The sequence below is a fragment of the Dioscorea cayenensis genome, chromosome 6, assembly GCF_009730915.1.
Source record: "Dioscorea cayenensis subsp. rotundata cultivar TDr96_F1 chromosome 6, TDr96_F1_v2_PseudoChromosome.rev07_lg8_w22 25.fasta, whole genome shotgun sequence".
Lineage (NCBI taxonomy): Eukaryota > Viridiplantae > Streptophyta > Magnoliopsida > Dioscoreales > Dioscoreaceae > Dioscorea > Dioscorea cayenensis.
Window position 1 is genome coordinate 14,623,978 of NC_052476.1, and position 64,005 is coordinate 14,687,982.

A 64,005-nucleotide genomic window follows, 5' to 3' on the forward strand; every position below is an offset into this window, starting at 1 on the left:
TATGCAATGCTATATATTAATGGACAAAAATATTACGTATTGTATATAAGTCTGTGAGTCATATAGTAGAGTTATTCAATATTTTCTTACCTTAAAATATGGCATAAACCTTGGATCATGTGTAATGGCTGAACTAGTACTTGTGCAGGCCGGTTGGATAAATTCACCCCAAAGCTCTCCTATGGCATATAATGCATGTTTAAAATATCGGCTAATAGTTTCACCGGAACGTAAAAAATTTACTCCAATCACCCTATTCCTCACATTATGTCAAAGAATGTGAAGAAACATTGCTACTTGCTCTTCCACACTTATATGTAGGGTGTTGCACAACAATCCTCTTGACTTCAATAAATCACATAACCCAAAAAATACAACCCTTTTCATCCTTAGCATTGCTATACTAGCCTCCTCAGATCCATGTATTATTCTTGAAATATAATTTGTACATTGTAGGTCTCTATTGTAATACGGCTCTCGTGGCAAATTCAATCCTCTTCTCCTATTGTACCACCTTAGCGCTACAATTTCAACAATTATAGCGGTGGCAAGTACAACGCTTTCATCACCAAATTGATTGTTCATTTATAATCTGAGTTTAGATTAAAAAGAAATCAAAATAATAATAGGCCAGAAAAATGGACAAAGAGGTACATCTCTAAAAAACTTGTCTCTAATCATAGAATAATAAAAAAGTAAAATAGAAGCATATAATTTACTGACAAAAAAAAAACTAAATATTCATTTTAAAAAGTGTGATGGCGTCTAGATGGAAAAAAATAAAAAAACAGACTCCACCATCCTATTGATGAAAATTTCTATTCATGTTAATTAGAATGTTTGACTTGATGGCAAAAAAATAATAATAATATATATTTCAAATAAAAAAAAAACCCCAAGTACATGAACCACTCAGATCATAACACACTTGATGCCAAAAAGAGAGACAGAAAAAATAAAATAGGAGATCATATAAAGATAGAGCAATCAAAACACAATCAGATATAGCATGAAGAACAAGGAATTGCAATTAACATAAAAAGAAAAAAAAAACTTTGTTGATACTAACCAGAGTAAGAAAGTAATTAAACCAACCCTTGAAGATCTGTGTTGCCTCAAAATTAGAGTAAGGATGATGTCAACCTGCATAAGAAAATGAACAAAAATTCTACATTTAATTAAAACATTCCATTGCCAGACAAAAAAATAATAATAATAAACTATGACAGGTTTACATCAGATAACATTAATTGGGTGGATCCTTTTTCACTAAGGACCAATGTCATAATTGATATTTGTTTAATTTTGTCATCATTTGACACTGGATAATATGAGAACTGAGAACCATAAATGTTCAACTTTTTCTTGTAGTCTTATGCAGTTCAAATGAGTTCTAACGAAATTATTTCATATTCACTTGGACTTTATTTTTTCCAGATATCATATACCACAGATTTGATCTTGTATATGCAATCATTTGGTTGACTGAAAACATCCTTTTCTATATATTCAGGCATAAAAAAGTTGAAATTTAATTTGCTTGTATTTTAGTACGTAGTTCATTAGAACTATCAATTATTTGACTATCTAATCCGAGGGTAAATTTACCTATAAGACCATGAAAATTTGTCTATGGGCATTCTAGTTGAAGCAAACAAAGTTGTCTAAAATATCATCTCTGGGTATTAATTAAATGAAATGATAACATATTTGGGTCTACCATACGTCAATGGTACATGAATTTAGATCTATAAGAACATGACAAATATAAAATCTCAACCCAGTGAACAATATTGTTAACTGTCTGATGATAGGAGGGGTAAACTTCATTAGAAGAACACGACAAAAATAAAATCTCAACCTAACATAACACTATTATTAACCGTCTGATGATAAGAGGGGTAAACTTCGTTAGACATGCTTTCTCTATCAGCCACTAGAAATTCTATATTGCCATTTTCCACAATAAAGGAACTACGACGCACTTCCAGATCTCCCATTTCAAAAATTCAAATGAAAATCCCAGGTTTCAAGAACATTCCACTCATTTCTAAAGCTTGAACTAGTAGCATATATATACATAAAATTATCTTTAGGCACTTAACATGAATTAAAAAAAAATCCATAGTTGCAAGATCATAAATGGAAAATATAATGCAGACATGATGAAATAAATAAAAAATAAAAAAAAAGGTCAAATTAGCTTGCAATTACAAAATTTAAACAAAAAATAGATTTAAAAAAACCATCCAAAGCAAACAAAGATGTAGTTAATTCTAACTCTCAGAGCGCAGAAATTATAAACGGGACATTGATCACAAGCAAGCGAACACAGAATCCAAACACAGAGATGGGATTATAAACAGGACATCCAACCCCATCGATCGATGCAACATCAATAGAAAGAAACATATCTAAAACCTAAAACCTAACAGAAGTCAAGTACTAGTGATAGCAGGCGATAGCTCACCTCCGCTTCAAAGATAAAGGTTCAGGCGAAGCCCTAAGAGGCGGCGACGAAGCCTTGGGAGGCGGTGATGAAGCCCTTGGAGGCTGAGCAGGCGAGGAAGAGGAGGAGAGGATATCTTGTGAGCGCATAGTTGTGAGGATGAAGAAAATGAGAATCTGGACGAGGGAGAGAGATCGGGCGAGGGGTAACTTTTATAAAAAAAGAAATGCAGCATTTAGACTTACGACCAATTTGGTCGTAAGTCCAAATGCAGCAAAACACTCAAAAAAATTTGTAACTTAATTCACAGCATAGATGCTTTCACATTAAACCAAACAACTAATTTTGGGATTTTACCTGTAAATCAAATTACATCACACCTACTTACGGGTAATCTTAGTATTTTGAAAATACCTAAATTTGGTTAGGCAATATGTGAATAAATAAAATTTGGAGCAATTTTTAGGACATTTCCAGTATAATAAATTTTACTAGTGTCAATAACTTATATTAGTTAAAAATTTTAAAAATACAATTAATTAACATGTGGCGGATAACATCCCATATTCATATAACTATATAAAAAATATCACATACACAAAAAATAAAATAAAATTATATACATTAAAAATGTATGTATTTCAAGGAGTAAATGAAATAATAAGCATTTTATCTTTTAATTCAAACCAAAAAAAAAAAAAATTAACTCTACCTTTTCATTTCACCCCCCAATTTTCCTAAAAATTTTCCAAATTTTTTCCTAAAATGCTAAGAGGGTTTTCGTGAGAGAGAGAGAGAGAGAGAGAGAGAGAGGTTGGAGATGGCTGCGAACGAGGAGGCGGTGGACTTCGAGCCAGATGAAGATGATCTCATGGAAGAGGATGTTGGAATGGAAACTGAAGCCGTTCCAGTCCCAAAGCTCCGTTCCACTATCACCGGCGGCAGCGGAGAACCCTCGAATGCGCAGAGGAAGACGAAGGGTCGTGGATTCCGCGAGGAAACTGGCCCTCGCTTTGCCGGAAGGGACTTTGATTCCCTCGATTCTGACGGCGGGCCGGGACCACTTAAATGTCTGTTTGTTTATCCAATCTCTATTTCTTTGTGATTTTTTTTTTCTGATCTTGTTTAAAGTTTTGTTTCGATCATTGTGATGTTGTGATTTTGATAGATGTCTAGGGTTTTGTATTGCTTTGTGCTTGGAGATTTGCGGATACTTGGTTTGCCTGATGTTTTGCTTGCTTGTGAAGTATAGAATATGTTGATTTAGTGTTTAAACGAGTAAGTTGAGCTCCTTTAACCTTAGGGTAGTTCTTCTGTGTTAGTCTATGATCTGGTGTTTGGTGAGACAATGATTATGAATGTAAAAACTCTTTTTTTGATGATTTCAAGTAAAGGGTACTGATTAACCTTGAGCTTGAATATCATTTGGGATTGCTATTTGCCGGATGGTTTAAATCCAGATCCTTTCTTCTGATGACAATGATTTCTTTACTTGTACCAAATGCTTAGATGGTGGTACACAGGGCTGACCTGTTCAATAAAAACCTTGATGTGGATTCATTATGATATTCTATTTGCACTGCATATTATGTTGTCACTTCTGTTTGTAAGTGGCATCATGTAGAAAATTTTGAATGAATATTTGTTTGGTTGATTTGATAGCTGGAAGTTATTCTTTATTTCTCATGAGGTTACTTGTGTTCTTTCTGTGATGTATGGAGGCATGGCTGTGGTCATTCTTAGGTTGAAAGACTGAACTAATTGTGTTATATTTTGTTTTGGGTGAAGTGTAACCATATTTCATGTGTATCTATGTACATCTATAAAAGGAAGTCTATGCCAAGCTACTTAGTATTGAATATATAGTGGACACTGAAATTGTAACCCTATTTCATGTTTTCTAGGAATACATGAAAGGGGACACTAGCAATGAAATAAATAATGGATACATATAATGTAGTATATTTGAAGGCTGGATGTGTTATGGATATAATTTCTGAGTATAAGATTCAATAAGAGAGAGAATTTGAGTCTCCTTTTTTGTTTCTTTTGTATTTTTTTTCTTTCCTTTCCCTAGTTTTCTTTATGCCCTTCTGCTTTTTCTTTGTAGGCCAATAATTCTTTGTTTCTAAGATATCTTACCAGACCTTTTCAATTATCTACTGTGACAAGTCTACACAAGAAGAAACTGATGGACATACAGTGAGATTCCTCTCCCTGTGGTCCTGTCTTGAAGATGTTTTCTTTGTTTGTCCCTTGTTCTATTTTGGTCCCAGTTTCTCATTTCTGTTGTACTAGAAATAGGGACTGCTACTAAGGATGGTCGTTAGTATCTGCAAAACTTTTCCAAAAATAAAATTAAATCAGTTTGAGATCCTTTCCTGTTGGATCTGCATTGTTGTTTGGAAGATGGAAGTTGAGCTAGAAGAATGAGAAAATTATTGATGTTTTATATTTTTTTCTAGAGTGAAAATATAACTTGTCACAGCTCTTTATGGAGTAGCTTCTCAGTCAGATCTATTATATTTTTTATATTTTGCAGCAATCATACTGCTATTCTGCATGTGGGTGTCTTTGTTGATGTTGTTTTCTTAGTACTCTTGAATCAAACATACTTTTTTTTCAGCCACCATGTTGACTCAGGATATGCTTCTCCTACATTTGGCTTTATATTTGCATGCCTTTATTTCCCTCAGCTTTTGTATGTTTCCATGCATACTTATGCCTTTCCTTCTTAATTTGGTACAGCCATTGAAGGATGGATAGTGTTGGTGACTGGAGTGCATGAAGAAGCCCAAGAAGATGACCTTCACAATGCTTTTCGTGAATTTGGCCAGATCAAGAATCTTCATCTTAATTTAGATCGCCGCACTGGCTTTGTCAAGGTATTTTAGCTTCTTTTTCTAATTATTTTATCTGGAGTAATTCATTGCAATATTCTTATTAAAATTAATAAGCATTTTGTTGCTGAGATTCACAAAGATTTATTAAAGGTATGTGATATGGACAATAATTAATACTTATTACCATTGTTTGGTGTTTCATCTATGAACAGCCTAGTGTTAAATCGCAAACAGAAACCTAAAACTGAGTTTATATTTGATCTAACCATTCATACACATGAATCACATTTGTTTGTAGAAGTACGAAAAACATGGTAGTAAATGTTGTTTCTGGCGAAATAAAACTTCCCACCAAAGATTTAGATCATATTAAATTTAAATTAAAGTAAAACAATATTCACAAAAAGCATGAAAACTCATGAAAATCACTATTAAAAAGGTTAGAAAGACAATCAATTCATAATGATAGGAAAAAAGATAAAGAACTTATTGAGTTTAAAAGATAAGATAATTCAATAAATTAGAAATTTCTGATTGAAAATCAAAAGAAAATTAAGATGATTGTGGAATGAAAAGAAGACAAATGAAACCAACTTCAGATAAAATATGATCACATGGGGAACATCCGAGCATGCAATCTAAATGTATCAGAAGCATGCCAATCCATAAATTTTCCTCATGTCTGGGTAACGCTAGACCCTTGTTTTATAAATAAATTATGCTCACAATTATGTTATGGCAAAATTACCCTTTTTTTGCTTGTGTTGCCTCAGCCATCACCACCTTAAATTGTGCATTCCCTCTTCCTCATAAATTTTTATTCTTTCATTGATTTTTTATTCCTTTTTTTCCTCTTCTATTTAGATTATCACACATGCTGCCATTTCAAATATCGCCATCTCCTTTTCCTCCACTGCAACCATCACTTGATTAGTCTTGATGACTCTTCTATTTTCTCGGCTTTCAATTTTCATCTCATCTTTATTTCAATTTTCTCCTTGACTATTATCACTATATTACTATCCACTGCAGGATGACTGTCAGATTGCTATCTCCTCCAAATTTACCCATCCCATCACCCTTCCTCCACTGCCTTCGCTCTTCTTGGCTGCAGTCTCATCATCCCTTCTCCATCCTCTGCTTGTTTTCTTATAGAGTACAAAGTCAGAACAATATAGAAACTATCCTTCTTGTGCTGCTAGTTTCATAAACAATTTGTTGTGCATATTTATGCCGCTTTTGCAAATATCATACAGTTTTGCAAGTTGTGGATATTCTCCTTCCAAATCCAATACATACATATATATGACAAAGGTTAAAAACATGAACCCATTGGAAGTGCCTTTTTAACTATAACGAAAGACCATTTTATTAATTCACCAAATTCACTTTGCATTTATCATTTTCAGTGATGTTAGAGTTATTTCAAAGACGATGTTTTGGAGTGTCAACCAACCTCAAGTTAACCATGTTTAGCTTTAATCCACTAATTACTTCGAATAAGTTTTGGACAATTGAAAGATTTGGGTTTTGGAGGGTATGCTCGAAGTTAGATGGTCTTACAAGGGTATGTATGCAAAATACCTTACATTTATTGCATTTAAATAAATGAATAATGGTGAATATGGACATCATTATCTATAAGGTTTACCAAGTATTCAGAGTCTATAGCTGAACTTCTTCTAATGGTTACAGGTTTTTGCAAGTGTGCTACATTGTTCAGTAGATTATAAATGAAAAGCCTAAGGTCAATCCTTTGATTTCATAATTCTTTTCATGATGAGACAAGTTGAAAATTGTTGTGTGTTGGCTTTAGAGTTCATTTTGCAAAGGCAGGTAGAGGTCGATTTTCTTTTTGAATATTAAATTAAAGTAACCTTGTGGGCTCTATCTAAATAAACCTCTAGAATGTTATAGGAATTTCCCAGTGTGGTGTCAGTCTCCTTTGATTTCTTATAGTTTGTCTATAAAATGGCTAATTTAATTTCTTGAAAATTTTGTGATTCCAAATTACATTAGCTATAGTTCTTCAAAAGCAATAAGCTTTCAGAAATTAATTAACAGTATTTCATGATGTGATGGCATTCACAGAAGGTTGTTGTGGGTATATACTCTGTTGATATTTGAATAAATCTGACTAAAATCATCTAGTTCACTAGCTTGTCTCATTCACGTGATGCACCATAATCACTATATCTAGCACTACTGATGAAAATCTTGAGATATTTCTTGGTGAGGAATTTAAATCTATTTAGATGGTTATATAGTTGTGGGTGCCATAGAAGTTAAGATTGTTTTTTCATGAATGGTGATATATAATTCTTTAAAAAGTTATGGAAGATGTGGCCAAATTATTTTAACTTTGTAGCATAATATATGTAAAATCATTATTTACAGAATACTCAAATCATTTTTCTTAGTATAAAGTTATTGTAGCTTATGTTCATCATTGATGTCTGAATAAATCTGAATAGTCTCCCATGATTTAATGTTGATCATTGGACATAATAATGTAATGTAATTTACTATCCTAAGCAATTGTTGTGAAACTTGAGATACGTTATGGTGGGTAAGTTCAAGATGGTTATAATAATTAAGGGAACAAACTAGAAGTTCTAACTGATTTTTTGTCACTGAGTGAATTTCACAAATGGTTTCTGTTTGAGTTGTGGGAGACTTTGCTCCATCTCTTGCTTGAAATAATAAATTATCTTCACTCTCTATCAAAGCAAGCTAAAACTTCTGAGAACTTCCACTTTTTACTGAACGTTGTGTTTAGTAATTAGCCAAGCTGAACTTTTTTTTATTTAAATCAATGGCCAATTAATTCGCCATGTATTTTCAGTCAAATTAGTATTTTAATTACATTAAAAGAATAAGTGATTTGTGATTAATGTTCTCTGCAATGTGCTACTTGGCATCCTCAAGTTCTTCGATTTATGTTTAAATCAGGTTATTGTCCCAAGGGGCATTTCACTTTGAGTCAGCCACTTCTTCCTCTGGAAAAGAGGTTCCAGCCTTATTTCTTTTGGCTTTCATTCAAGATGGTTATATTCTATTTGGGATCATGGGCATTCATGACCATTTCTTCTTTTGTTTTCATTTGTTTCCAATTTGGAACTTCATGAAAATGTCGGCTCACTAATCTTCTGCAGTAGCGAAAAATATGAAACGAACATACTGGAAACTTGATATTTAAGTCTACTGCCACCATTATAATATTATGCTAGATGCATGTTTTATATGCTGTAGATTCATGTTATAATATTATCTAGATGCATGTTTTATATGCTGTAGATTCATGTTATAATATTATCTAGATGCATGTTTTATATGCTGTAGGTTTATGAGTTTAGGATACTGAAAATTACTCAGCAAATCGATGCTTACAGAAAGTTTTCATTATTCTTTCATGAAACAAAGAATTCTTGCCTTTATCTTGCAGGGCTATGCATTGATTGAATATGAAAACTTTTCTGAAGCACAAGCAGCAATTCGTACCCTGAATGGAACTGAGCTTCTCACACAAACCATCTCTGTTGATTGGGCATTTAGCAACGGTCCTTCCAAGCGCAGGAACCAGAGGAGGAGGTGCATTTCTCAGTCTAAACCCTTTTGTCCTTAAATTTAAAGTGGAAAAGAGAAATTTCTGTGTCATTTAGTCTATAGTCTTCCTGTGCATGTACTTCAGTGTTATTCTCTTCGACCTTTAGCCTTTATTACATACCTCCTTTACAGTGATCTGGTTTTCAATATCAACTTTAGTTTTTCCGTAAGTTGAGCCAGTATTGATTCATAATCTTCGATCTTTATACAAATGAAGTTGCGAACACTTAGACCTTTTAACTATGTGTATCTCACCTATAAAGGATTATGATTGGGTGAATCTTCACAAAATTTTGTTAATCTAACAAAATTTTTCTACCTGAATCTTCAATGCTGCTTTAGTTATTAATTTTTTCTTCTTATACGAATGCTGCTTTATTAATTAACATCACATACTATTTCACCAATCAATCACAGATCACCACGCCGCCGTTCAAGGACCCCACCCAGGAGGTACTAAGATGCATATGTTACCCCGAGCAAAATCCTAAGCAATCAGAATTTTCAGATGTGAGCTTTGTTGTTAGTTTTCATATTATTTGAAGATTTGAAGACCTGCATTTTGCCGGATGTGGATCCGGTCGGATTTCAGATTGCATGTTTATCTAGCTACCTGACCTCTGCAATTTCAAGATAGTTTGTAAACCATGCTTTAACTAGACATTGTGTTGGTCTTTGCACATGAACTTGTTTTATTAGATCTTTGATTTGATATGCCCTCTTCTGGTTTTATTTCTGATAGATAGATGTTGTTTGTTGCATGGTACTAATTTATATGTTTCACAAGACTTGGTTAGCCTGATAGCTAGTAACTGGGACCGATTTCTCTGTCATTTTAAATTCCAATTTAACTATTTTCGGGAATATTTTACCAAGAACTCTGCCTGATTTTGCTTTTGCTATATTTGTGAGATTAATTGGGTATTCAGCAAGCATTTGAAGTAGTTTACTCATGGCCAAAGTATTGATCTGTGGTAATTAAGCTGTGTTTATTGTAGTTTAATCATGGCCATTGATGCTCAAAATGCATGGTTGGATTTCATTACTAATATTAAGAGAAGTAATTTCTAGGCTAATGAACAATTCTATAATGTGAAGTTTTATGTTGATTTGGATCATTTTAGGATCATTGGACTTATTTTCTCAATGGCCATTTATCCGAGAAAATGAAGCGAAGTGACTCTGATTTCTCTCAAAACAAGTTGTATTTTTAACTCTTGCTTGCCTCACTCGCTTATTTAAAATATAGGGAAGTACCACTCTCATAAAATGTGTGGAAGGTGATGCATGATATTTATTGAAAGACCCAAAAAAAAAAAGTAGGAACAAAAGTTTAACTTAGTTTATGAAAAGAAATAAAAGATCATGACAATTGAAAACAAGCCGTGAAAATTCCAGGAACTTTCTCATGGTCTCCTTGATGATCTTTTGAGAAGTACTCATGCTGTCATCCGAGCCTAAATCAATCACTTCTTATATTCAATTTTTTTTAAATAAAAAATTATCTAGAAGACTAGTTAGACTGCGAAGAAAAACAAAAGTTAAATTGTGAAAAAAAATAAAAAAAAATTATCAAGATGACTGGTTAGACTGCGAATAAAAATAAAGGTTTGGTTGTGAAGAAAAATAAAAAAAAAATTATTTAGATAACTGGTTAGACTACGAAGAAAAATAAAGGTTAGGTTGTGAAGAAAAATAAAGATGCGTAAAAGTTTTAATGGGGGCTCAGATACCAATAAACCAAATTAACCAAATCACTTTGTCTTTTGATTTATATTCGATCTTTTCAAAATGTTAATATTAAACTTGAACTTATCTCTACTTGAAAAGGACATGCACTAAATTCCCCTCAATACATACGTATATAACTTGAATTACAATCGCATCGTTATTATTCAACTCAAGCCATTGTCCACTGCTTCTTTCATTGTAAATAGTCAGTAGTTTGTTTCAAAGATCAAGGCTCTGCTCTTTAATGTAAATATTCACACACACACACACAGACACACACACAATATTGGTCTATATATAATGTATATAACACAACACAATTTATCTGAAATTTAATCTATTCTAATGTGTTATTTTGCAAAACCAGAGAATTGAAGTCATGAAACTGCATGTTGATTTAAGTACTTCCTTCTCTTGGCCTCTGGAATGTAATTATCCAACTTCTTCTCAAGATCCGCAGTTGATTTTGCTTCAGACAAGCATGCAAATGACTTTGATTTCCCAGAGTAATAACTGGACAATCCTTTTCTCCTAATTAACCACAAGAAAACCCATTAAACAAAGGAATAAGTACATATATAAATAAATAAAAGAGATTAAAGTAAGTTAATAAATATCTTTTTTTATGCATAGGTTTCATATATATATATATATTGGACTACAATCAGACCTCATCAATTTAATTTGATTAACTACCTCCAATTATATTCATTGTTTTCCTGTCAACTTAAACTTATAAATTAATAAAAAAGGTAGAAAAACCATTCATATCAAACACACACACACACACACACACACACACACACACACATATATATAGATGAAGAGAAAGGAATAAGTTACTAGCAGTGGGTGCATACTTTTGTGGGAGATGAATCTTGAGAGAGGCCATGTTGAAGATGCCATGGAATTCATCCTTGCAAGAAGTGGAGGTAGAGGTGGAGGTGGAGGTGGTGGTGGTCATACTAGTTAATGCTAGAGAAGAGAAGAATTGATGTAAAAATATTTATCTCTGGGAGAAAATAAAGGCGGTGAACCATTAATTATATAATGCACATGGATGCCTAACTAGTGATGACCATATGTAGTTTGGAGAGAGAGAGAGAGAGATTTAGTAGGATAAGCGAGGAGGACGTGGATGGATTTGGTGGAAGGCGAGGTGGTGGTAGAGGATGGTCTCATCCACAACGGGCACGCACATTTTTTTCGCTTTCATTATATTTTGGGTGGGTTTTTTCTTATTTTTGTTTTTATTTTTATATATTTTGATATAAATGACAAGCACGGCGGTAAAAATACGTGTAAGTACCCAAATGCATTAATTACAATATACCCTTACATATTTTGTAATGGGGTACTACTAAGCCATCAATGATTTGCCATCAATGATTTCTAAACATTTGACCTTGTTTATTATTTTTTTACTGTATTTAGTTTTAGTTTATGACATGACAGGGATGGTAGTGGACTGTCTTACTTTACTCTGTATATGAATTGTATTTTTTAAAAAATATGTTAAGGTATGGTTTATTACCATAAAGTATTAATATTATTATTAATTAAAAATAACATCTTATACCTTCATTATAAATAATACTTTTCACATGTGTCTTGCTGTATTTATTATTATTATTATTATTATTATTATTATTATTATTATTATAAAAAGAACAAGTTCAGATTAATTAAGAGACTGAAGTGGAGTTAATGCCTCACACACATTCAACTTGAGTTATTATGGTCCATATATGAGTCCAAACTCCCTACAGAATTAATTCATCTAAGTGGGATTCGAACTCTCATTATTTTCTCCTCTCCCAAAGAATTAGCGCCACCAAGCATCTTAATTAGGTGGCTTTGCCAATTGTTACATAAGTTGTTAGCTTTAAAGCAATTTAGGTTATATCACATTTTTTTTTCCTTCTTTCAACCTTCATCATGGATTAAAAAAGCGCTCCTGTGAGCTCTGCTACCTTAGGAGATTACTGAACCGCTCACCGGTAGTCTTGCTAAGCTGAGGAGGAGCTCTGGGTTTCTCTTCATCCTTGCTTGCGACGGAAAGTGGGGAGGAGCTATGGTGTGAGACCGGCCTCCTACGTCGGTGGCTAACATGATGACTTGGGCGTATGTGGTGAAACCGAGAGAACTTGCCTCGACAGAGCAACCAATGAGCATTAACCATCTAGAGACCCTCGAGAAGTTTTAAAAATTAGTAAATTATGTAGTGTTTGTGGATAAAGAGATGAGGGAGAGGGCCACGAACCGGATGATAAACTCTTTGTTTGGGAAGTTTCTTAAGAGAGCCCTTCTGCTAGAATTAGTCAAGGCCTCCTTGATGGAGATGTGGAGGGGGTATGGAGTCGTTCTCTGCATCAGATATGTCAAATGGTGTTTACCTCATCCGTTCTGAGAAATAGGAGATGGTTAATGAGGTCCTGTGGGTAAGCCCATGGACAGTCAATGGCTTGGTGCTGCAGTTGACCCTATGGAAAGACCATTTCCAACCGGTGTTCGAGAAGCTCCATTTAGCAGCAATTTGGGTGCAACTGCACCATCTTCTGATCGAATACTGGAGTGGTGAGGTGTTGGAGCTCATCGGAGTGTAGTTCGGGCTCCTTCTAAAAGTCGATGATCATACGGAGAAATTATCCCAAACTAAATTAGCTAGAATCTGTGTGGAAATAGACTTGTCAAACCCCTTAAGAAGGGGTTCTGGATTGGAGATGATGATAATCGTAGCATGGTTGCTATCTTTTACGAGCGTTTACTTATGTTTTGTTACATGTGTGCCCTATTTGGACATGGCGAAGAAGGCTGCTTCCTTCCATCGAGTGAGATGTTATCTGGAAAGGTAGGGACTAGGGAGTTGGTTGGCGACCATCCCTATGACCAGCACGCAATGCAGCTGAACACCACAAGTGGCGAGGTTAGAGCGGAGCCGGGCGCCATGACCGGAGAGAGTGGGAAATTTGCTCTAACCCTGGACCAGGAAGCTGGTAGCTAGTATGGCCCATGGTTGGTGGTGCATCACCGTCAAGACCGGGGGCAGAGCAGGGAACTTAGGTTGGGACCAAGAAACAGCGTGGGGACGAGATCGAATGACACGTGGCAGACAGCCAACCTAGCGGGTCAACAAGTGGCCCACCTGGTTGACGGTAAAAAACCTTATGGAGAGCAATGATCTTTGCGTGGGGGACACGCCTTGGGATGGGGCATTTTACTGCCTTGGTAATCTCCATAAGACCATTGATGATTCTAGTGTTCGAGTGAGCCATTCGAATTGCCTAGGGCTTCCAATCAGTGATGTGAGGGTGACATCCTTGGGACATGATGGTGGTGAGGCAGACACGCCTAACCAACAAACTGGTGGCCTCACCAAGGATGAGATGATTGAAGAGGCATGCTCTGGAGAAGAGTTTAATGAGATAGGGACCCGAAAGGCGTTAGAAAAAAGGAAAAGCATTATGATCTCATCTCCATCCCCGAAGCCTATCCTGATCTCCTCCTCTACCCTAAAGATCAACAACTGAGACAGATCTCCATCCCCGTCATGGGCCACATGATCAGAAGGCGAATGGAACTCACAATATCCTAGTGGAGAGGATTCTGGATGCGTTGCATAAGAACAACCTAGAAGGAAAAGAAACTGGAGATTCTGAAAGCTCTTGTGATAGGGTGGATTTTGACGAGGAGATAACGTTGGTGCAATATCAGAAGAAAGCCAAATCGGAAGCCTTGGCAAGAAGGGGAGTGGAAAAAGTTGCCTTGCGGACTAAGAAAGTGAGAAATAACCCATACTAATTTGCATGTCTAGTGTTTTTTGTAGATGGGTCCTTTAATTGGTGGTTTTTCATGTGTTGGTTGCTGTTAATGAATTCCATGGAATTGTCTAATGTTTTATGTTGGAATTGTAGGGATTTATCGTCCTCTAACACGAGGAATAGAATCTGAGATTTTTTGAACAAGTATAAGCCTCAGATCATGTGCTTAGTTGAAATGAGGGTAAACGAGGAGAGGGTTTCTCGTTTCTGTAAAAAAAAATGGCCAAAAACTAGGGGTGGGCTGCCACCCAAGCTCAGGGAATGCCAGGAGGTAATATGACGTTCTGGCACAAGGGTTTTAGCTTGATCACCTCGGTCGCCCTGTCCCATAGCATTGTCCATCTGGTAATATCCTCAAACTCTATAAAGGGGTGGATTTTATCTGTTGTTTATAATTGATAAGTAATAAATTATAATATATTTTTATTAGATTTAGATTTCATTCTTAGTTGATCATGCATCTTTCCCCATGTTTCTAGTTCAATTTTACTCTTTTAGTTCAAGTTACTGCTCTTCATCAGTTTACATGTAGATAAGTGGAGTTTGGCTTTTATTTGAAACGCAGGTGACCTATGGTGGCTACCACACCCATGGATTGTGGTGCAGAAATTTAAAAAACTGAAACCTTGGAAGAAGCACAACCCACCCGTGCTAGCTAACATAGCCGTGGATCCTTACCACCATCGCAACCCTAATTTAACCCTCATCTATATAAAGCCAAGAAAAAGAATTTTAAAGCATCTTTTAGCTACGAGAACAAGGAGACGATTTCTCTAAAGGTTGGAGACCATCTAAAGCAAAAAGAAGATGAAGATAAAAGGAGAAATTCATCGATCTACAAGATCATCACGCGTAGAGGATCAAGAGTTTCTTCTTTCTTATTCTTTGATTTATTCCATGTTTAGATCTATGATTGTGACGAACTTTTTAGCTTGTAAATTGAACATGAGCTAGTAGATCTTTTGTTCTAGGATTGGGATTAGCCCAATGTTTACATAATTGATTATGTATCGACTTATATTTTCATATTAATGTTTATTTGCTTTTAATTCAATTCTATGGTGCTTAATTCTTGTAAATGACTCGGCCACTCATATTTGCATGATTTTATATACCAAGCGAAGAACTGAAAGGTGAACTAAGATGTTGGAAACCCAAGAATTGAACCTAAAGTCATAGATTATGATTTCTTGAGGATTACTGGATACCATATAACTTAAAAGATCTAATTATATTCAATTACCACAAAAGTAGGAGTTGTTCTAAGTTAGATACCTCGGTATATTCTGAAAGGAAATAGTGAGTATCTTAGGGTATTCCATCTTCAAAGAAATTAAACTTAACCAAGAAAGAGTCAACACAAAGTTTTTTATCTATCATTGTGGTGAACCTTAATCCTAGAAGCCCTTGAAATCTGAATTAATCATCTAAGCCATTGGTAGCCTTAATTTTGATAATTTTAGTTTTCATTAGTTATTATTTCTATAATTCACATACCTAATGATTCATCTAAATAACCCTAATTGCAAGAAATTGGTAGTTAGCAACAAAGTCTTCATGGAAACGATATTTAATTTACTACTTGAATGATCCGTGCACTTGCGATACGCATCAATAATCCTCATGTGCTTTTTTCACAAGTTCATGTATGGAACAAGCTCTCAAAGCTCTGGAGGCTTGGTTTACCCTGGCTGGTGGTTGGTGATTTCAATGCCATTGGTTTGGCGGAGGAACACCATGGTGGGAGTTTTAACTACTATATAGCTAAGTCCAATTTTTTCAATGATTTTATTTGCTTTAATAATCTGTTCAATCTCGGTTTTTTAGGTCCCTTTTTTACTTGGTGCAATGGGCAGTTGCAGTGTGCCCGCAGTTAGGCCCGGCTAGACAAATGCTTTGCTAATTTGGATTGGTTGGGTTTTTTTGCTTCCTATTCGGTTTTGCATCTTCAATGCATTTCAGTCGGATCATGCTCCTTTACTTCTTAAAACTCGTCTGTATGCTCATTTTAAAAATAAAATTTTTCATTTTGAAAACTTTTGGCTAGATTATAAGGGTTGTCATGATTCGGTGGTTAATACTTGGAGGTTTGAGCCCAAAACTTCTCCGTTCCATACTTTTTCTAACCTTATTTCTTGTAACAAGCATAACCTTATTTCTTAGAGAGCTTTTGGCCTATCCCTTTTTTTGGTTCATATCCAGAACACTGAGCGCAACATCTCATTTCTTAAAAATTTAGAGAGCTTTTCCATCCCGAATTCCCTTGACAATAGGAGCCTTATATTCCTCAATAACCAACATTTCGCTTTCCTTAAGCAGAATAGCATTCGTTGGGCTCAAAGAGTTTGCATGCTATGGCTTCAGTAGGATGATCTCAATTCCAAGTTTGTCCATAACATGGCCAAAACCTGCAGTTATAGGAATAGGATCTTCATTATCTTTGATAACTCTAGACTTTCTTTTTCAAGGTAAACAGATATTGAGAATTGTTTTCTCCGTTTTTTTCCAAGATCTATGGAGCCCTAGATGTAGATGGTCATTCCAAGATCTTGTTAAGGCCCTCCCTTCTGATCATAATTCTATTTCTGCCAAAGATTGTTCTTGTCTAACTAAACCTATTTCCTATATAGAGATTCTATCCACTATTAAATCGATGGCAAAGGGTAAAAGCCCAAGGCCAAATGGTTTAAATGTAGAATTTTATCTCTTTTATTGGGGCATCATTAAGAAACCCCTCTTTAGAGCTATCTTTCATTTCTTTCTCACTGCCACTCTCCCTAGTTCTTGGGGCAAAACTTTCATTTTTCTTATCCCCAAATCTAATAAACCAAAGACTGTTACGGATTTTAGGACCATCTCTTTGTGTAATGTTTCTTATAAAATTATTTTGAAGATTTTAACAAATCATTTAAAGCATGTTATGCATAAGTTGATTGGACAGGAGTAAAGTGCTTGTTTAGCTAGGAAATCTAGCTTTGATAATATTATTGCCATGCAAGAAATTGTGCATTCTTTAGAGTCTGATTCTAGTAGCCCCCCTAGGATGTTCTTGAAAATTGATATAACCAAGGCCTATGATATAGTTGAGTGGGAAGCTGTTCTTGCAACTCTTCACCCGATGAACTTTTGGGCAGTGTGGGGTAATTGGATCTGGGCATGCATGTCTAGTGCTAGTTTTGCCCTTTTGATTAATGGGCAGGCAAGAAATTGGTTTTCTAGTGTTAGGGGCCTTAGGCAACGGCACCCACTTTCCCCTTACCTTTTTTTTCTTGTTTCCCAAAATTTGGCTACCATGCTAAATCATGCTTTACAACATCATTGGATCCCTTGGTTTGATAATAGGCTTAACTTGAATTTTAACCACCTCATGTTTGTTGATGATTTAATCATAGTCATGGAGGTTTTCCGGGCTGTGGCGAGGGTCTGTAAGCTGTGTTTACCTATGTATAAGGACCTTATTGGCCAAATGGCCAATGTGAAAAAAATTCACCATTCACTTTTCTAGTTCAACCAACAACAAAGTTTGATAATCTCTAGTGAATATCCTAGGGATGAAAGTGGGAACCTACCCCTTTAAATATCTAGGTTGTTTGTTGGGCCTAAGAGGTTACATAAATATTACTTCTAGCCCCTGGTTAATAGAGCTCAGGCTTGTATCAAGGCTTGGAATCATAATCGTGATCTCTAGCTGATTGTGCAATGTTGATAAATAGTGTCTTGATGCCCATCACTACTTATCAACTTTCTTGTGTGGTAGTTCCTGATCCCATTCTTGATCAAATTGATAAAATTGCTACGAAGTTCCTTTAGGGGTTGGAGAGGGGGGGAGGGGGAGTTGCTATTGTAGCGGCTTCCATACGATAGGTTGGAGCACTATTACTCTTGCAAAAATTGAGAGGGGACTAGGCATCAGAACTTAAGGAATGCCTAGAAACTTAAAGAATGCTAAAACCACTCTTATGTCTAAAAACTTTTTCTTGGCTTTAAACTATGAGGATAGACTTTGGCTTCATAGTTAAAATTTGAGGTATGGGAAGTTTAATTGCTAGAATCCTAGAGTTATTAAAAATCCTTCCGAGTCTTCCCGAGCTCTTAGGTCTACTGCTTCCAAAATTAAACTGAATTGCTAGATTAAAGAATGCAACCCCAATACAACTGATTTTTTTAATATGGATATCAATTTGGATAATGTCTCTATGGATGATAGTGTTGATCATCAAGTGGTTAATCAAGATATGTGTTGATTTCTTTTTGGGAATACTGTGGATTGGTCTTGCATGAGTGGCTTGAGTATTAATAGAGAGAGAGCCAAAACCATTGGGTCTAGAGCCCAAATGGGGCCAAATTCTCTCTAGCCAGCTCAATTTATAATTGGCTCAATTTGAGCCCGGTGGATAAGGAGGGCACTTGGGAGGGATGAACTTGTCTCTAAAATCTTAACATTATCCATGGGTTAAAATTTTTACCTAGAGGATGGTGCATGGTAGGAAGTCTACTATTTCTTATTTATACAGGTTGGCTCGGACAGAGAATATTGTTTTTGTGGTATAGAGAGGGAGAAATATGAGCATTAGCTTTCGAGATGCTAGAAAAGCAAATTGAGTTGGTATTGTATCAGTTGCTACACGAGAGTGGATTTAGCTGAGAGCTCTCAATTAACTTAAGGAGATTGCATCACTAGAAGTTGGAAAACTAGGTGTGGAAGCCAGAATTTTAAGGTGGCTCTGGCCTCTTGTGCATGATTACTTTGAAAGGCTAGATGCAGTGAAATTTTCAACATAGATGAACCAAATTTTCTCACCATCGGATAGCAGGCTATTCACATGGTGGCAAATATGTCAATGGAGTTAAAGCATAATTCAAGGAAGCTTGCATTTTCCCCTTTTCACTCCCAACTTTTTCTATCTACTGATCCAGCTTGGATAGAACAAATTCAGTGTTGTGGCCTGGGTTTTGTTCTAGTTAAGGGTTATTTGGATTGGCTTTTTTAAAGCCCATAAGTGATTTTTTATAAGTTAAGCACTTTTGGGTTTTTAAAATTATGTTTGTATTGGGTTTTGGGTAGAAGCTATGAAAAAAGCTGAAATATAGTTTTATTCAAAAGCTACTCAACAGGTGCTTCTGAGAAAAGCACTTTTGAGAAGCTGGTTTAGGGGTTATGAGATTACTAAATTAACCATGTGCTTGTATACTTTCCCCATTCTTTCAGAGCCCTAATTTCTCCCCAATTGCTCTCCCGATCCCTCCTCATCTCTCCTATCCCAACCTCGACTGCCATCGGTGATATCCGACCTCCACTACGACCGTAGTCATTGCCGCTTCTTCTTCCCTCTGAATTAAACCTTTTTTTCTTAGATTAAACTCTCTGAATTCTCACCATCAAAGCCTCCAATTTGCTAGTATTGATCTCCGTTCTCTCATATTTCCATTTGATTCTCAATTGAGAAACAAATATAATGATATATTCCAACATTAAACCCTTTGAATTCTCATATTTATCTCCCATTCCATCTCTCATATTTCCATTTGGATTTGTTTCCATTTGACAGTTCTTTACTTGCTTAATGCTGGAATCTATGCTGGTTTTCAGTTTTTTAACAAATGTTTTTGTTGGATTTATTTATTGTTTAATTTATCTATCTCATGACATTGGCAGTTATTTTTTCCATCAATTTATCTCTGAATTCTCACCTTCAAGGCCTCCAATTTATCTCTAAATTGACAGAGGTGAGAATTTGAAACACAATTTCTTCCATCCTTTTAACTTCTGTAAATTTCTTCCATCCTTTTAACTTCTGTAAATTTCTTCCATCCTTTTAACTTTTCTACAAGTATTATTTACGCTCAAGGATTAGCACATCTTGTGTGAGATGGTTACTATGTGGTTATTAATAAGTTGTATTCAACAGGTAACTTGGTGTATTCATCGTAAAACATATTAATTTAGTTACTATGTTATAGTTAATTTTTGTTGTAAGTCACCGTATCTCAAAATTTTAATTATATATTTTAAAATATTTAATTATTATAAATATCATTATTAATTTTAATTAATATAATTAAATATTAAAAATAATATCTAAATTTGATAATTTATTGATTTAATTTGATATATATTAAGGAAATAACTTTTTAAGTTTTATTTAGGTTTTTTTGGATTTTCTAACGCCAATGCCAAGGTTAGAATTTTAGGTTTTTTTAAATAAGAGAATTCTAACCCTGATGCTGGGGTTAGAATTTAGGGTTTTTTTTTTAATAAGGGAATTCTAACTCCGATGCCAAGGTTAAAATTTTAGGTTTTTTAATAAAAATAATAATAATAACAATTGTAATTATAATAATAATATATTAAGTTATTATTATTATTATTATTAGTGGAAATTGCCAAAAAAACCCTTTAAGTCTGTAAAATTACCAAAAACACCCAGTTAGTTTTGCAATCCTTAAAAACCCCCTCCTTTTAAACTCTATGTTTTTCAAACCCCCAAACCCTGTAACGGATGTGAACGGAGTGAGTTTCAAATTTTATGGACGAAAATGCCCTTGCATGGGGAGTCGTGGCTGCAGCCAACTCGGCGATTTGATAGGAAGTGGGGTGGTTTTCCGTAGGGTAACCCCGAGAGACGAATTTATTGGAGCCGTTTACTTGCTTTTTCTCAACTCGCGTCTTCAGCTCTTCCATTTCCGAAGCTGTCTCCGAAGTTGTCTCTACCGGCTGAAAGCCTCCGTATTTCTGACTTTTTCCTTTCCACTGTATCTCAAAGGAGAAGTCCCCGCGCAACTAGTTGGCATTTCATCGGTTTGCAATCTAAGGTATTGAGTATGGTTTTATGTTAAGCTGTTACATACTAAAAGAAAGATTTTTTTCGGTTTTGTTTTGTGTTCCTGTTTTTTGTTGGAAGATATTGAAGTCTGCAGGGAGATTTCTCGGGCTAGGGGTTTTTGTTAGTCTGCAGGGAGATTTCTCGGCTAGGGTTTTTGTTTTTGTTTTGCATTTTCGATCAGTATACACTATCGAAAAAAAGTTTTTTTCGATTGTTATGATTTGTGTAATATTTATAATGTACATTTCCCCTTTCATTTGATATGGTTGCAGTTTTACAAATGAGGTTGACGTTTAAGAAATTAGATGTTACAGTTCAAGTTTTGTTGTCGCTATTTAAGTATTCTCGTCTCTGTTTAATAAGATGGGTCTCTGTTTAACATTTGATATCTCTGTTTAATAACTAAGAGTTTACCGTTTAAAACCTTAAATTTGCGCTTAAACTTTTGTGAATACTGCATGTTGAATGTGTTGTTATTGTCGCAGGCTGGTGATTATGGTGGTCAACCTAGTTAATGGGCGATGCTATTTGACACCGGTAGTGGAGACTTTAGCTGAATTGAAAAATAACATGACCCCTCGACACTGGGAGATTATTCGACGGGACACCGTTTGCGCTGTCATCGAGTCGGAAGCTATATACCAGAGAGGGCCTTTCTTGATTCTTTTTTTGCAAAGATGCGATGGTCGCACCAATAAATTCGAGGATCGGGAAAGCTCGTCGAGTTTCGAGACCTCAAGATGTGGCCCTCGTTCTTGGTCTGCATTGTGATGGCGACGCAGTGGTCTTTCAAAAGAAGAAAAACCCGGTCAACGTTCGAAGGGAGGTATCTATCAAAAACCTACGAGAGACACAGAGACTCCATCAAGAGCGATACGGTGCAACTTGTTCGACAGAGAGGGAAAGAAGATAATTTTGTCAAACTCCTGATGGTGTACCTCATGGGTACAGTCCTCTTCCCAAATACGTCATGCTCGGTTCCGAACTGGATCGTTGATTATGTCGATGATCTACCAGCCATGGGGCGATACGCATGGGCGCAGGCGACGCACAAGTGGCTTATGGAGGATATTCCATGGCAGCTGCTCGAGTGCAAGATAGATGCTGCCGGGAAGAAGACCAACACGAGGTACATTAAGGGTTGCTCGATCGCGCTTAACGTCCGGTTTTACTGAGTGACCGGAATAGGGGAAGAAAGTCCGTTTCGGCAAGATCCCAAGGATGCTGTGCTACGGTGAAAGTACTTACCGGAAGCAAGCGACGGTAGAAACCAGCTTGTCATCGCTCGATGGAAAAGAGGTAATAAATCATGGACAATGTTTAACATAAGTCTTTAATGTTTAAACATTTTATTTAGCGTTTAACTTTAGTATTTACCGTTTAACTATTATTCATACTGGTTTAAATATTTTGTTCTCCGTTTAATTATATTCTATAACGTTTAAATATATAAACACTCTGTTTAAATATAGTTTTTATAGTTTAAAATGAATGATTTCGCTGAAATTGTTTGGTTTACATATGTTAGTTTCCTGAGCTGGTTCCGGCGAATGCTGAAGAAGAAATATTTGTTGGGGCCAACCGACGGATGGATGCTATTGCTCCGGAACCACTTGCTCGAAGGCAGGATGAGAGGGCAGCCTCTATCGTGCGCGCTGGACGCCGTTCTCCTACTTCCAGCCCACCACGCGCACGCATTCCTCGACGCCGGAGAAGCCCTCCCCTACCCCGGCAGATTGCAACAACCCCCCTACCACGACAACGACAGTCCCCCCGATTGTGGCAGCTCCCCCGACCATGGCAGCCCCTCCGACCGTGGCAGCCCCACCGGCGATATTAGGCGAAGATGTCACCGCAACTCTTATGCAGGCATGCCAGATATTGATGACCGAGTTTCCTCGGCTTGTCGCTCGTGTTGAGGCGCTGGAAGGGACGTTTACAATCGGGCTGCGCCATCCATCCAAAAGACTGAAGCACCCGGGACGAGCGAGGCGTCGGGAATTTGGCGACGACGACATCATCGGGAAGGTCGTTCCAAAGGCGGCCACATTCGAAGAGACTTGCAAAAAGAGGAGAACAATCTCGCCTCTGTCTCCACCGGCGGGTCGACGATGAAACAATAGCAACACCATCGGGTACGATCTTTATTCATCGAGTCCGTCAGTCGTTGATGACATAGCCATGACGGTGGAGGACATCATAGATGATGTGGCCGTTGCCGCGGTTGAGAAGGTCGTTAACTCTCTTCTTGATGAAATCCTCGACCCGGTGGAACCGGCTGCCGAGATTGCGGCATCAAAGATGGACACAATCCCTGAAGATCAAGAACAAGTTAAGGGTGTGTCTCCCAATGATGATGTTGTCATGGCCACGGTTGAGAAGATCGTTGAATCTGTTGCCGTGGCCGTGGCGGTGGCCGACAGTACCGCATCCAAGCAGGACACAATCCCACCACAACAAGAACCATGTAAGGATGTGTCTGCGGTTGATGTTGTCGCCGTCGTCCCCGCATCGAAGCCAGACACAATCCCACAACAAGAACAACCATGTAAGGATGTGTCTGCAGTTGATGCTGTCGCCATCGTCCCCGCATCGAAGGAAGATGATGCTGAAGACCCCGACCGAGCAACGAGAGAGATGATCAAGGCCAATCAAAAATGGGACCAGACGGCTCGGAAAGCTTTTATTCCGAAGAAGAAGAAATGGGTTGGCCTGTCGCGTCTTAACAAATACGAGCAGGAGTTGATGAGGATCTTCCTCAACTGCTCTATGGACGGGTAAGTTTAAAGTTTTTATGATATTGTTTAAAGGTTTTGTTATAGTGTTTAACGATTTTCTAATAGTGTTTAATGCCTTTATGTTATCATTTACTTTGTCTACTTAACGTTTAATTATATATAATATCATGTAACAATTGATGATATCATTTAAATATTTACAATATGGTCTTATTATATCTGTTATCGTTTAACCTCAGCACTGTCGTGTGGAAGAATGACGCTGTCAGCACTACACGCGACAAATTATACACGCTGCTTGAGGGGAATGAGATGGTCACTGATGATGTGGTGGACGCTTTCGTATGCATAATACAAAAGTCGTTGAGCAAAGAGCCATATCCTTACAAGAAGCGCCTCTATCACCGTAGACCGCTTGCGCTATTTATGTCAAAGCGGGGACGACGCACATGAAACAATTATGGCTATGGTCGGGGGATCTTGTCGTGCTGACCTGCATGAAGTTCAAATTGTCATCCTCCCGATAATCATGAATGGCCACTTCCATGTCAGTCGTCACGGACAATGATAAACAAGAATCAGGGCATTATTCATGTCCGGGAGTACGATAAGGACGCGTTGGACATGGTAAGTTCTTTAATTATGTCCGATTAATATCCGTTTTGGTATTTAATCGGTATTCTAATCTCGACTTGCATATCTCGACAGTGGAATCTATTCGACAATTGTGTCGATATGGAGTTCGGCGAGTCGGCGACGGTAAAGTACCCGCTCGTGCACGACTTGGAAACCCCGGGCCAAAAACAAGGAAGCGTCGATTGTGCCGTCTACATCATGCGGTTTATCGAGCAATTACTTTGGGGTGAGAAGTTACGGCTACCGCAGACAGACGTTCCTTACCTCAGATTAAGGTATGTTACCCGTATACTTAAGGAGGGGAGGGCAGCCGGTGTCCATGACAAAGGGGGGTCGTCACAAGCGGGTTAAATTTTGTTTTTGAAGAACATGTCCTGTATATCTCAATGTCAATTTTGTTTTCGAGTGTAAACCTGGACAAATTCAATTCATTGTTTTTGTTTTCGAAGAACATGAGTTGTATATCTAAATGTAAATTTTTGTTTGTTTTGAATTGTAAAAGCGGGGTTAAATTCCATTCGGTTTCATTTCATTGTTTAATTTACGTTCTAATTGTGTACATTTCACTTTTCATTGTTTAAATATACTATATATCGTTTAAACATCGGTTTGAAATATTTCAAATTACGATGTATCCGTTTAAAAATAACACTTCTCTCTGTTTAAATAAATGCATTCATCGAAAAGAGTAAGAGTTTAAATATGGAAAGTTGCCGATCAATACACAATGTTTCTCTTTAGAAATATTTCAGATTAAGGTATGTTACCCGCATACTTAAGGAGGGAGGCGGTAGGGCGTCCATGAGAAACAGTTTAAATATAGCGACGCGTTCATTCGATTTTATTTCATTGTTTAATTTACGTTGTAATTGTGTACATTTCCGTTTCATTGTTTAAATATACCATATATCGTTTAAACATCAGTTGAAAATATTTCAACTTGCAGTGTATCCGTTTAAAATAACAATGTCTCTGTTTAAATACATTCAATTCGGGTTAAAAGAGTAAGAGTTTAAATATGGAAAGTTGCCCATCAATACACAATGTTTCCACGTCATCGATCGAGCTTATTTACAATGCATAGTCGGCGGCAGTTTCATGCTAAGATCATCGATTGTGACGGATCCATGGCGGCGGTCGCAATGTAACTCGCGGACATCAAAGCGCTTGCGACTCGATCCTCTTTTAGTCTAGGCGCCCGGGCTTCCTTCTCGTCACGGCGGTCGCATGACAAGCTCACGATTTCCTTACGAAGGCCCTGTCATCTTCGGGTATGGGGAATATAGCTTTCCTTATGCGCCCAGTTTGTAATTGTCGACGGTGAAGTACCCGCTAATAAATCGATGTACGTTGGTGTGCATGCGCATTATTCTTTGCATAGCGTGTTTGCAAGGGATACCATAAACTTGCCACCTTCGACATGAACAAGTTCGATGGCGGGATCTACGGAGTTCTTTGCAGCTGGTCGATCACTCGTAGCGATCATCGACACAGCGACCAACAAGAAGATTTCGGTTTGTCCTCAACAATGATCTCTACCTTGAATGTATGTCACGGGCGTAAGTAGGGTCTCCCATTTGTTCGCTTGCTCACGCCCGGTTACATAACATGGGCATCAACTTGAACACGGCAAATAAGGTTAAACAAAGGCGGTGATGGTTAAATAATTCGTAAACATGTTTGAACATTATTGTAAATATTTAAAGCGAAAGGATTAATATTTAAAAAGTCGGATAAGTGTAATTAAACAAAGATTGAGAATGTTTAAAGGGTGACACTAAATGTTAAGTGTAAACCAACATTCGCGAGACCTTATGGAGTCGACCATTTTTACGTCACCGGTAAATGACGAGCTTCCTTGATCCAAGCATTGAGCGACTCAGTGACGTTTGAATACATCTCACCCCAGCGATCACCTCCGAGCAGATAATTCGACCAATGTGCCATATCCGATTTATTAATCAACCCGGTGATGAGCTTCGGGTGATGTGGCCTGCGAGTTCATTCACGGTATCATCGAAATCTTTAGCCGTGGATGCCCACGCAATGCGGAAGCATATAGACCAGCACTTCTCCCTCAATGCCTTCCCAAGTCTGACATTGGCTTTCATAAAATTGTCGTCCAAATGTCGAAGACAGTATGCATGTGGCGACGAAGGGAAAGACTCTGCAATTGCGCTCACAAGGCCCTTGGACCTGTCCGACACGAAGGTAATTATCTTATGATAATCTCCATCCTCGTATAAGGCATCGCCTAACTTAGATATGAACCAAGTCCAATTGGCATCGGTCTCGTTATCGACTATACCGAAGGCGGCGTGGAAAAAAACCATTGTTTCCATCTTTCCTCGTGCCACCCGATGAGTGTACCCCTATATTTTTCCCGGGAGGTGTGTACCATCGAGAAAGCAGTCGGGCACTGCAAGCCCTCTTGAATCCCACAATACCGTCTTTGAAAGAAAAGAATGCACGTTTAAAAAGGATCGCCGTCTCTTTCCACGATTACAGTACTGCCGGAGTTTGTCTCGACCACCTTATCCACATACCAAAAGCAAGCGATCGTGGCTGGAGATGTCACTGCAGTCGAGGACCACCCGGGCATGCTCTTTTCCCAACCAAGCCTGCTTGTATGGTATGTGGACACCATGTTCTCGCAACATGTTTTTCTGAATATCGATGGCATTGTACAAGGAACGGTCCTTGAGCTTCTGAATCACTCGTGCGCTAACCCATTTTTGGGCGCTTTTCGGATCGACGCCGAACCTATGCCACCACCGCAAGTGTGTGACGGGTTGATTGTCTTGATTACGAAAAGTATTTTTTTGTTATACTCTTTTGATGCATGAAGGCGCCCAATGACAACCATCGGTACGCATTCCACGATCGCTCGATGTTTTTCGTTCTTTATGAATTTGAAGTCAAAATTTCTTTTTGATTGCATGATTTTTGAAGTACATCCACGAAATGTTCGACAACTTTGTCAAAACGTTGTCAATATCGATAGCGACACTTGAAAATGATCGGCGAGTAAGGGAAGACATCCACGCCGTCGAGGGGTCGCCATGGGGATGAGCTGAAGCACTCGTGAGAATCAGATTCCTACCGACACTTGATCGAATGAAAAGATCAATATGTTAAGCGGAGAATATAACGTTTAAGTGATAATGACAATATTTAAAGCGTTAAATTAAATACTTAGCGAGTTAACTAATAGCGTAAGCGACTAGTACAAGATGTTAATTAGTGAGCGGACATATTTAAACACTAATGACCCCAGACAAGCTGGAACAATTAAAAGAGAAGGAACTTCTGACGAGGTAAAACTTCGTTTTTCATTAGAGATTCGGCAATGGCACATTTTTACGTCTCGACGACAAGATCAACTCTGACACATTTGAAGATGGAGTGCACGTGACACATCCATTTGGAAGTCGACATTGTTTTCTATTGGGCAAACCGTTTTATATCCATACGGTGTGATGAACTTAACCACGACAATAGAAACTTGAGACCCCATCGCTCACATATCTCATTAACACCAACTCCCAAGAAGTGCGAGCCGTGAACATTGGCACTCTTCCCTCCCGTTGAATCTAGCAATACCACAAAAAACTCTCCATAATATATCGGGCCGAAAACCAAATCAGTACAAACCAAATGAAATGAAGAACAAAAATAAGCCGAAGAAGAAGAAGAAGAAGAAGAAGAAGAAGAAGAAGATGTAAACAACAAAGCAGCGGTCGAGATAGACAAACAAAAAAAGTGCATATATATATATATCATGCATCGCGATGAAGACCAAAAAGTGCATAGAGGTTAGACTAGGCGTGATGTGATTGGGCGGTATTTTTCCCTCCATCGGAAGGGAAAAAGGAAAAAAATATATGCCATTGTCGCGATGAAGGCGTATTGTCGTCGCTTTCGACATGAGTATCTGTTCTCCGTCAGAGTTTTTTTTATGTTTAAGCAGGATACATATAGTGTTTAACATAACTATTACCGATTTAAATAAATTCTATATCATGTAAATAATACATAAAACGTTTAAATATAGTGACTTAACTGTTTAAAATATGTGTTATTGTTTTAAATTGAATGTTTTTCATCGACATCAGCGTTAAAGATGGGTACCTCTCGGGTCACTATTTAAACATCTTTACGTATTTTTCTTAAACACCGTTGTCGTTGTTTAAAAGAGTAACTTGAGTATTGTTTAACTTTTTCTATTGTTTACAATGGCGTTCTTTTTGTTCCCCACATTGTTTTTACTAGGTCTCTGTTTAAATTTCAGAAGTTCACATTCAAATAAAACATTCGTTTACAACATTTACAAAACATTTACAAAACATTTACAACATTTACAACATTTACAAAACATTTACAAAACATTTACAACATTTACAAGGACTTTGGACACTCACGACTCGACCCTCGTATAACGAAACAAGTGTCTGTACATTCGAATGCTCACGGCGATTTGCATAACATGCGCATCAACTTGATCTGCACAATGTACTGACATTAAAAAAAGGTTAAACAAACACATTTCATGAAAAGCGACTATTAATCAATGATGTCAGTGGTGGGACTTAAGCGAAGATACTATCGGTTAAACACGAGCGACATGGTTGTACTGCTGGCGTAATGTTCTTAAGCGGTAACAAAAAGTCCCAGTGATAAATATCAACCCCGTCTTAAAGGATGTTTCACGACCTCCCTCCTCTAGAGAATCCTCCGCATGATCACGCAATGCGTGAAAACTTTCTTTTCTTACCCAAGTCGAAAAGCTCGCTTAATTGCTTGCCGTCGTCCACGCTAGAGAATCCTCTGCATTCGAGGCGATTATGCGAGCATTTTCGACAGGGCGAAAAAGATAGTTTAAAGTGTTGCGTGATTACGGTCGATGATTCTCAAGATAAGGAAGGAGGTTCACGAAACATCCTTTTCGAGATAAGTGGTTGTCCAGTGGGAAGAGGAGGAAGAGGAGGAGGAGGAGGAGGAGGATGATGAGGGCGACGGCGAGTGGTTGTCCATGGGAAGGGTTCTTCACAGTTATTTATGGTGTGAAGTCCACAGCAGGGCTGACTCTTCGTATCCGAGAAAAAAATTAAGCATCGAGTGGACCGACATTGGTGATTACAACGAGCGGGTATTCGGATATTTATGTTACCGTGCGTAAGAATTAATGCAGTCATTAATTCTTATGCGGAGATCTATCTCTTGCCACCTGCCACGTGCCACTGCCAGACAATTCGGATCAAAGCGAAAAAAGATCACCGTTTCTGCGAGACTTTGATAATTTAAGCGTTAATATGAAAAGTTATACATGTAAAGATAATGTTAAGCGGAGATGACAAGTATTAAAGCGGATATGACAATTATTAAACATATTAGTAATATATTTAAAGCGAATAATAGCAAATAGTTAAACATTATTTAAAAATATACAAAAATGATAACCATAAATGAGAAGAACTTTACAACGAAATGAACTCGTTTTTCAAAGCGGAGGCGACAATGGCACATGCTACTGCCTCGACGATAAAAATCGAATACTGACTCATTTGAAGATGAAGTACACTTGACCAATCCGATGGAAATCAACTTCATTTTACGTTGGAGAAAGCCGATTTATATATTTGGGTATGATAAACTTCACCCAGGACTACCACAAATGAGTTTGCCATAATAAACTCTGCTGAATGGTCGAGTGATAGCACGAAGAGATTCTCACCGTATTCATGACCGGCGAGGCCGAAGTCGAACAACTCAAATGAGGAGAAATGAGGAGAACAACAAGATGTAATGCAACTCTTATGCATTGCTTATCAGAAACCAAGCAGAAAACCTTTGAAAAGGTTGAACATGATGTGATTTGGCGCTTTCCTTTTCCCACTATTTTTCGAGGCCAAAAAATGGGATTTCGTAACATGGACCCATTTGAAGTGAGCAGTGGGGGGTAATAGGGAAGTTAAACACTAGGGAAGACATCAGGGGTGTGTAAAAGTAGGAGGGGGTTTTTGGGAAGTTTGGAAAATTACGAGGGGTGAACAGTAATTTTCCCTTATTATTATTATTATTATTAGTGTTTTCATTATCATTATTAATAGCAATGTATAATAGTAACTCAATGAAACAAAATAAATGCCCATCTTCGTAATTTACCATCTCTAAAAGCTCTTTTAAAAATCAACATCCAAACAACTTTACACATATAAAAGTACTTCTCCATTAGTTTATCTAAATAAAAAATACTGAAAAGTACTTAACTTATTTTGAAAAGCATTCTTGAAAAGAGTGCTTTTACAAATTATAAAAAAATATCAAACAAGCCTTTAAAGGTGATAAAGTGATTATTTTGGCAGGTGCCAAAAGTAGCGTTGCAGATGCAAGTATTCAAGTGCAAATGGAAGCAATGGAAGAGGCACTCGGATGCTCTTTAGAGAAGGAGGTTTACCCACAACACATCTATACTGACTGTACTAATGTTGCAGAGATAATTCACAAAGAGGATCCTACGGTGTCGTGGAGATTTAAGGAGTAGATTTTGGCGATCAGGCATTAAATCAGACAGTGTCTCGTAGCACAGATAGAGTACATTCCCAGGCATTTGAATCTTGTAGCGAATGAGCTCACAGAGTTTGCGCAGAAGAACCCGGTTGCCTCCCTTTTCATAGGGTACTTGTACTCCCGAACTGGCTGGTGAAGGCAGCAAGAGCTAGCGGTTTCACTTGCTGAAGTTGCTATGGTTTTACTTTCCGTTTTTGACTTTTTCGTTTTAATTTTATTTTAGCTGTTTAGCTCCCTTCAGAAATAGAACAAAAAAAAACCACCATGGATTATCATCATGGCTTTGTCCTTGTATTGCCGCACCTCATCTATTCGTCTTTGAGCATTCTTGCCAAAGTTATCAAATTCAAAGTGATATCCAAAAAGTTTTATTAAAAAAACTATTAAATTAAGAGCACACAAAGTGAAAAAGTAAATTGTATTTATTCTTTAAATGATGATGTCTATTACCCAAACATCTTGATATTATATATATATATATATGTACCTTGTTGTCCCTTCAATGACACGGTAGCATGATTTAACAACCAAGCATAATTGTAAAAGTAAACGGGAATTAAGACCTAAACAACAAAGCGTGAAACATGAGCGACTTGGTGCACTTATCACAATTTATTGTTTTGGTTGAATATTTGGAGGTTTGGAGTGTTGCATTTGATATTTTCTACGTGAACTTCACAGAAGCCACCTTCTAAAATTGGGAAGAGCTTTGAGGATTTCTAATACTTGGTAAGCAATGAAAGACAGATTAAAAAGTAGTCATTCATGCACGGTTATTAATTTAATCAAATTTGAATGAAGTCACTTGCTTATAGGCTCTTGTTGCGATCAGGAACTTGCTCACCTTATCAATCAAATTATCAGATAAGCTCAAACTTTTATGATGCATCAGGAAGAAATGATGGATAACTTCAAGCCTATATACCTCAGGTTGTCATGTCATGATGCTCTCTTACATTTGATCACAAGCTGATGTTCAAATAACAGAATATTTAAAAGAGTATAACAAGCTTCACCAATGATCAAACAAGAAATAAAAGAACATGAATAACATGCGGATACAGCATAAGTCAGTAACTAGCGAATAGCAGCAGTTACAATGGACAAAACATCAAAATAAAACTCAAGTAATGTTATATGCCATTACGCATACAGCCCATTCAAGTCCTCTGTAAACTGAATCACAACTGTTAATTGCAAAGCAATCAGCTAACGCTTCAGTGAAACAAAAATACAATAACAGAAACCTGACTGTAGAAACTACTTTTTAATGGTCAAAGAATGTTTTCATCAATTCAAATGACATTACAGAACCATCATGTAAATTTTCTTGAAACATTGGAAAAAAAAGAACTGAGTACCGTTTCTCATTAGTTGAGGCGAGTGTCCATCCTCTTTGTCGCTATGGAAAGATCATTGCTGTCTTAGTCTTCTGCTATACCACCATACCATGTCCGTGTTTTAGCTGCTTATCCTCTCAAAGAAGTAAAGGTAGCCCATGTCCTTCGGTGGGTTGAGGGATACTGCAACTTTCCTGTCATTGAAGATTGCCCATCTTCCATCTTTCAACACATGGGCAACATAATGGCCACAATGAGTGGAAGTGCCCATGTGACTAACAATTGCCATGAGCTTGTATCCTGCATAACAGATGGTGCTCAATTAAGATCAATTATCTTACCATAGAGAATGTAAATAAAGTACCGAAGGAGTTGGAGAAATGAATTACAGTCAGGAAGAATAAACTATTTGACAACCCAATCATTACTTTTTGCAATTTAAAAAAAAAAACTAACTGAAAAAAGAGCAATCTTCAATGAAAGTCGCCTCAAAAGGATGTAACCTTTGACTGGCTTTCTGTTTGACAGACAAAAACTAGAAGAGATTCAGCAAACAGGGATCCTAGTCTAAACAGAAAATGGACTTGGATAGTCAAAAGAGGATTAATATATCTTCTTGTGGGGGGAGCGCATAGAGCCTATTATTCTAAGGTAGGGTGTAGATGTTCTCAATAAAAGAAAGCCATCAGAGAAAAATAATTCCAATGTGCAAATAAAACCAAAATTTGCCATTATGTAATAAAGAAAATGAACGGCATCATTTATTTGTAACTATGAGTGATGCATAAAATAAGTTTTAGAGTAGATGAACTAACTGCCACTTCCGTCAGGTACTCCTGGATCGACAGCCATTGGTGTGCTTGATGTAGCTTCTGTTGGAGCCGGGTCCATCTCTTCTGGGTGGGTAAATATCCAGTCTGTGGCTTTCTCAATATTTCCACCCTGCAAAACATAGAGACAGATAATAGTTAAAATAGCAGTTCAGCACAGAAATCTGAGTTCTGAAACAGTCGAAGTAAGCTCAATGAGATGCAAAGGATGGAAAACAAAGGAAATAGCCAAGCACACAAAAGAACATTTTTCACACAGAAGACATATACAATATTTTAACAAGTCTTTGGAAGCTGCTTTTCCAAATAGAAATCTTACTGAGATCTTCAATGCTTTTCGAGCAACATGCTCTTGAAACCCAAATGAAATCAATGTATCCACACTAGATTCATCAACAGATGGAAAATCAGCATCCAGGGATTCATGTGAGATGGGATCATTAATATCTGCACAAAAAAAAAGTGACAGAATTTCACAGCAGCGTTTAGTGTTACATGATCTTGTCATAAAACATAGATTGCCCAAAGACCACAAATACAAAAAGATACACATCACCAAGTTCATACTGTCAGATTTTCCTAGTGACTGACCTGGATCATCAATGTGAGATAGCAACCAAGTCATGGCTTCCTCAACTCCAGCATTCGAGGTATTGATCGCAGCTTTTTTGCAATGCAGAGAATTGAATCCCATGTCTACAAGCTTGGAAACAATATCCTCATTTGCAGTGAAGATTGTAGTCTCGCTAGTCTCAGCAGCTGCTGCGCAAACAATATATAAAAGACTGTCTTAAACTGAATTCCAAAGCATGCGAAGGCTACAATTACAAGCTGCAAAGAAGAAGTAAAATTTAAAAGTCCAAACCAGTGTCAGGTAGTAGTTCTTCTCCTGATTGCAAGCCTTTGCTGCGCATATTTGTGATATCAATTACATCAGGGACATCGATATACACATCTGGAGACATTGCTGAGTTTTCAATTCACAGAAATTCGAGGCAGGACCAAATTGTTGAAAATCAAGGGCGAAAAAGGGCATGGGCATTTGTAAACAAGAAATTACCAAGCTTTTTTGGCACCCATCCTTCCTCCATCACAAACTTACGCATATGTAGAACCAAGTAATCAGGAAAAGTAGTTAACCCAGCAGTCCTGCAAATCCATTTAAGCTCAAAATTAATTACAGTTTTTTACTTTAAGTAGCTTTTATTAGGCTGCTGATATTCTTCCAACAAAAAACCCAAACTGGAACAACAATAATGGCATGAAGAATACACAATCCTCTCATTGTAATATGAATTGAACTAGGAAAGTAAAGAACAGAATACCAAAAAACGGGACAACTAAACAAATTGGAAATACATTAGTTGAAAATTTCAACTATATATTTGTACCAAATGACTGGTCAAAGCTTAGTCCCCCCAGTTGCTCATTTTAAAATGAAATATAGTATAACCTTGCCCAAACCTACTATAATATACTAGTCCAGATGGGACCTTAAGTTATCTTCCAACAAAACGCTAAATACTAGAAATCTCTTTCAGCAACCAGCCAAACTGGTAAAGATCATTTATGTTAATTCTACAGAGAAGTTAAAGGAAATGCAAAATTACAAAAGAAAAACAGCAAAATCAGTCCCTTAAAGATAAACAGTGGAATTAGCAGGATGAAAATTTTTGGGTAACAAAACTATCCAGTTGTGACATAAGGCTACAAAACAAACGGTCATAAGCATAGAGGAGCTAAATTAGCTATATTTGTGAATATTCAGTAACATGAGCCCTACTAAAGACTCAATAGATGTCCTGAACAGGAAATAAACATAAATAAAAGATCGTCAAAAATCATGAAGGCATACCAGTGTTCTCAGTGGTGCACATTAAAAACCATGCAGGGTATAGACAGTGAAAAGTGACAAAAGTTGATTTGCAAATTTACCAGTTCTCTTAATGACACAATGGCAAAGAAAACATGAAATTTAGACTAAAATTAGAAACCATGCAAGACAAAACACTTCCCAACAACTTTGCCTGAAAAACATTCCTTCATAGAACCACAAATACCATGGCTTGACTTAAAAAAAGCATTTTATCAGAGGAAAGACAAAAAAAAATGCTTTGCTTGTAAGGTTCAAATTTGCTAAAGCAAACTACCTGGGAATTTGCTTATCCACTTCAAGCTATCAAAGATAATTATAGATATTGACAGTTTGACGCAGAATTCTTCATATGTACAAAGACATCAGCGAATTTGTTTATAAGAATTATATCTTATCTTTTGTTTCTTCACAGTAAAAAAATAAAGCATGCAAAATCAGAACAAACAAATACCACAAAGTAAAAGAAACTAACAAACAAACAAATAAACAAATAAGACAAACCACAAACACCAAATCAATTTCTCCGTTGAATACGCAAAAACATTTACTGTTTCTGTTCCTTATGAGGGGTGTGCTTCTAGGAGCCTAATGTTCCTCCATTGACTTTGGATATCCACTATCATTCAAATTCCAAATACCACAGCAGCTCTTCATACATAATTACAAATTTTGATGACTAAATACCTAATTTAAATACCACAAATCATATGAAAAGATGTGAACCAACAACATTACACCCTCATTGTCTATGACGTACTTGTGCAAGTGCAAATGGCATGTTTGTACCATCCGCACAAAATGGAATCTTACAAATATGATTAGACAAGTAGAATTGGATTTTATCAAATCAAGCAAATACCAATAGGTTCCTTGTGACTTACTTGATCGCAGTTGTCTTCCCTTTTAATGCAGTGCTGTAAAAACCATGCACCTCCTCCGGGGCTGAAAAGGTTGCTAGGCATGCCTCCAATGGCACTCTTGGCCGCACAATTTCCTCACTACCACTGACATATTAGACCCTTTTAGTCGAGTTTGGAATTCTACTAAACAGTGATAAATATTACAAATAATATGATTAATTTAAAAAGTCTTTCAATCTTACATTTCCTGTCCTTCCAGCATTTTATCATTTTTCAACTTGTTAAATGCATCAAGTTGTTCTGCATTCACAGATCATGATAAAATCAGAGGATTAAGCTACTAATTAAACTGGTACAAGCTTTAAGGAAGTACCTTTATTAATAGCTTCATGAAGCGGTATATTCAAAGAAAGAATGTAATCAGCTCTTTTATTATAAGCAACTTTTCCGGAAGGGCACTCAAGACGCTCCTCAATAAAGAATTTGAAACATCTTGAAGGATCGTAATCACTTCTTCCAGCATTAGCTTGCTCGACTTGGTCAAGAAAATGCAAGAAGAATTCCAACGCATCCTACAACCAAAGCCAATGGAAAAGCATGGAAAACATGTCATTAGGAAAAACAAAAAGCTTATATTGTGTGCACCTAATTAACAATGTAAAGAAAATTTATTAAAAACTTCATATCTTACTAAAAAATTTCTTAGGCAATCATAATCTGATAATGGAACTATGCTATTATGAGCACCATAGAACACAGTAAACCTGGTGTATTAACCTTACTCAGTTTCAGTGCTCTATATTACTTGACTGAGTCAAGCCCATAACATCAACCGCTGTCTTCTAATCATCTGGGTGTAATTCTTTTTAAAATTCTATAGTGGTCTTATTCTTAGCAGCTTAAACTCAGAAAAATAGCAAAGAGATTGAAAAAAAAAAGAAAAAAGAATGGAAGCAAAACTTGGGAGATGGTCTCTCCTCTCAATAAAAAGATGGTTTCCAGCTTCATAAAGAGTTTAATCAAATAAAGGCAAATAAACCAGGAGCTAAAGTAGTCAAATTAATCCTTGTATTGATACCACCCAAAATTGTTGCACATGCCAAACTTAAAAAGAAATGATATAAAACTTATACATTGGTTATCTGGCTGGTGTTCATGAAGTTTTTCAGTTTCAATTTACACATAATCAAGATGGTTAGTTAACAACTAAGACATGAAAATTATATCAAGAAATAAAGATAAAGCCAGAAATAAATCATTTGCTTGCTAATAATTTTCTTCATAAAAAGTACAGACTACCTGTTGCCTCATACTTGAAAATTCCGGATGACTAGCAGCAATGACTGACTTAAACATACGAGGAGAGATTCCTACTTGCTTCTGAGAGGCATAAAAGGAATAAATAAATAGAAATTCAATATTAAATATATAAATTGTCATTAAAAAAAGTCACCAATGGCAAGAAAACTGAAACAATTAGCTGCTTCCAAGCACCAACTGAGGAGCTTTCAAGATATAGTTTGTCCAAATTATTGATTTCGCAGGCCACGAAAGGTAAGGGGATTATACCCCAAGAATCATTACATCATATTCAGAAAGAAAAAGAATTATCAAAGGAAAACAAATTTTCTGCCCTCATGGAAGAGCAGAACTAATAACTTAAATACCATTTCTTAATGTTAGAGACGTCTTGACTTTGTAAACCACTATAAACTTTGTGATTCTGCATGTACTATAACAATGCAAGTGGACATTTTCTAGTACAAATAAAAGTAAAATTCAATTATGAGTCAGGAAAACACACACCTAGGATAATAAACAACAAACCAGTTAAAAACAAAGATGCACTAGTGAGATAGTTCAAGGAGAAAATAGTATAAATGTTAACAACAACTAGTGAGATAGTTCAAAGAGAAAATAGTCCCAACTATCTAGAGTAAGCTACATGCACATCCTTCTCTTTCCATATTGCTCTATCAAAGGCCAAAATGCTGGATAAACCAAGCTCTACCATATCATTATGTAAAGTTTCAGCTAAACACTTTTTACATCTACCTTCCCCTTCCCCTTATCTATGATCACTTGGAAAGCTTCCACCTTTCTTATGAGGACATCTGAGTCATCTAAGGACATGCCCATACCATCTTAATCAATTCTCTCTCAACTTGAATAAACAATACCAATAATAATTACGAAGTAGCAACATATGTTGTGGATAAAATACAAAACAACAAACAAAAAAAAACACAAGAAAAAAAAGAGTCAAGCAAGTGCTTAAAAAAAATAAAAATAAAAATAAAAAATCACATTCCCACCAATGAAGTTAGTCTCCAAGTATAATTGTTATAAGAAATTTTCGAAGGATATTAATTGCCACAAAAAAAACTGGCAAGATAATTAAAAACTGTATGCCACCTATTTCTGATATAAAAAATGGCAGCTTGGAAATAAAAATTTGCAACAAAGTATTCATCAGTGTCCATTGAAATAGTATACCAAGACCATGGGTTGGCCCAAGCAGGGAAAGAAATTGCTGGTGATTATGGATTCAGATATAAAAAGTTCATACAGATTGAAAAAGTACAAAGTATCATGGCATTACCACAGGAATCCTAAGCAAATATAGTTAAACATCATTAACCGCTCCACCAAAAAAATAAAAAATGTAAGTATCAGAACATAAAATTCTTTCACCTGTGTGACTTTCTCTGTGGTTGCCATCAAATCCCCACTAAATACCAAAATCTATTTTACCATAAATGTGGATTGACAGTACCACCACTCAAGATTTGATAATAGATCCAAGGTTACAGTAGAACTTACAACATTTAAGGTATCGTCTGAGCAGTTTCCTTTGACATCCACCTGGTTGAAAAAAATATTTTTTTTCACAACAATAAAATAGAAAAAAAGAAATCACAGGCAAGATCCTTATGTACCTCTACAGCTGGGACGGAATATTTACCAGACAGTAATCCATGTCCAAGTTTAGTCCTACACAAATATATATATATAATCTGTCAAAAGGAAGCTATGCAACTGTATCTGGCGGTCCCCACAGACTATTTCCGCACATAATTCAATATAAATCCAGGAAAATATACAAACAGCAACAAGTAAAAACCACTTTTATTAGTTATTATATAAGTGATGGGGAACTGTGTGAAGAAACTACAATGTTATCACAGAAAAGGGAAACAATGTATGTAATATAAAGTAACCGATTAAAATAATTCAATGAACTCTCAAGCAATCTTGTTCAAGTCTAAACAGGTAAAATGAACCTAAAAAAAAATGCAGGCCTACAAGCATAAACTTCCTAAGAAATAAACAAGAAGTGTGTTTGAGATAGCCAAAATATTGCTATGTTTGCATTCCCAAATGCACAGAATTAAGGAACATGAGAAGGGAAATATACATTGACATATTTATAGAAAAAAAAATTGGAATTAAAAATGGTCAATTTAGTTACACAAATTCTTGAAGGAGTACCCATGAAAAGTTAACTTACAACTGTGTGTTCAAGTCCAAAGTTGGATCTGCTGGAGCCAAATCAAATGCTGCTTTTAAACTATTTTCTCTGTAATATCTGAGACAATACACATCAAAATGGTGTTATATGCCCGTGAAAATTATACTTACAATCCACACATTTAATAATTCTTGTGTGCAGGACATTGACACAGACCTCGAAATGAATGAATGTGTTGAGAACACTACTTGCATGACTGATGCCATATAGCAGCTGAAGAAAATAAAAACCGACAGTAATCACAATGCTCATAGAAATAACAATAATAAGATGCAAGTTTAACAATCTACAAGATTACCTATTCCCAAGATTGTCAAGTCCAGTGTAACCAGGTCCAAAAAGTAGTACCATATCCTTGCCGCTTTCCTGTATCCTATTCCAATCAAAGTTGGTATTCTGGTCGAGTTCCCTTTCAGCAGTTGTCATTTCAGTCTGCAGGGGAAAATCACCAACTAATGACTTGGAAGACAACAATTCCTTACATAGATTGAAGAAACAAAAACTAATCACAATCGTCAAGCAGCCTCCTGCTGTAAGGACTATCAAGCACAACATTAGCATTAAGAGTGCCCCACTAATTAGCACCTATTAGTGAAAGTTTCACTCCTGAATGCATAGTATTTAATGGTAAGAACTGGAAAGATATTTGCAACTCATGCAATAGCAGGCATGGTGATTTTTCCCAATGAGTTGGGCCTGGTCTAGAGACCTAATACATGCCCTGCCCAATCCATATGCAGTTTAGCAAAATACATGGAAGTTTTTAAATGTTATGGAGGAAAAACTTTTGTTCAAAGGTGACCAAATTTTTTGACTTAATTAATACCAAGCAAAATACATATGTTAAGATTTAAAAAAGTATTTTTCTAATTAATGATATTTTCTTATTGAATATTTAAAGTTTTTAAAAATTAATTATTAAATATATTTATTTAAATAACTAAAACCTAACCAAATAGAAAGGAAAAAAAATAAATGAAATTCTTCTTGCTGCTTCTGGCAAGAAGTTCAGTGCATTCAGCATTTAAAGATACAGAAAATCTTAAAAATCATTAGCCCAGACAAACAAGAACCAAAAGGGAATTGAATTCCATTTGGAAAGATGGATTGTATGTTAATTGTTCAAAATGGTTAACTGAGGGCGGAGATATTTGGCATAGGGTTGAAGTAGAAACACAAGTTTGAAAATTGTTTCAAATTGTTGTTGAACAGAACTAGTTGCCCCTTGCATAAGGGGCTAGTTCAAGCATTTGTACTAAGAGCTGGACAACAAGCAAGTTGATGCAAGTTGACCAATTCTGATAAAAATAAATAAATAAACAAACCATTATAAGCATCAAAAGTTTTTAGGCATCAATCAGTCACAATTCTATCCTCCATCTCATTGAACAAATAATAAAAGCAGTCAAATCATTTTAATGCATTAAGGCTATGAATAAATTATCAAATGCAAACACTATAGGCTACTAGTCAGAAATTATAACAGATTAAAAACCTATGAGAACAAACCATATATTAAATAGAGATGTTGGAATACAAATGCTTCTAGCCTCCAGAATGTATTTTAAAAAAAAAGAAAAACTGACCTTTTGCAATGATGAAAAGTCAATTCCAAAAAATGCCAAATGTTGAGCTAATAAAGGATCCTCGACACTATCATCCTCCGGATAAGAGAAAACATCTGAGCTGCCACAGCAAATTCACCATAAATAACAAAAAGCCGGAAGAAATAAGAAACAAAAAAACAAATGCAATGAGAATAATAATCCCAAATGTGGTTTATCCAATTTTTTTCTTTTAAAAAAAAAAGAATAATAATCCCAGATATATCAGTCAATCTGTAAAGACAACTGTTATCAGGAACACTACAATTCATTCTTCAATGTACAAATTAGGGAAAAAAAAAGTTAAGTCAAAGTTCATAACAAAAGAAGAAGAATCACATAACAAAAGAAGTATGTTCTGTACTTTTAACTGTATACTTTAATTGCACATTTTGTCTTCATCAATTCGCAGCTTTTATAATTACTTAGACTTAAACATAAGCATTACTAAGAAAATATAGAACAGCCTATGTCAAATGCAAGCATTTTCATGTGGGGAGAACTCTTGTAAGCCAAACTGATCAATCATCTCTGCAGAAAGCTACATCTTGATGCAGCCATTCAAGATAAGTTTCCAACCAGTTAGAATGATTGTTCACCCAGTGATGCTTTCCAAATTTATATTAGGCCAGAAATGATGAATCAAGTAGCCAGATCAAGCACCAACTCCTTGCTTTTCATACTTTGTTACACTATAATTTGCACCAGAAAATTTGCATTTAAGAAGAGACAGTTATATCTTAAAGAAGGCTATGTCACAAATGAACACGAAAAAGAAGGTATAATGCACTCATTAATACTAACACTGTACCAACCAGCCATACTGTCGGCTGATAGGGTGGATAATAGCACATAAATATATTACGGGGGTATGTCAACCCAATACAGTGCAGTAGAAAAAAGAAGTTAGAATAAAATATTAATCACTTTGACAAATACTCATTTGTGAATTTCATCCTGGCCTTTCTATTGAACTAATGTACTCCTAAACTTACCATCAATAACACTATGAGTTCATGTCGAACACTACATACCTATCACCCTAAATTTATGTCATTAAAAAATCTCATATTGAAATGTATTAACATAAATAAATTCCCCTGCAAATGTGGCCCAACTATAGTTTGAAGGTTAAATCCTCACCATGTCACTTCTAAAGAAATGCAAATATGTTGGAGGCACAATATTCAATTTATCCAATGTCTCACATTAACAAACCACCCATCTAATCTTCCACTTCTTCCCAAGCATAAGTGTCAAGGAACTTCATTTATTAAAGTTTAAAGAATAGATTTGATATGTGCACCAATAACTAGAGGTTGAGTTATAACCTTTTTTTTCTTCTTCATAGCATAATAAAGTGCAAGATGACAACATGAACAGCATAGATCAGTGCAAGCAAGCACAAATGGCAATGGTACTTCAATACCATGTGTGACAAGTGAAAACAAGCCATATTGAATGATTGGCTTCCACAAAACTAGTAACTCAAAAGATTTCTAGGAAGTATAAAACAAAAAACATTACCTGCCGCTTCCAAATCAGCAGTAATAGTTCCAAGTTTTACAGCCAGAGGATAATTTTTCTCTAGGTAATGTTCAATTGCATGATTATTACCACCCGTTCCATCCCAATTACTTCTCCCACATAAGATCATTCCATCAGTTAGATTGAGCCAGAGATTATCAGTCTTATCACATTTGCAGCATTTCCATCCTGATGGGGGTATAATAACACCATTGTTGATCTGTGGCAGATCTAGAGCATAAGCACTGGTTTTCTTTTTCTCAGCTGTCCAAGCTGCTAATTGCTGTTTGCGTTCAGCACCCTCAGCCAGTAAGATGGCATCAACTGCAAATCTCACCTGCGAAGTACAAATAGAAGTATGAATATCAAAAAAGGTTCCTGAGAAGGTGCTTATAAAGTATGGAAGCCTTTTCATACCTTCTCTGGCAACTCCACAGAGGGAAATGGAAGAGAGATGTAATCAGGTAATATTATGATATTATAAGTCTCTTCATATTCAGGTTCCTGGCCATCAAAGCCCCCTTCCACACCTGTGAAAAAAGAGAAAAATAACTAAATCCCAAGATTCTAAAAATTCAAAGCACAAAACACTCACTACACTAAATTATAATCATATCATTAGAATTATAGACAATTTTTTCTATAATAGTTCATTGAGTTTTAATCTCAAAGTTAATTTGATCAGGTTTAAATGAAAAAACACAAACATGTCTATTCCAAGGATTATTATTGTATAATATTGCTCATAATGGCCCTCTACAGAATCAAGATACCTTCAAGGGGATGAACCTATACCAGCCTTCAACAAAAACAATGAATTTTAGCAATTTCGCAAATTACCATCAAATTCATAATTTAGTTCCTAGTTCATGATCACCATCTCTAATCAAATGCTTCCTAAAATATTAATGGTCATATGACACATTAAGAACTCATCATTTCCTATGTTTTCTAACCAACCAAGTGTTGCAATATAGAATTTTCTCTTTGATTTTTCTAATAACATAATTTCTTAATCACGCATTATCTGTTCAATTAAAATTTCTCATAAACATAATTGATGAAATTTACAAATTTCCAGACAATATATCCAAGACCCCAATTATCAAACAACGCAAAATGTTTAGCTTGGAGAAATTACATGTAAATCAGGACCAAGTACATACACTATCTTGCTAGGAAAGCACCATCAAAGCAAACATAGCCTATTGATCCAGCAATATTCAAGATAATGCACACAAGAAACTTAAATCAAGGCTCTATATATATATTTTAAGAATTTCAAACAAGAAATAACTTATAAAAAAAAATTGAAAGACAAACAAATAAACTTAAACACGAATTCAGAAATCCAGGACCATCAGGCAACAAAACCACCAGAAGAATAGATATGATTCCAATAGCAATAAAGGACTATGAAGCTTATTGAAATCATTCAAAGAATTCTATCCATCTACCTTGAAACATATACTTAAATGCAAGGAAAGGACCATCAAAGCAATTATATTATAGCCAACTAATCCAGCAATAACTAAAGATAATATATGCAAGAAACTTCTATATGCACCACAGAATCTCAACCCAATGCATCTAGCTTTAATAGAATTGAAAACCAAGCAAATAGACTTGAAACATGAATGTAGGAATTAAAAGAGAAGCAAACCAACTTTAAACATAAATTAAGAAAAATCCAGAACCCAGAAACAAGAAAACAACCAGAAAAACACAAATAAAATTCTGATAATAGTAAAGGGCCATGAAAGCTATCCAAATAGTTCAAAGAGTTCTACCTTGAGACATAAATTTAACAGTTAGCAAAGGACCACTAACAATCATAAACCTCTGATCCATCAATAATTCACAATAATGTACGCAACAACCTTTCATCAAGAATCTATATGCAACAAAGAATCTCAACCGATGCCAAGCAAAACAACTTCAAACACAAATTTTAAAAAAAAAAAAAACACACACACACACACACACACACACACACAGAACCAAGAAACAACAAAAACAAGAACAATAGAAACATCGCTCCAATAACAGCAAAGAAAGCAATGAAGAAAACGCACCAATGGCAAGAAGGGTAGGTTTCTTGAGAGGCCGATCCTCCGACACAGGCTTCTTCCGCTGCTGAATGTGCAGATACACTGGGTTCCCAGTCTTCTCATAGTTCCACATCACATACTCCTTCCCGAATGCCAGAAACGAGCTCAAATCCACAAACAATCCCCCTTCCGATCTCTAAACAACCAAGAAATCTCAAGAAAACAGCACCAAACCACACCCAAAAGCAAGAAGAGATCAAGATTAGGGTTCAGGGACTACCGGGGTCTCGAACGAGATGCAGCACTCGTTCTTGTAGACGCGATTGGTGGGTTCTGGGATCCGAACCCTAGAGAGATGCGCTCGCAAGAGCTCCATTAGAGGGAGCTGGAGATCGATTGCTGGAGTCTCAGAGGAGAAGATCGGGATCGATGGAAACCCTAGGGCTTGGATCGCTGCTTCACTGCGGGGCAAAGAATGAGAGTTTATCTTTGCTTGGAGTCTCTCAGCGATTCAAATGCCTTCTTCTTCAAGTCTTCTGAGGTTCTTGTAGTATTTATGCAGCATACCTTAGGAATGGGATTTTTACATTGAGGTCCCTTGAAGTTTTTATATGGTATACAAACCCCTTCCATTTCTTTGTGCCTGGGAGTTTTGCATATATACCCTGTGAATGTATATCTTTTCCTTTTTGGATGTTTTATATATAAACCCTTTATAAACCATAAATTATATATTTACTCGGCGTTCCTTTGGTTTTTCACAAAGAAGGCCTTGATATTTTTATATCTTATATAACTCCTTCCATTTCTTAGAATTTGGGAGTATATTTATATTTATATTTATATTTATATTTATATTTATATTTATATATCTCCCTCAAAATTTTATATCTTATGTAACAAACAACTACTAAAAAAGGATTGAGTGCTTGGATTAATTATGTTTATACCCTTCGATAGAGCCAAATATCATACATATCCTTAAATTTTACGCAATGGAGCAGGGCGGGGCAAGCCTTTACCGTCCCGTCCCGCTCCGTCCTTTTTTTTATTATTTATAAATCACCCACCCCACTTTTTTTTTTTATATATAAAAATCACCCACCCTCCTTACCTCGTTCATAGTTAAAAATAAGTGACTAAAATTCTTAAAAACATTTTAAAAATAGATTTTTTTTTATAAAATATATACTTATAAAAATAAGCTCATAAGAAATTTTTTGAAATTTTTTTTAAAAAAATCATTTCACCTCTACATTATATAATATTTATAATAAGTTAAATTAATAACGGTGCGGGGCATGAAAAAACCAAACTCACCTCACCCCATCCAAAATCGGGGGCAGGTTGGAAGAAACAGGTTTGCCATCGCATCCGTGCTCTTCTTGTCTCATGTCTTTTCAGAGAATATGATATGCTGATATTTATGAATTTCATAGGATGGTTTTTGTGTAGAGTGATACCTGATAATCTTATATTTTATATAATTCCTTTCCATTTGTTTTGTTTTATGTTTATATATGCCCTGAAAATTGGATTATTATTATTATTATTATTATTATTATTATTATTATGGATATTTATGCATTTCTTAGCAATGGGACTTTTACTTGGATGACTTTGCCAAGGGAAAGATTACAAAGAACAAACTTTCTTTTACAAAATTAGTTGGTGTGAATGGCTTATCCATCTTATTAAAATATACAATTTTTTTAAATATAATTCAAATTCCAAAATCTTATTCCAACTAATTGGATTATTATTCCCAACATAATTCAAATTCCAAAATCTTATTCCAACAATTTGAATCCTATTCCCACTAGAAATAAATGAAATTTGGTTTTTAATAATTTATATTTAAGGAAAGTGACTGTTATTATTATTATTATTATTTTTTTTGTAGTTTAATTTAAAATTATAATATTACATTATTTTTTATATTATATTATATTTATATTGTATTATATAAAATTCAGTTTTACTGAAATTTTAAAATTAAGTAAAAATATTAATTTTTTGGAAAAAAAACCAAACAAAAGTTTTTTTTCTTCGGTTAACTAAAACACCAACCCACTTGCGTACTTCTGATTCCAAGTTTCCACCCACTAATAAAGACAGTTAATATATATATATATATATATATATATTATATGCATAATATAAAATAGTGGAAATTACCAAAAAAGCCTCTAATTTTGTAAAATTACCAAAAACACCACATTAGTTTTGCAATCCCTAAAAAATCACTCCTTTTTAAACTCTATGTTTTTCAAACCCCAAAGCATGTAACGGATGTGAGCGAAGTGAGTTTTCAAATTTTATGGGACGAAAAATGCCCTTGCATGGGGAGTCGTGGCGGCGACCATCTCGGCGGTTTGAGAGGAAGTGGGGTGGGTTTTCCGTAGGGATAACGAGAGCGAATTTATTGGAGCCGTTTACTTTGCTTTTTCTCAACTCGCGTCTTGACTTTTTCCATTTCGAAGTCGTCTCCGAGTTGTCTCTACCGTGAAAGCCTCTGTAATTGGCATTTCATCGATCTTTTCCCTTTCCACGGTATCTCGAAGGAGAAGTCCCCCATGAACTAGTTGGCATTTCATTGATTTTGCAGATCTAAGGTATTGAGTATGATTTTATGTTAACTGTTACATTCTAAAGAAAGATTTTTTTCGGTTTTGTTTTTGTGCTCCTGTTTTTTTGTTGGAAAGATATTGAAGTCTGCAGGGGGATTTCTCAGTGGGGTTTTGTTAGTCATGTAGGGAGATTTCTCGGCTAGGGTTTTTGTTTTGTTTTGCATTTTTCGTATGTATACACTATCGAAATAGTTTTTTTCGATTATTATGATTTGTGTAATATTTATAATGTACATTTCCCTTTCGTTTGATATGGTTGCGATTTTACAAATGAGGGTTGACGTTTAAGAAATGAGATGTTACTGAGTTTAAAAATTTGTTGTCTCTGTTTAAAGTATTCTCGTCTCTGTTTAAGAAAAATGGGTTTCGTTTAACATTTGATATCTACTGTTTAATAAGCGAGAGGTTACCGTTTAAAACCTTATATTTCCGCTTAAACTTTTGTCAATCTGCGTGTTGAATGTGTTGTTCTTGTCGCGAGGCTTGTGATTATGGCGGTCAATCTAGTTAATGGGCGATGTTATTTGATACCGGTTGTGGAGACTTTAGCTGAATTGAAAGATAACATGACCCCTCGACACTGGGAGATTATTCGAAGGACACCGTTTGCGTGCGTTCATCGAGTGGAAGCTATATACCAAGAGAGGGCCCTTCTTGATTCTCTTTTTGCAAAAGTACGATGGTCGCACCAATAAATTCAAGATCGGGGAAAGCCTCAGCGAGTTTTTAGACCTCAAGATGTGGCCCTCGTTCTTGGCTGACGTTGCGATGGCGGCGTAGTCGTCTTTCGAAGAAGAAAACCAGGGTCGAGCATTCGAAGGGAGGTATCTATCAAAAACCTACGAGAGACGGAGACTCCATCAAGAGCATTCGGTGCAACTTGTTCGACGGAGGGGAGAAGAAGATAATTTTGTCAAACTCCCGATGGTGTACCTCATGGGTGCGATCCTCTTCCCAAATACATCATGCTCGGTTCGAGCTGGATCGTTGATTATGTCGATGATCTACCGACCTATGAGGGCGATCACGCATGGGCGTAGGGCGACGCACAAGTGGCTCATGGAGGATATTCCATGGCGTACCGCCCGAGTGCAAGATAGATGCGCCGGGAAGAAGACCAACACGAGGGTACATTAATGGGTTGCTCGGTCGCTTAACGTCCGGTTTTATGAGTGGACGGAGCGGGGAAGAAATCCGCTATGGCAAGATCCCAAGGATGCTGTGCTACGGTGAAAGTACTTACTGGAAGCAAGCGACGGTAGAAACCAGCTTGTCATCGCTCGATGGGAAAGAGGTAATAAATCATGGACAATATTTAACATAAGTCTTTAATGTTAAACATATTATTTAGTGTTTAACTTTAGTATTTACCGTTTAAAACTTATTCATACTGGTTTAAATATTTTGTTCTCTATTTAAATATATTCTATAACGTTTAAATATATAACCACTCTGTTTAAATATAGTTTTTTTATAGTTTAAAATGAATGATTTATCTGAAATTGTTTGGTTTACATATGTTAGTTTCTGAAGCTGGGTTCCGTAGAATCTTTGAAGAAGAAATATTTATTGGGGCCAGACCGGCGGATGGATGCTATTGCTCCGGAACCACTTGCTCGAGGCGGGGATGAGAGGCGACCTCATCGTGCTGCTCGACCAGCTTCTCCTACTTCCGACCCCATCACGCGCACGCAATCCTCGGCCGAGAAGCCCTCCCCGCACCTGGGCGGTGCAACAACCCCCGCTACCATGACAGCAGCGGTCCCCCGATTGTGGCGGCCCCCGACCATGGCGGCCCCTCCGGCACGTGGCGACCCAAACCGGCGACATTAGGGCGAAGATGTCAGCGCAACTCTTATCGCGGCGTGCGGATATTGATGACCGGAGTTTCGCTTGCATCGCTCGTGTTGAGGCATCTGGAAGGACGTTCACAACCGACTGCGCCGTCCCTCCAAAGAACTGAAGCACCCGGGACGAGCGAGGGCGTTGGAATTTGACGACGAGCGACATCATCGGGAAGGTCGTTTCCAAGGCGGCCACATTCAAGAGACTTGCGAAAAGAGAGAAAGCAATCGCCTCCGTCTCCACCGTCGGTCCGATGATGAAACAATAGCAACACCATCGGTGGTCGATGCTATTCTGAGTCTGCCGTCGTTGATGACATGGCCATGACGGTGGAGGACATCGTAGATGATGTGGCCGTTACTGCGGTTGAGAAAGGTCGTTAACTCTCTTCTTAATGAATCGATGGACCCGGTGGAACCGCTACCGAGATTGCGGCATCAAAGATGGACACAATCCTTGCAGATCAAGAACAAGCTAAGGGTGTGTCTCCCAATGATGTTGTCGTCGTGGTCACGGTTAAGAAGATCGTTGAATGCATTGCTGCGTGGCCGAGCGAGTTCCGCGTCGAGCGAGGATACAATCCCACCACAAATACAACCATGTAAGGATGTGTCTGCGGTTGATGTTGTCGCCGTCGTCCCGCGATCGAGCCGGGGCACAATCCCACAACAAGAACAACCATGTGAGGATGTGTCTGCAGTTGATCTGTCGCCGTCGTCCTCGCATCGAAGGAAGATGCTTTGCTGGTCTTTGAACACGTGAAGGTCGCGACAGCTGCCCATGAAGACCCCGACCGAGCAACAAGAGAGATGATCAAGGTCAATCAACAATGGGACCAGACGGCTCGAAAAGCTTTTATTCCCAAAAAAAAAAATGGATTGGCCTGTCTCGTCTTAATAAATATGAGCAGGAGTTGATGAGGATCTTCCTCAACTGCTCTATGGACGGGTAAGTCTAAAGTTTTTATGATAGTGTTTAAAGTTTTTATTATAGTGTTTAACGATTTTCTAATAGTGTTTAATGTCTTTATGTTATCATTTAATTTGTCTACTTAACGTTTAATTATATATAATATCATTTAACAATTGATAATATCATTTAAACATTTACAATATGGTCTTATTATATCTGTTATCATTTAACCTCAGAATGATCGCTGTGGAAGAAACGACTGTCGCAGACTCACACGGGACAAATTGTATACGCTGCTTGAGGGGAAGGAGATGGTCACAGATGATGTGATGGGACGCTGTATGCATAATACAAAAGTCGTTGAGCAAAGAGCCATATCCTTACAAGAAGCGCCTCTATCACTAGACCGCTTGCGCTGTTTATGTCAAAGCAGGACGACGCACATGAAACAATTATGGCTATGGTCGGGGATGCTGTGCGCAACTTGCACGAAGTTCAAATTGTCATCCTTCCGATAATCATGAATGACCACTTCCATGTCGTCGTCCTCGACAATGATAAACAAGAATACAGGCATTATTCTTCATGTCCAGGGTACGATAAAGACGCGTTGGACATGGTAAGTTCTTTAATTATGTTCGATTAATAGTGTTTGGTATTTAATCGGTATTCTAATCTCAACTTGCATATCTCACGGCATGAATCTATTTCGACAATTGTGTCGATATGGAGTTCAGCGTAGTCGGCGACGACAAAGTACCCACTCGTGCACGACACTGGAAACCCCACGCTGAAACAAGGAAGCGTCGATTGCGCCTGTCTACGCTCATGCGGTTTATCGAGCAATTACTTTGGGGTGAGAAGTTACGGCTACCGCAGACGATGCGTTCCTTACCTCGGATTAAGATATGTTACCCGCATACTTAAGGAGGGGAGGGCAACCGGCGTCCATGAGAAAGGAGGGTCGTCACAAGCGGGTTAAGATTTGTGACCGAAGAACATGTCTTGTATATCTCAATGTCAATTTTGTTTTCGAATGTAAACCTGGACATTCAATTCATTGTTTTCATTTCGGAAGAACATGACTTGTATATCTCAATGTAAATTTTGTTTGTTTTCAATTGTAAGGCAGGTTAAATTCCATTCGGCTTTCATTTCATTGTTTAATTTACGTTGTAGTTGTGTACATTTCCGTTTCATTGTTTAAATATACCATATATCGTTTAAACATCGCTTGAAATATTTCAAATTACAAATGTATCCGCTTTTAAAAATAACACTGCTCTGTTTAAATAAATGCATTCATAGTAAAAGAGTAAGAGTTTAAATATGGAAAGTTGCCCATCAATACTCAATGTTTCCCCGTCATCGCTCGGGCTTATTTACAATGCCTAGTCGGGCGATAGTTTTCATTTGCAAGATCTACGATCGTGACCGATCCATGGCAGTAGGGCTGCAATGTAACTCGCGGACATCAAACGCTAGCGACTCGATCCTCTTTCGTCTAGGCCGCCCAGTCGCCTTCTCGTCACAAAGCGGTCGCAAACGAAGCTCATGATTTCCGCTCGAAGGCTCGTCATCGTCGGGTATAGGGGAATATAGCTTCCTTGTACGCCCGACTGTAATTGTCGACGGTGAAGTACCCGCTAATAAATCGATGTACGCTGGTGTCTGCTCGCATTATTGCAGTACAAGCGTGTTTGCAAGGGATACCATAAACTTGCCACCTTCGACATGAATAAGTTCCGATGGCGAGATCTCGTGAGTTGTCATGACCGGGTCGATCACTTCAGTACGATCATCGACACAACGACCAACACGAAGATTTCGACTCGTCCTCAACAATGATCTCTACCTTCGAATGTATGTCCGAGCATAAGTAGGTCTCCCATTTGTTCGCTTGCTCACGCCCGGTTACATAACATGCGCATCAACTTGAACCCGGCAAATAAGGTTAAACAAAAGACGATGATGGTTAAATAATTCAGTAAACATGTTTAAACATTATTGTAAATATTTAAAACGAAAAGGATTAATATTTAAAGTCGATAAGTGTAATTAAACAAAGATTGAGAATGTTTAAAGGGTAACACTAAATGTTAAGTGTAAACCAACATTCGCATGACCTTATGGAGTCGACCATTTTTCGCCACCCGTAGAATAACGAGCTTTCCTTGATCCAAGCATTGAACGACTCCGCGACGTTTGAATACATCTCACCCCAATGATCACCTCCGAACAGATAATTCGACCAATGTGCCATATCCGATTTATTAATCAACCAGTGATGAGTCGGGTGATGCGGCTCGCAGCTCATTCACTGTGATCATCGAAATCTTTAGCCGTGGATGCCCACGCAATGCGGAAGCATATAGACCAAAGACTCCTCCCTCAACGCCTTCCCAAGTCCGACATTGGCTTTCATAAAATTGGCCTCCAAAATGTCGAAGACGAGATGCATGTGGCGAAGAAGGGAAGACTCTGCAATCAAGCGCTCACAAGGCCCTTGGACTCGTCCGACACGAAGGTAATTATCTCATGATAATCTCCATCCTCGTATAAAGCATCGCCTAACTTAGATACGAACCAAGTCCAATTGGCATCGGTCTAGTTGTCGACTATACCAAGGCGACGTGGAAAAACCATTGTTTCCATCTTTCCCTCGTGGCACCCAAAGAGTGTACCCCGATATTTTCCAAGGAGGTGGGTACCATCGAGAAACAACAGCTGCCCCGCAAGCCCTCTGAATCCCACAATACACGCTACCGAAAGAAAAAGAATGCACGCTTTAAAAACGATCACCGTCTCGTTTCCACGAGTCGCAACGCACGGGATTTGTCTCACCCACCTTTATCCACATACCAAAGCAAACAATCGAGGCTGGAGATGTCACCGCCACGAGGACCACCCGGCATGCTCTTTTCCCAACCAAATCTCGCTTGTATGGTATGTGGACACCATGTTCCCCGCAACATGTCCTTCGAATGTCGATGGCCTTGCATAAGGGGATCGGTCCTCGAGCTTCGAATCACTCGTAGCGCTAACCCATTTTTTGGATGCTTTTCGGATGTGACGTCGAACCTATGCCACCACCGCAAGTGTGTGACGGGTTGATTGTCTTGATTCTGAAAGTATTTTTGTTATACTCTTTTGATGCATGAAGGCGCCAACGATAACCATCGGCAGCGCATTCCACAGTCACCCGATGTTTTTCGCTCTTTATGAATTTGAAGTCAAAAATTCCGCTTGATTGCATGATTTCAAGTACATCCTCGAAAATGTTCGACACCATCAAAACGTTGTCCAATATCCAACGACAAAGACTTCGTAATGATCCGACGAGGAAGGAAGACATCCCACACCGCTGTGGTCACCATGGGGATGAACGGAGCACTCGCATCCGAATTCCCCGCCAACACTTCAGCTTAAAATGAAAAGATCAATATGTTAAGCGGAGAATATAATGTTTAAGTGATAATGACAATATTTAAACGTTAAATTAAATACTTAAGCAGTTAACTAATAACGTAAATGACTAATACAAGATGTTAACCAAATGACGGACATATTTAAACACTAAACGACCCTAGCATAACCGGAACAATTAAAAGAGAAGGAACTTACAACGAGTAAAACTCGCTTTTCATTAGGATTCGCAATGGCACATCTTCCGCTCCTCGACGACAAGATCAACTACAAACGACATTTGAAGATGGAGTGCACGTGACACATCCTACCGGAAGTCAACATCGCTTTTCTATTGACAAACCGCTTTTATATCCATCTCGGTGTGATGAACTTAACTCGACAAGAGAAACTTCGAGACCCCATCGCCACATATCTCAACTAACACCAACTCCCCAAGAAGTCTCGAGCAGTGAACATTAGCACTCTTCCTTCCCCGTCGAATCTAGCAATACCACAAAAACTCTCCATAATATATCGGCCGAAAACCAAATCAGTATAAAACCAAAATGAAATGAAGAACAAAAATAATACGAAGAAGAAGAAGAAGAAGAAGAAGAAGAAGAAGAAGAAGAAGAAGGAGAAGAAGACGTAAAACAACAAAGCTAGCATCGATAGGCAAACAAAAAGTGTATATATATATCAATCGTCGCGATGAAGACAAAAAAGTGCATAGAGGTTAGACTAGACGTGATGTGATTGGGCGGTATTTTTTCCTCCATCCCAAGGGCAAAAAGGGAAATTTATGTCACTGTCGCGATGAAGACATATTGTCATCGCTCGACATGAGTATCTGTTTAAACGCCAAGCTTTTTATGTTTAAACATATACATATAGTGTTTAAACATAACGATTTTCGGTTTAAATAAGTCTATATCATGTAAATAATACGTGAAACCGCTTTAAATATAGTGATTTAACTGCTTAAAAATATATGTTATCATGTTTAAATTGAATGCTTTTACCTGACATCGCGCTGAAGATGGGTACTTCCGGGTCACTGTTTAAACATCTTTACGTATTTTCTTAAACACCGTTGTCATTGTTTAAAGAGTAACTTGAGTATTGTTTAACTTTTTTTCTATTGTTTACAATGACGCTCTTTTTGTTTCCCACATTGTTTTTTTACTAGGTCTCTGCTTTTAAATTTCGTAAGTTCACATTCAAATAAGCATGTTTCGTTTTTATTTATAAAAACATTTACAACATTTACAACATTTACAACGCTCCCTCCGGACTTTGGACACTCACGACTCGACCCTGTAGAACGAAACAAGTGTCCTGACATTCGAATGCTCACGGCGCTGTGAGCAACATGCGCATCAACTTGAACCTCGCACAATGTACAACATTAAAAAAAGGTTAAACAAACACATTCATGAAAATGACTATTAATCAATGTGTCATGTTCGGACTTAAGCGAAGATCCTGATAGTTAAACACAGAACATAATAGTTGTACATCGACGTAATGTTCTTAAACGGTAACAAAAAGTCTCAAGTGATAAATATCAACTCCGTCTTAAAAGATGTTTCCTGATCTCCCTCCTCTAGAGAATCCTCCGCAATCACGCAATACGTGAAAACTTTCTTTTCTTACCCAAGTCGAAATGCTCGCTTAATTGCTTGCCCGTCATCCACCGCTGGAGAATCCTCTGCATTCAGGCAATTATGCGAGTATTTCGACTTGGGCAGGAAAAGATAGTTTAACTTGTTGCGTGATTACGGCTGATTGATTCTCAAGATAAGGAAGGAGGATCACGAAACATCCTTTCAGATAGAGTTCATCTTCGAACTTTCGTCTGACTCCAGCGAATATCATACACAGGAAGCAGATGACGAGGAGGAAGAGGAGGAGGAGGAGGAAGATGATGAGGACGACGAGGAGTGGTTGTCCATGGGAAGGGTTCTTCCTGGTTATTTATGGTGTGAAGTCCACAAGCAGGCTGACTCTTTATATCCGAGAAAAAAGTTAAACGCACAGTGGACCGACATTGACTGATGACAACGAACGGGTGTTCGAATATTTATGTTACCGTGCATAAGAATTAATACCGTCATTAATTCTTATGCACGGGATACCATAACCTTGCCACCTGCCACGTGCCACGTGCCACCTGCCAACAATTCAGATCAAACGAAAAAGATCACCGTTTTACACAGAGACTTTGAGAATTTACACGTTAATATGAATAGTTATATATGTAAAGATAAAGTTAAACGGAGATGACAAGTATTAAATGGAGATGACAATTATTAAACATATTGATAATATATTTAAACGGATAATAGCAAATAGTTAAACATTATTTAAAATATACAAATAGATAACCATAAACGAGAAGAACTTTTACAACGAAATGAACTCGTTTTTCAAACGGAGACGACAATGGCACATGCTCGCCTCGACAATAAAAATCGACTACGACTCATTTGAAGATGAAGTGTACTTGACCAATCCGATGGAAATCAACTTCATTTTTCGTTGAGAAACCGATTTATTTTTCCGTTGATGTGATTTGCGCTTTCCTTTCCCACCATTTTCAAGGCCAAAAATGGGATTTCACAACATGGACCCATTTGAAGTGAACGGTAAGGGGTAAAAAGGGAAGTTAAACACTAATGGAAGAGTCATCGAGGGTGTGTAAAAAGTAGGAGGGTTTTTGGGGAAGTTTTGAAAAATTACGAGGGGTGAACATGAATTTTCTCTAATATTTACCTAAAATTAATCTCACATAGAGTCAAAAATAACAAGAATAAGACACTTGATTAAAGATAACAATGCATGATGATACAGACAGTTGTTAAAAACAAGTACATATGAAGAGAAGCTACACTTACAAATTCAAATATATATTACAACATGCACTTGTGTCATCAAATCCTCCCATTAATTAACTTTTCACATGTATATCTACAGAGACAGACTTCATTATAGCTAGATGTGTTAGAACTAGTGTTGTTGCTGCTGCAATCATCAATGCATTTGGATGACATTAAAAGGTCTCTTGATTGCATGAAAGTTGATGAAATACTTGAAATGATAGAAAGGACCATTAACATTGTTGCATCTCAATATCCAAAAGAGTTACTGCAATATGTTAAATATTTTTGAGAGTATTTTTATCAGTGTACTTTGAAAATTCATCTAGTTATAGATTATTTTCCTTGTTGGTTATCTTAAGAACCTCTATATATGAAGCATGATATACAGTATTATATATATATATATATATATATATGTATATATTCCAACCAAACCTTGAGAGTTGGTTTTTCAGGATGTCCTTTTGATCATACTTTCTCCATTGAAAGAAAAGAAATTACAAATAGCCACACATGTAGTGTTGCACTCTAGTCTTAATTACTATATATCCAAGAGCTTCCCAATGAAATATATTCACACACACACACATATCTATGCTATATAAAAAATTAAAAAAAAAAAGACAACAAGACATCAAAGATGATCCTTAAAATTTTTTTTAAAAAAGTCACAATTCTTTTTTACAAGATTCAGTTGCAGAATGGAGTTCAGGTTCTTCAGGTGGTATTGGAAAGCAAGGGAGAGTATAGTGCATAAAGTGTGTTACAGTGTTAGTATGAAGTTAATCAGATATTTGGATGTGTTGTAATATAATAGACTTTGTTCTACAAAGAAGAATTTAGTTTAATACAGAGAGGACATTAGAATCTTGGATGGGTGATGTGTGTAGCATAGTGTAGAGGGTGTGTAGATTAAGGAATATTAATAAATGATGTTTTGATTTATTATGTAACTAGGTTGTTTTAGTTAATTTAATATTTTTGAACTGTTTTCTGGCTCATTTAGAATTTGAGAATTTAGGGTTTCTTTCTCTCTAGAACACAGTATTATGTAACTAGGTTGTTTTAGTTTATTTAAAGCTTTTCCGTGGGCAAGTGTGGTTATCCTTGTTTTGCAATGTGATAATTTTTTATTTGTTTCTCATTGATTTTTCCCACTGGTATTCTGATATATATCTTCATATGTTGACTCACAATCAGGAGTCATTTTTACTGCTTTGTGGAGGAGATTTGTTTTGATGGAATGCTGCTAATGAAGTGTTTCTGATTTTTCCCTAGTTGAGATATGTTTGATCTATTCTTTTTGTAATAAGTTATTTTCATGCTTATGAATATGAATGGTGATTACTGTTACTAACTATATTTAGTTTTACCTTACTGAAGTTAAAGCAATTCATTTGATTAGATATGTGATTCAGTGATTTTATACCTTTCGAGGATTAATGAGAACATCACTATCGATGCTTTTGATATACATCATAATTCACTTTGATATCATGGCATTTTCAATCATTTGTTTCCTGTTACTAAGATGGGCATTGATTTGTTTTGCCTTACTAATTTGTTTGTTTCAGTTATTAAGTTGGAGAACAAACTAAGATGAGTGAGGATTGCTTTTTAGTTATTAATTTCAAGAAGAAACAAAGATTGATGATGATTTATTATGCCTTACAAATTTATTTGCTTCAACTATGTAAGTTTGAAAAAAATGAGGAGTTGGAACTTGTCTTCAGTAATATTAGAATAAATTTCTTATGAGGAAAGGGGGGAGTACGGATAATGAATGGTTTTTCTTAGAAGGAAAGCAGGGAGTACCATGATTTGGTATGTTGTTGCTTAGGAATTTTAATTTTTGGCTTCTTAACCTAGCTTAGGATTTTTTTTGGTTGAAATTCTTCTTTTTCCATCACTTGGACATGTATAAAAAGAATATTGAGATTTTGTTCATAGAAAATTTTCAAATTGATCATTTTTATGTACTGCAATGGGTGATGGCATTGTTGTGAAAAGAAAATTAACATGAGATGTTTTTATATATTATATAAGTTTTTCTTTCTTTTTTAAGTTCGTGATTTGACAAGTTTGGTAAATCTATTTATTTAGATGGTTTTAATGATGATGTTCTGGATTTTATTTGTCATTCCCATGGCTCTTGATTTTATTAGGATTCCACTTTGGGTAAGGTTCCTTTTTCCGAAGGTCTAACTATTGTTAGCTTGGTCCTTGGACTTTTATCGTGATTATCTATGCCATATATTCCTCATAGAATCAGAACTATATAAATATTTATTTTTGGATTTGTCCTGTGGTATAAATCATAAAGATATTGGGAGAGTGTCCGCGTATATTTTCATTTTTTTGTTGATAGTAAGATCATTTTCAGTTTAGTGAATCACAATTTTCAGTCAAAGTATATTAATTCCCAAAATTTTGAATCCAAGTTATGACATGGAATTGCTTTTCATTGATGTGGTTGTGCATTATTTTTATCATAGTTATGTGCTTATTATGCTTTATACATACTAGTAAGTGGATTTATGGGATTTGTTCTGGCATTATGATGCTGTGCAATGTGATTATTAGGAAAACTTCTTTGTTTGATGTCTTGTGTGAATAAATTTTATGTTTCACTAGTTCATGATTTTCTTTTTTCTTTTTTATTTTCATATTGATGTTGGCATATTGTCAATAACTGTTTTTAAATCTTTTCCTTCTGAGTTAGGTAATTTTCTACTTTTTAGTAACATAAATCATTTTTAAATGTCTTGCTCTTTTTGTTGTATTAACTTTGATTCTGGATTAATTGCAACATTTACTTTTGTACAAAATAAGGCTTTACATGTTTCTGGGCGCTTATCCTTAAAAAAATTTTAGCGTTATTGATTTGTTGCTTGGATCTGTCCAATATGATTTGAAGACTTTTTCCATAATTACCTAGTTTCTTCTTGGAATCATTTACTGTTTCTTGTCTGTCTTTAGCCTGATCCTGTTTTGCTTTGAAAGTTCTTTGCATGACACATATATGATGTTGAGGAGCTGAGAATTATGTCTTGATTTGCTGAAGCATAAGCCAGTAAGACTTGGTAATTTCTAGTTTTAAAAATTAATTTCTTTGCAAGGAGTCCCTATTAGAATTCAGATTGCTATTCACATTGGTTTAGAATCAGTATCTCACATTAGGATGTTCATCAACTAGAGATAATTTTGTATCTCATGAAGATGAATAGGTCTTTTATTCATATTGGCATACAAAAGTTCTTTGCATGACACATATCCGATGCTGAGGTACTTTAGGAGTTTCCTTTCAACACCCAACAACTAAAGAATATTGAAATCAGAAAATGAAAATGGTTGTAATCAAAGAGACGTCCAAAAAGAAGATATTGTCTCATCTCGTTCACTTCTTTTATGAACACCAAGTAAACATGTCCCAAAAAGTCACATAATAACACGCTCCTCAATTGGCACAACCAACAGAGGAAAGACCAAGTAAAAAACACATGCGAATAAAAATATTTATAAAACAAATATATTTATTTTTTGAGTTTTATTTATTAAATATGTTAAATTATCCAACAACCTTGAGCTCTTGCTATCTCATCTTTAAGCATTGAAAAGTGATGGACTTTTGTTACACTTCTGTTGCACCAAACTTTTCATAGATTGCTATCAGTCCTTGGACATAAAGGTGAAGTACCATTCGTTTAGATAAATGAAATATATAGGCAAGCAATTTTGCTTGGCCAATGACTAGCTTTTTATTTGTTTCTTACCAACCATTTACTAGTGATAGTTGAACAGGTCCTGTATATTTTGTCAGTTATCAATTGGTGGAATTCTTTAGTGACTGGTTATGTTAGTTGAATGCTTTCATCAATAGAGTTTGATGCCAGTTTCAAAAGAGATAAAATTTTCTAGGTAAATTTTAGAAGCTTCAATGAGTGTGTTCGGTTGTAGAACAGGCTACTCTTTGTTTTGGAATATTGAAGAACTTTGTTGTGATAAAATTTATTGTCCAAGGGGAAATTATGAGGGGCCACCGATATATTGATAGAAGCAAGGATATTTTACAGTCATTAAAGGGATAGATTGTGCAAATAAAAGGATCATATATTAATACTTAGAAAATATAGATTTCTTCTTCTAAAGATAACCTATTATTGTAATCAGAAGAGAACAAGAGTATGCTAATTGTTATTCCGTAGTAGTTGAATTTAGGCTTATATTACCTGCCAGTACTCACTATTTTTTCTCAAGAACATTCACAGAAAAAAAGGTTATGAGGATCTGAAATAAAATCTTAATAGTGGTGCATATTCGTTGGTGGTTATTCTTTTGTGGCATAAAGTTTTCACATGGGATTGCTTAATCAAAATAGAAAGTAACATGATAGCCTCCAAGGTAGTTAGCTACTTGGCCGTCTTATTTATTTATTTATTTATATTTCTTCTAGCATTTTGCTGTAACTTTATTCGTGTGCCATCTTGACTGAGTGCATGAGAAACAATTGTATGTTATTAAAGTTTGCTGACAGATGTATCAATCATGCAGGAGTCTTGATCCTAATTTACAAGGAGCATTGAAAGATTATCTTGTAGCCAGAGGTGTTGGTTCACAACTTACAGATTTCCTTCTCAAACACTTGCATTCAAAGGATCAAAATCAATATATTACTTGGTTGTGCACGATGGAAAGTTTATTAGCAAAGTAACCATGAATCCTGTATTCTTTATATTATTATTCGAATTACAAACACTAGTCAAACTACCTGTTTTGTGTCAAAAATTTATGATTTAATTTCTGATCAACTTTTCAACAGTTCAAATCAAAAAGCAAATAATAGATTTTAGGAGTTTTATGTGGTTTCATATGTGGCTTGATTGAAGAATATTAGCTTTTTCTCCAAAGTGTTGGAGCACATTACATGAAATTATAGAAATCTATTTGTATTATTTGAAGGAAAATTGTATATCCATGTAATAGTTCGCAATTGTTTGTTATATATAAGCAGTCGAGAACCATCGTGTAATAAGAGAGTTGTAATTTATTTCTTCTCCTAATTGGAAGGATGAGGATTCTAATTTTTCCCAATGCAATAGCAAGGCCTTTGTGGCTTGTTCACAATTATGGAACAAAAATATAGACCTTTTAGAAACTACAATTAACCATATATCTTAAGCCACATTTGACATCAAGCTGAAAGTAATTTATCCATCTTGATCGGCAACTCTTCCCACATCTTGATAGTCTATGTATATATATATATATATATATCGAAGAAAAGCTAATGAGATAAAAATAATTTCATGAAAATACAAATTTTAATTCAAGAAAGGAGAGAGAAATATACATAGGTTTTATTAATGTTTCGTGTGCATCCTAGTCTTTAGCAATAATATTTGGTCAACTTTGTTAAAATAAAATTAAGAAAAAAATTATTTGATGATTTTCGATATATATATATATATATATAGTTGTATATAATATGAAAATATATATCATTCACCACTCGTCTTATGCAAGAGGGAGATGGGTCGTTATAAGTTTATAACATAATAATATTTATTTACAATTATAATTACAGAGTTTTTATTTTATTTGATTTTTTTTACAAATAAAAGATAAGATGTTTAAAAAAAACGTTCCAAATATTATCATTAAAAATTGTATATGGTTTATATAAATTCTAATATTGTATTAAGTTTGGGGAAACATTATACTATTTGAATTATTTAATATATTATTATTTTCTTTTCTCTTTTCATCACCATCATCATTGTATCTTTGTGATATTTAAGGTATGAATTTGGTTTCTAACCGTTTGAATGGTAGGATTTAATTAGCCTTTGTGATACTAGTCATTCTAAAATATGTTTTTTAAAAATTTTCTTTAGAGAAGAGAATTTTGTGTTTTAACTTCATTTGATAGTGAGATAGAAATCGTTGTTTGTTATCGGTAAACTTTTTTATTGACAATGTGGACAAGCCATCACACTCACACATGCTTATTGACTTCTAAACAAAATCATGAAAGGGAGTTGAATTTTCAATCTTCAATCTGACTATTTACCAGGATCAAGTGCTTATTTTCAATCTAAATCCTCAACTATGTACATTTATTTTCATAATATCATTTTTTTAATGAAATAATTACAATATATATACATAATATTATTTTATATTTATATTAATTAATGTAAAATAAAAATCATGATAGTAAGGTCTAAATACATCTTTTTTTTTAAAATTATTTATAAAATGATTGTAAAATATGTATCATAAGTATGGATTGTTTATGCATAGTTTAAGCACAATTTTTATTTGATTGTCAGCATATTACTATGTGGTTGGAACATAAGATTATCGAGTCTCCTTAACTATTAATCTTGTATTATCAATTTTTTTTTACTGAAATACCCTATCCTAATACATGGCAAATATATAAATAATTGATAAAATTTTGATGTAAATATTAAAATTATTTAATAATAATTATTTGCTATTATCTTCTTTTAAAAAAGGTACATTTTTTATTTTAAAAAAATTAATTTTATCAATATTAATAATTCATACTTAATTATTCAAAATATATAAATTTTATCTCCAACTTAATATTTGGAAAAAAAAATTTAATACCAAATGTTTTTTATGTCCAACAAAATATTTTAATGATAAGAATTTTTTATCTTTAAATTTTTTAAAATGTTTGGTATTTTATTGGATTTAAAGGGTGTAATAAGAAAAAAATTTAAAATATTTTTATTTTAAATTTTTTAAAAATAATTATTAATTTTTATTAATATTAATAATTTTTAATATATTTTCCATGTCATCATGTTTTAATTTAATTTTTCAAATATGTTGAGGTGGCAATTTTTAAATATAATTTTTAAAAAATACCATGAAAATTTAAAAAAATTGCCATAAAAAAACATGGCAGGAGGAGGAGGCCATAGATAATTTTTTTTTTCAAAATAACAATTTTTTAAATATTTAAATGCAATTTTTAAATTTTGAAAACATATCTCAGATTGGCAATTGATATCTTTTAAATTTAATTTAAAAAAAATCATAAAAATGATAAGAAAATTTGCGAAAAAATAAAAAAAATAAAATGCGCCGAGAACCCTCTTCTTCATTTCCTTTGCTGATCATCGATCAAACCCTTTGCTTCATTTCCTTTTCCTTCTCAAGAACCGGTACTTTTATTTTTATTGGCATGATTTTATTTAACTATTCACTTTATAATTTGTTTTTTATAATATTATTAATTTTGTTGATTATGTTTTTCTCATTACAGTTTCTTAATTGTATATATAGTTTTATTTATTATTATTTTTTAAGTTATGAATAAGTCACAAGTAGGATTCAAGTTCTTGATCTTTGAGTAGAGAGGAAAATAATATACTAAATTGCCAACAACTTTATTACATGAGTGATTAGTTAATTTTTGGAATCTCATTAATTCTTTTGTTCATTTTGATGGTTTC

General features: G+C 35.9%; 2 protein-coding genes across 3 annotated transcripts; one reads left to right on the forward strand and one right to left on the reverse strand.

Annotated features, from left to right (window-relative positions):
* The first annotated feature begins 3,238 nt into the window (after positions 1–3,238).
* Positions 3,239–9,731, forward strand: LOC120262872 (RNA-binding protein Y14A-like). The gene is made up of 4 exons (XM_039270777.1): positions 3,239–3,519; positions 5,198–5,334; positions 8,738–8,883; positions 9,316–9,731. The coding sequence occupies exons 1-4, from the start codon at positions 3,270–3,272 to the stop codon at positions 9,356–9,358; spliced, it is 576 nt and encodes a 191-aa protein (XP_039126711.1). The 5' UTR covers positions 3,239–3,269; the 3' UTR covers positions 9,359–9,731.
* A 22,546-nt stretch (positions 9,732–32,277) lies between these two features.
* LOC120263434 (ubiquitin carboxyl-terminal hydrolase 14) lies at positions 32,278–45,373 on the reverse strand. Of its 2 annotated transcripts, none has more exons than XM_039271335.1 (20): positions 45,119–45,373; positions 44,863–45,034; positions 43,205–43,317; positions 42,788–43,124; positions 41,243–41,337; positions 39,955–40,088; positions 39,813–39,869; positions 39,636–39,713; positions 39,064–39,118; positions 38,948–38,989; positions 37,424–37,504; positions 36,498–36,696; positions 36,367–36,424; positions 36,146–36,268; positions 34,449–34,537; positions 34,254–34,343; positions 33,980–34,147; positions 33,708–33,835; positions 33,374–33,500; positions 32,278–32,858 (listed from the first exon to the last, which is right to left on the reverse strand). In XM_039271335.1, the coding sequence occupies exons 1-20, from the start codon at positions 45,212–45,214 to the stop codon at positions 32,680–32,682; spliced, it is 2,421 nt and encodes an 806-aa protein (XP_039127269.1). In that variant the 5' UTR covers positions 45,215–45,373; the 3' UTR covers positions 32,278–32,679. The 2 variants fall into 2 exon arrangements, with proteins under 2 accessions (XP_039127269.1, XP_039127268.1); XM_039271334.1 differs by having other exon boundaries at positions 33,980–34,150.
* Positions 45,374–64,005: the final 18,632 nt, after the last annotated feature.

What these genes read in the sequence shown, in the direction of transcription:
- LOC120262872 (XM_039270777.1), top strand. Translation starts at nt 3,270, where the DNA reads ATGGCTGCGAACGAGGAGGCGGTGGACTTCGAGCCAGATGAAGATGAT. An exon ending in CGGGCCGGGACCACTTAAAT is followed by an intron (nt 3,520 to 5,197) that starts GTCTGTTTGTTT and finishes AATTTGGTACAG; the next exon opens with CCATTGAAGGATGGATAGTG. An exon ending in GCCGCACTGGCTTTGTCAAG is followed by an intron (nt 5,335 to 8,737) that starts GTATTTTAGCTT and finishes TTTATCTTGCAG; the next exon opens with GGCTATGCATTGATTGAATA.
- LOC120263434 (XM_039271334.1), bottom strand. Translation starts at nt 45,214, where the DNA reads ATGGAGCTCTTGCGAGCGCATCTCTCTAGGGTTCGGATCCCAGAACCC. An exon ending in ACACATTCATTCATTTCGAG is followed by an intron (nt 39,714 to 39,812) that starts GTCTGTGTCAAT and finishes GTATTGTCTCAG; the next exon opens with ATATTACAGAGAAAATAGTT. An exon ending in GAAAAGCATTGAAGATCTCA is followed by an intron (nt 33,501 to 33,707) that starts GTAAGATTTCTA and finishes TATGTTTTGCAG; the next exon opens with GGTGGAAATATTGAGAAAGC.